This window comes from Pan paniscus, chromosome 3 (genome assembly GCF_029289425.2).
Source record: "Pan paniscus chromosome 3, NHGRI_mPanPan1-v2.0_pri, whole genome shotgun sequence".
NCBI lineage: Eukaryota > Metazoa > Chordata > Mammalia > Primates > Hominidae > Pan > Pan paniscus.
Window position 1 is genome coordinate 59,034,452 of NC_073252.2, and position 60,948 is coordinate 59,095,399.

The window sequence follows — 60,948 nt, forward strand, 5'->3', positions numbered from 1 at the left end:
AACAGCTCATTTTATTTGTCCCCCTGAATCTGTACGCATAAAATCTCACTCAATGAAATATTTATTAAGCAATAATACTGTTAGTCTGGTAGTGCAAGGAACCTCTCATCAGCTACTATTTTTTTCCAACCACTCACCATCAAAATAATGATGCTTAGATTATAGCCAGAGCACAATAAAGAATCAAGTGTATAATGACCTCATGTGGCAAATGGCTATAATTACTGATTTTTTTCCCCACTAAATTAATATTTTATTTATTTTTTATTATTTTATATATTTAGGGGGCTACAAAGTGATGTTATATGTATCAAATGTGAAATGATCAAATTAATTAACATATTAATCTAATTAACATATCCATCACACATTTTTTGTGATGAGAACATTTGAAATTTACTCAGTAATTTTGAAATATACATTATTATGAACTATAGTCACCATGCTATGCAATATATCTCAAAGAACTTATTCCTGTTGTCTCACTGAAACTTTGTACTCTTTGACCAACATCTTCTCATCCCCCACCTCCTCAGCCTCTGGTAATCACCATTCTACCCTCTGCTTCTATGAGTTTGATTGTTTTAGATGCCACATATAAGTGAGATTATGTGGTCTTTGTCCTTCTGTGCCTAAGTTATTCCAGATCCAAACATATTGTCGCAAATGACAGAATTTCCTCCTTTTTATTTTTATTATTTTTTATTTTTATTTATTTTTTGAGATGGAGTCTTACACTGTTGCCCAGACTGGAGTGCAGTGGCGTGATCTCAGCTCACTGCAACCTCTGCCTCCTGGATTCAAGTGATTCTCCTGCCTCAGCCTCCTGAGTAGCTGGGATCACAGGCATGTACCGCCATGCCCGGCTAATTGTTATCTTTTTAGTAGAGATGGGGTTTCTCCATGTTGGTCAGGCTGGTCTCGAACTCCTGACCTCAGGTGATCCACCTGCCTCGGCCTCCCAAAGTGCTGGGATTACAGGCATGAGCCACCCAGCCCAGCCAGAATTTCCTTCTTTTTAAAGGCTACATAGTATTCAATTGTGTGTATATGCCACGTTTTCTTTACTCAATATTACATCTTGGCCTTTTGGCTAAGATCAAGTGTGAATACTGCTGCAATGAACATGGGAGTGCAGATATCTCTTCAATATACTGACTTCAAATCCTTTCGATATATACCCAGAAGTGGGATTGCTGAAACATGTAGTAATTCTTAATTTTTTTATAAAGAAAAAAATTATATTTTATTATATATTTACATATTTTATTTTATTTAAGTTCTTTTTTTCTTCAACTTTTATTTTAAGTTCTGGGGTACATGTGCAGGATGTGCAGGTTTGTTACATGGGTAAATGTGTGCCATAGTGGTTTGCTGCACAGATCATCCCATCACCTAGGTATTAAGCCCAGTATCCATTAGCTATTCTTCCTTATGCTCTCCCTTCCGCCACACTCTCTGACAGGCTCCAGTGTGTGTTGTTGTACCCCATGTGTCCATATATTCTCATCATTCAGCTCCCACCTATAAGTGAGAACATGCAGTGTTTGGTTTTCTGTTCCTGCATTAGTTTGCTAAGGATAATGGCTTCCAATTCCGTCCATCCAATTCCATCCCTGTCCCTGCAAAGGGCATGATCCTTTTTATGGCTGCATAGTATTCCATGGTGTACATGTACCATATTTCTTTAACCAGTCTATCATTGATGGGCATTTAGGTTGATTCCATGTCTTTACTATTGTGAATAGTGCTGCGATGAACATATGTGTGCATGTATCTTTATATCAGAATGATTTATAGTCCCTTGGGTATATACCCAGTAATGGGATTGCTGGGTCAAATGGTATTTCTGCTTCGAGGTCTATGAGGAATCACCACACTGTCTTCCACAATGGTTGAACTAATTTACATTCCCACCAACAGTGTAAAAGTGTTCATTTTTCTCTGCAACCTCGCCAGCATCTGTTATTTTTTTACTTTTTAATAATAGCCATTCTGACTGACGTGAGATGGTATCTCATTGTTGTTTTGATTTGCATTTCTCTAATGATCAATGATGTTGAGCTTTTTTTCATGTTTGGATTGTTGGCTTCATGTATGTCTTCTTTTGATACGTGTCTGTTCATGTCCTTTGCCCACTTTTTAATGAGGTTTTTTCATATAAATTTCTTTATGTTCCTTGTAGACTGGATATTAGACCTTTGTCAGATGGATTGCAAAAATTTTCTCCCATTCTGTAGGTTAACTGTTCACTCTGATAATAGTTTCTTTTGCTGTGCAGAAGCTCTTTAGTTTAACCAGACCCCATTTGTCAATTTTTGCTTTTGTTGCAATTGCTTTTGGTATTTTCTGCATAAAATTTTTGCCCGTGCCTATGTCCTGAATGGTATTGCCTAGATTTTCTACTAGGGTTTTTGTAGTTTGAGGTTTTAATCCATCTTGAAGTTTTCTTTTATTTTTGCATCTCTCCCAGGTTTTGGTATCAGGATGATGCTGGCCTCATAGAAGGAGTTAGGGAGGCCTCCTCTTTTTCAATTTTTTGGAATAGTACCATTAGAAATGGTACCAGCTCTTCTCTGTACCTCTGGTAGAAATCAGCTGTGAATCTGTCTGGTCCTGGTCTTCTTTTGGTGGGTAGGCTATTTATCATTACCTCAATTTCAGAACTTGTTATTGTTATATTGAGGAATTCACTTCCTTTCTGGTTCAGTCTTGGGAGGGTGTATGTGTCCAGGGATTTATCCATTTTTTCTAGATTTTCTAGTTTATGTGCACAGAGATGTTTATAGTATTCTCTAATGGTTGGCTGTATTTCTGTGGAGTAAGTGGTGATATCCCCCTTATCATTTCTAATTGTGTTTATTTGATTCTTCTCTCTTTTCTTCTTTATTAGACTAGCTAGCAGTCTATTTTATTAATTTTTTCAAAAAAAACACCTCCCGGATTTGTTGATATTTTTGAAGGGTTTTTCATGTCTCCATCTCCTTCAGTTCAGCTCTGATCTTGGTTATTTCTTGTCTTCTGCTAGCTTTGGAGTTTGTTTGCTCTTGGTTCTCTAGTTCTTTTAGTTGAGATGTTATGATGGTAACAAGATCTTTCTAGCTTTTGCATGTGGGCATTTCATGCTATAAATTTCCCTCCTAACACTGCTTTAGTCGCACCCCAGAAATTCTGGTACATTGTCTCTTTGATCTCATTAGTTTCAAATAACTTCTTGATTTCTGCCTTAATTTCATTATTTACCCAAGAGTCATTCAGGAGCAGGTTGTTCAACTTCCATGTAGTTGTGTGGTTTTGAGTGAGTTTCTTGAGTTCTAATTTAATTGTGCTGTGGTCTGGGAGACTGTTATGATTTCAGTTCTTTTGCATTTGCTAAGGAGTGTTTTACTTCTGACTGTGTGATCAATTTTAGAGTAAGTGCCATGTGGTGATAAGGATGTATATTCTGTTGAATTTGGGTGGAGAGTTATGTAGATATCTATCAGGTCCACTTGATCCAGGTCTGAGTTCAGGTTCTGAATATCTTTGTTAATTTTCTTTCTCAATGATGTTTCTAATATTGTCAGTGGGGTGTTAAAGTGTTGTGTGAGACAATTGTGTGACAGTCTGTCTCTTTGTAGGTCTCTGAGAACTTGCTTTACGAATTTGGATGCTCCTGTATTGGGTGCATATATATTTAGTATAGTTAGCTCTTCTTGCTGAATTGAACATTTTACCTTTATGTACTGCCCTTGTCTTTTTTGATCTTTGTTGGTTTAAAGTCTGTTTTGTCAGAAACTAGAATTGCAACCTCTGCTTTTTTCTGTTTTCTGTTTGCTTGGTAAATTTTCCTCTATCCCTTTATTTTGGGCATATATGTGTCTTTGCACAAGAGATGGATATCGAAGACAGCACACTGGTAGGTTTTGGTTCTTTACCCCGCTTGCCATTCTGTGTCTTTTAATTGGGGCATTTAGCCCATTTACATTTAAGGTTAGTGTTGTTATGTATGAATTTGATCCTGTTATCATGATGCTAGTTGGTTATTTTGCAGACTTGTGTATGTGGTTGCTTCATAGTGTCACTGGTCTGTGTACTTCAGTGTGTTTTTGTAGTGGCTGGTAATGGTTTTTCCTTTCCATATTTAGTGCTTCCTTCAGGAGCTCTTGCCAGGCAGGCCTGGTGGTGACAAATTCCCTCAGCATTTGCTTGTCTGAAAAGGATCTTATTTCTCCTTCACTTATGAAGCTTAGTTTGGCCAGATATGAAATTATGGATTGGAAATGCTTTTCTTCAATAATGTTGAGTATTGGCACCCAATCTCTTCCAGCTTGTAGGGTTTCTGCTGAGAGGTATGCTGTTAGTCTGATGGATTTCCCTTTGTAGGTGACCTGGCCTTTCTCTATGACTGCCCTTAATATTTTTTCTTTCCTTTTGACACTGGAGAATCTGATGATTATGTGTCTTAGGGTTGATCTGCTCATGGAGTATCTCACTGGAGTTTTCTGCATTTCCTGAATTTGAATGTTGGCTTGTCTTGCTAGGTTGGGGAAGTTCTCCTATATGATATCCTGAAGTATGTTTTACAACTTGGTTCCATTCTCCCCATCTCTTTCAAGTACCCCGGTTAGTTGTAGCTTTGGTATCTTTACATAATGCTATATTTCTTGGGGGTTTTGTTCATTCCTTTTCATTCTTTTTTCTCTATTCTTCTCTGTCTTATTTCAGAAAGAGTCTTCAAGCTCTAAGATTCTTTCCTCCACTTGGTCTATTCTGCTATTGATACTTGTGATTGCATTGTGAAGGTCTTGTGTTGTGTTTTTCGACTCCATTGGGTTGGCTATGTTCCTCTCTAAACTGGCTATTCTGGCTATCAACTCCTGTATTGTTTTATCATGATTCCTAGCTTCTTTGCTTTGGGTTACAGCATGCTCCTTTAGCCCAGTGAAATTCATTATTACACACCTCTGAAGCCTACTTCTGTCAATTCAACCATCTCAGTCTCAGCCTAGTTCTGTGCCCTTGCTGGAGAGGTGTTGTGGTCATTTGGAGAAGAAAAGGCACTCTGGCCTTTTGAGTTTTCAGCATGTTTGCATTGATTCTTTCTCATCTTTGTGGACTTATCTACCTTCAACCTTTGAGGTTTCTGACATGGTGAATGAGGTTTTTGTGGGGTCTTTGTCATTGTTGTTGTTTTGTGTCTGTTTGTTTGTTTTTAACAGTCAGCCCACTCTACCATAGGGCTGCTGTGGTTTGCTGGGGGTCCGCTCCAGACCCCAGTTGCCTCATTCTCCCGTACCTGGAGGTATCACCAGCAAAGGCCACGAAACAGCAAAGATGACAGCCAGATCCTTTCTCTGGAAGCTCTATCCCAGGGGGTACTGACCTGTTGCCAGCCTGCACGCACCTATAGATGTCTGGAAACCCCCATTGGGAGGTCTCACCCAGTCAGAAGTAATGGGATCAGGGACCTGCCCAAAGAAGCAGTCTGGCTGCTTTTTGGTAGAGCAGTTGTGCTGCATTAAGGGGCACACTTCCTCTTCCAAACTGCCTGCAATCTCCAAAGCTGACAGGCTGGAGTGGCTGAGTCCACCAAACCGCAGAGATGACATCCACCCCTCCTCACAGGAGCTCCATCCCAGGGAGAGATCAGAGCTCTGTCCATAGAACCCTAGCTGGAGTGGTTGAAGCTCCTGCAGGGAGATCCTGCTCAGTGAGGAGAAATGGATCCAGGTGCTGCTTAAAGCAGTCTGGCCACAATCTGGCAAGGCAGCTGTGCTGCACTATGGGGGACCCTTCCTCCCAGACTGTCTGTATTCTCCACAGTCAGCAGGCTAGAGAAGCTAAGTTGATGGAACCGCAGAGATGGCAGCCACCCGTTCCCCTGGGAACTTGGACCCATCTCAGGTGGATTTCAACCCGCTGCCATTGGCTGGCTGGGATTCCAAGCCAGTGAGTCTTAATTTGTGAGGTGCTGTGGAAGTGGGGCCCATAGAACGACATTGCTTGGCTCCCTGGATTCAGTCTCCCCTTCCCAGGGATATGTACGGATGAATTTCCTGCCTTGCTGGAGATCCCAGGGCCGGAATATGTAAAACTCCTGGGTCTCTATATGTAAGCAGGTGCTCTGCCAAGACTTCACACAGCTCTGTGTATCAGACCCAAGGCCCTGGTGGCGTGGGCTCATGAGGGGATCTCCTTATCCACAGTGATATTATTTGCTTCTGTGTCCCTGCCCAAATCTCATCTTGAATTATAATCCCCCCATATCGAGGAAGGGACCTGTAATCCCCACATGTTGAAGGAAAGTGGTTGGATCATGAGGGTGGTAGAATCACAAGATCGTGCTGTTCTTGTGACAGTGAGTGAATTCTCATGAACTCTAATGGTTTTGAAAGTGGTAGGTTTTACCTGTGCTCTCACTTCTCCCTCCTGTCACCTGTGGAAAAGGTGCCTGTTTCCCCTTCCACCATGGTGGTAAGCTGTCTGAGGGCTCCCTAGCCAGGAGGAACTGTGAGTCAATTAAATCTCTTTCCTTTATAAATTCCCCAGTCTCGGGGGTATTTCTTTCTTCTTTTTTTTTTTTCTTTTTGAGACAGAGTCTCACTCTGTTGCCAGGCTGGAGTAGTGGCCTCATCTTGGCTTACTGCAACCTCCCCTTCCCGGGTTCAAGCGATTCTCCTGCCTCAGCCTCCCAAGTAGCTGGGACTACAGGCGTGTGGCACCACACCCAGCTAATTTTTGTATTTTTAGTAGAGACGGGGTTTCACCATGTTAGCTAGGATGGTCTCGATCTCTTGACCTCGTGATCTGCCCGCCTTGGCCTCCCAAAGTGCTGGGATTACAGGTGTGAGCCGCCAACGGACTAATGCATGCAGGCTGCAAAGATTCGTGGGAGAAGTGTGGTTTCCTAAGAGTAGTCGCACAATAACTCACTGCTTTCCTTGGCTGGGGGTGGGGATTCCTTTGGCTCTGTGCCACTCCCAGGTGGGCCATCACCTTCCCCACCCCCCACTTTTCTTCCTTCTCTGTATTGGGTTGTCTAGCAGTCCCAATGCAAGAACCTGAATATTTCAGTTGAAGGTGCTGAATTCACTCACCCTTCTTCATTCCTCTCCATGAGTGCTGCAGACCACAGCTGCTTCTAATTGGCCATCTTAGATCAATCCCCATCATGTAGTAATTCTATTTTTAGTATTCTGAGGAAACCCCATAATTTTACATAATGGCTGTATTAATTTACATTCCCATCAACCGTTTACAAAGGTTCTCCCTTCTCCACATCTTCACCAGCACATGTAGTCTTTCATCTTTTTGATAACAGCCATTCTGACAGGTGTGAGATGATATGTCAGTGTGGTTATAATTTCCATTTCCCTAATGATAAGTGATGCTGAACAATTTTTCATATATATCTGTTGGCCATTTGTGTGCCTTCTTTGGAGAAATGTCTGCTCAGGTCCTTTGACCATGTTTTAATCAGATTGTTTTCCTTTTATTGTTTGAGTTTCTCATGTATTTTGGATATTAACCGCTCCCTCATTAGATGTATTAGTATAAACTGCAACTATTTTCTCCCAATATGTAGGTTGTCTCTTCATTCAGTTGTTTCCTTTGCTGTGCTGAAGCTTTTTAGTTTGATGTAATCACATGAGTCTATCTTTGCTCTTGCTGTCTGAGCTTTTGGGGTCAAATCCAAAAAATCATTGCTCAGAACAATGTCATGGAGATTTCCCTATGTTTTCTTCTTGGAGTTTTATAGTTTCAGGCCTTAAGTTTAAGTCTTTAATCCATTTTGGGTTGATTTTTGTATATAGTATAAGATGAGTCCAATTTCATTCTCCTGCATGTGGAAATCCATTTTTCCCAACACCTTTATTTAAAAGACTACTCTTTTCACATTGTGTTTCTTGGCACCTTTTTTTTTTTTGAGACTGAGTCTTGTTCTTTTGGCCAGGCTGGAGTGCAGTGGTGTGATCTTGGCTCACTGCAGCCTCCACCTCCTGGATTCAAGCAATTCTCCTGCCTCAGCCTCCTGAGTATCTGGGACTACAGGCACGTGCCACTACAATCAGCTAACTTTTGTATTTTTAGTAAAGACAGGGTTTCACCATGTTGCCCAGGCTGATCTTGAGCCGCTGATCTCAAGTGATCTGCCCGCCTCAGGCTCCCAATGTGCTGGGATTCCAGGTGCGAGCCACTGCACCTGGCCTTCGCACCATTTTTTAATAACAAATATGGTTATATATTAATCCAAATATACTTAAAAATCACCTTAAACATCAATGGTCTAAACACACCAATTAAAAGACAGGGGTTGTCAGAGTGGATAAAAAACAAGACCCAACTATATGTTGTGTCCAGTATTATCATTGGAGATTTTAATACCCCTCCATCAGTATTAGACAGACAGATCCAGCAAGCAAAAAATTCAGTAAGGACACAGTTGAATTCGACAACACCATCAATCAACTGGATATAATTAACACTTATAGATTACTTCATCCAACAGCAGCACAGTACACATTCTTCTCAAGCTCATATAAAACATTCCCCAGGATAGACTACATTCTGCACCATAAAGCACACCTTAACGCATTGAAAAGAATAGAAATCATACAATGTTTGCTCTCAGACTACAAGGAAATTAAACTAGAAATCAACTACAGAAAGATGGCTGGAAAGTCCCAATTACTTGAAAATTAACACATTTCTAGATAACACAGGGGTTAAAAAACTCTCAAGAGGCTGGGCGCAGTGGCTCATGCCTGTAATCCTAGCACTTTGGGAGGCCAAGGTGGGTGGATTGCTTGAAGTCAGGAGTTCAAAACCAGCCTGACCAACATGATGAAACCCCGTCTCTACTAAAAATACAAAAAATTAGTGGGTATGGTGGTGCACAGCTGTAATCCCAGCTACTCGGGAGGCCAAGTCAGGAGAATCAGTTGAACCCGGGAGTCAGAGTTTGCAGTGAGCCAAGATCATGCCACTGCACTCCAGCCTGGGTGACAGAGTGAGACTGTCTCAAAACAAACAAACAAACAAACCTCTCAAGAGACATTTTAAAATATTTTGAAGTAAATAAAAATAAATTTTAAAATAGGATGTAGTGAAAGCAGTACTCAGACTGCAATTTATAGCATTGAATGTGTATATTAGAAAATAAGATCTAAAATCAATAATCTTTGTTTTTACCACAGGAAATAAGAACAGAACAAATTAAATCCAAAATAAACATAAGAAAAGGAATAATCAAAATTAGAGCACAAATCAGAAATAGAAAATAGGAAATCAATAAAGAAAAATCAGTCACACAAAAAGGTAGGTCTTTGAAAAGATCAATAACAATTGCTAAGCCTTAGCCAGACTAAGAAAAACAGAAGACACAAATTACTAACATCAAAAATGAAAAGGGGCCAGGCGTGGTGGCTCACATCTGTAATCCCAGCACTTCGGGAGGCCAAGGCAGGTGGATCACTTGAGGTCAGGAGTTCAAAACTAGCCTGGCCAACATGGCAAAACCCTACCTCTACTAAAAATACAAAAATTAGCCAGGCATGGTGGCAGGCACCTGTAATCGTAGCTCCTCAGGAGGCTGAGACAGGAGAATCGTTTGAACCCAGGAGGCAGAGGTTGCAGTGAGCCGAGATCACACCACTGTGCTCCAGCCTGGGTGACAGAGCAAGACTCCATCTCAAAAAAAAAAAAAAAAAAGCAAGAAGGGACACAACTACAGCTCCCATAGACATTAAAAAGTTAATAAAGGAATATTATAAACAACTCTAGGCCCACAAATTTAATAAACAAAGTGAAAGAATCAACTCCTTAAAAAGCACAATCTGCCAAAACTCACAGAAGAAATAGGCAATCTGAATGTCTGTATCTTTTAAAGAAATTGGATCAATAATTAATAACTTTCCAAAACAGAAGTCAATAGGCCCATATTGTTCTGTTGCTTAATTCTGCTAAATATTTAAGGAAGAAACTACACCAATTCCTACAAGCAGAATATTTCCTGACCCATTCTATGCAGCCAGCATTATCCCAATACCAAAACCAAAGACATTACAAGAAAACTACAGACCAACAGCTTTTATGAACATAAATGCAAAAATCCTCAGTAATATATTAGCAAATTGAATCCAACAATATATGGAAAGAATTATACAGTATTATCAAGTGGAATTTATCCTAGGTATGTGCATTAGTTCGTTCTCTTGCTGCTATAAAGAACTGCCACAGGCTGGGCATGGTGGCACACACCTGTAATCTCAGCACTTTGGGACGCCAAGGCGGGTGGATCACCTGAGGTCAGGAGTTTGAGACCAGCCTGACTAACATTGTGAAAACCCAGCTCTACTAAATACAAAAAATTAGCCAGCTGTGGTGGCACATGCCTGTAATCCTAGCTACTTGGGAGGCTGAGGCAGGAGAATTGCTTGAACACGGGAGGCAGAGGTTGCGGTGAGCTGAGATCGCATCATTGCACTCCAGTCTGGGCAACAAGAGCAAAACTCCATCTTAAAAAAAAAAAAAAAAAAAAAAAAGAACTGCCAGAAAATGGGTAATTTATAACAGAAAGAGGTTTAATTGACTTATAGTTCAGCATGACTAGTGAGGCCTCAGGAAACTTATAATCACTGCAGAAGGGGAAGCAAACATGTTCTTCTTCACATGGTGGCAGGGAGAAGAAAAATGAGTGCCCAGTGAAGGGGAAGCCCCTTATAAAACCATCAGATCTCACGAGAACTAACTCATTATCACGAGGACAGGATGGGGAAAACTGCCCCCATGATTCAATTGTCTCCACCCGGCCCCTCCCACAACACGTGGGGATGATAGAAACTACAATTCAAGATGAGATTTGGGTGGAAACACAGCCAAATCATATCAGTATGTAAGCCTGGCTTAACATTCAAAAATCAATTAATGTAATCCATCACAATAGCAGGCTAAAGAAAAAAATCAAAATCACATTGATACTGAAAAAGCATTAACAAAATAAAAAAATCATTCATGATAAAAACTCAGCAAACTAGGAATAGAGGGGCAATTTCTCCACCTTGAAAAGAATATCTACTTAAAGCCTACAGCTAACATTATATTAATGGTGAAGAACCCAAAATTCTACCACTAAGATTAGAAAGAAGGCAAAGATGTCTACTCTCACCACTGCTCTTCAGAATCATACTGGAAGTTCTAGCTAATGTAATAAGACAAGAAAAGGAAATAAAAGGTATACAGATTGGACAGGAAGAAATATATACAATTCTCTCCCTTCATAGATGACAGTCTATGTAGAAAATCTGAAATAATCACAAAAAAACTCCTGAAACTAATAAGTGATAATAGCGAAGTGGCAGGATACAAAGTTAATTTCCAACATCAATTGCTTTCCTATAAACCGGCAATAAAGAGGTAGATTTTGAAATATAAAACATTACCATTTGCATTACCACTCCTAAAAATGAAATACTTAGCTTTAACTCTTACAACACATGTACAAGATCTATATGAAGTAAACTATGAAACTTTGATGAAAGATGACAACTAAATGGAGAGATGTTCTGTGTTTATAAATAGGAAGAATCAACATTGTCAAGATGTTCAGTTCTCCATAACTTGATCTACAAATTCAACACAATCTCAACCAATCCCATGAAGTTATTTTGTAGATATTGACAAACTGATTCTGAAGTTTATATGGAAAGGGCCAGGCATGGTGGCTCATGTCTGTAATCCCAACACTTTGGGAGGCCAAGGTGGGAAGATTGCTTGCGCTCAGGAGTTTGAGACCAGCCTGGGTAACATCACGAGATCCCATCTCTACAAAAAAAAATTAAAATTATCTGGGCATAGTGGCATGTGCCTATAGACCCAGCTACTCGAGAGGCTGGGGTGGGAGGATCGCTTGAACCCATGAATTCAAGGCTTCAGTGAGCTGTGATGGCACCACTGCACTCCAGCCTGGGAGACAGGGTGAGAACCCATTTCAAAAAAATAATAAAAAATAAAAATTAGGTTTATATGGAAAGGCAGAGGACTCAGAATGGCCAACTCAATGTTAAAGAAGAACAAAGTTGTAGGACTGACTCTATCTGACTTCAAGATTTATTATAAAGCAACGGTAATGAAGACAGTGTGGTATTGGCAAAAGAACTGGTAAACAGGCCAATGGAACAGAGTAGAAAGCTCAGAAATAGACCTACATAAATATAGTCAACTGATCTTCAACAAAGGAGCAAAAGTAATACAGTGGAGAAAAGACAATCTTTTCAACAAAGATTGTTGAATGGTCAACCATCTTTGTAGACATCCACATGCAAAGACATAAACCAAGACACAGACCTTACACTCTTCATAAAAAATTAACTCAAAATAGATAATAGACCTAAATTTAAAATGCAAAACTATAAAATTCCTAGAAGATAACTAGATGACCTTTGGCAAAACAATGACTTTTTAGCTACAACATCAAAGGCACTATCCATGAAAGAAATAACTGATAAAACTGGACTTCATTAAAATAAAACACTTGTGCTCTATGAAAGACAATGCCAATGGAGTAAGACAAGTCACAGACTGGGAAAAAAATACTTCCAAGAGACATGAAAAAGGACTGTCATCCAAAACATACAAAGAACTCATAACTCAACAATAAGAAAATGAGCCCCAAAACACAAACAGAACCTCACCAAAGAAGATATACAGATGGTAAGTATGTGAAAAGATGTTCAACATCATGTCATTAGGGAATCAAAATTAAAACAAGATACCACTACAGATCTACAAGAGTGACCAAACTCCAAAACAATAACAACACCAAATGCTGAAGTGGGTGTGAAACAATGGGTACTCTTTCATTGCTGGTGGGAATACAAAATGGCACATATCCACTTTCAAATACCATTTGACCATTTCTTATAAAATTGAATATATTCTTACCATGCAATCCTGCAACTGCTCTCCTTGATATTTACCCAAAGAAGCTGAAAACTTAGTCCACATAAAAACCTGCACATGGATGTTTATAGGAGCTTTATTCATAATTGCCAAAACCTCAGAACAATCAAAACATCTTGCAGTAGGTTAGTGGGTAAACTGTTTTACATCAGGTGATGGAATATTATTCAGCACTAAAAATAAATGAGTGATAAAGCCATGAAAAGACATGGAGGAAACTTAAAAATACATATTACTAAGTGAAAAGTGAATGAAGCCAATATGAAAAGGCCACATACTATATGATTCCAAGTATATGACATTCTAGAAAATGCAAAACTATGAATATAGTAAAATGATTACTTGGCAGGGATGATAGGGATGAACAGGCAGAAATGCGGATTTTTAGGGCAGTAAAAACAATGGCAGATAAATATACGTTTGTCGAAACACACTGAATGTATAACACCAAGAATGAACCCTAATGTAACCCATGGGCTTTGGGTAATATGTTGATGTAGGTTCATTAATTGCAACAAATGTACCAAGTATGGAGGGAAATGCTGATAGTAGGGATGGCTCTGGAGGGCAAAGGAGGAACAGTGAGTATATGAGATGCTTTACTTTCTGCTCAATTTTGCTATGAACCTAAAATTGCTCTTAAGAAATAAAGATTTTTTAAAAAATGTTTTATTTTGTGTATGTGTGTGTGAGCAACAAGGCTGTTTATTTCACCTGGGTGCAGGCGGGCTGAGTCCGAAAAGAGAGTCAGCAAAGGGTGGTGGGATTATCATTAGTTCTTATAGGTTTGGGATAGGCATACAAAGTACCTTCTTAAGGGCAGGGTGGGGGGGTAGAATATTACAAAGTACCTTCTTAAGGGCAGGGGGTGGGGGGAGAATATTACAAAGTACCTTCTTGAGGGCAGGGGAGAATATATTATATCAGTTAGGGTGTGGCAGGAACAAATCAAAATTGTGGAATGTCATCAGTTAAGGCTATTTTCACTTCTTTTGTGGATCTTCAGTTGCTTCAGGCCAACTGGATGTATACATGTAGATCACAGGTGATATGATGGCTTAGCTTGGGCTCAGAGGCCTGACATTCCTGTCTTCATATATTAATAAGAAAAACAAAACAAAATAGTGGTGAACTGTTGGGGCAGTGAAAATTTTCAGGGGTGGTATGGAGAGATAATGGGCGATGTTTCTCAGGGCTGCTTCTAGCGGGATCAGGGGCAGTGTGGGAACCTAGAGTGGGAAAGATTAAACTGAAGAAAGATTTTTGGGTAAGGGGTGATGTTGTGGGGTTGTTAGAAGGAGCATTTGTCGTATAGAATGATTAGTGATGGCCTAGATGCGGTTTTGTATGAATTGCGAAAGTAAAAGGAAGACACACGGTCCAAATAAGAGAAGGAGAAAAACAGGTATTAAAGGACTAAGTATTGGGAGGACCCAGGACATCCAATTAGAGAGTGCCCAAGGGGGTTCAGCATAATTATTTGCTTGGTTGGTGAGTTTTTGGGCTCTATCCTTGAGTTTTTTTATGTTGTCATATACCAGGCCAGACTGATTTAGGTAAAAACAACACTCTTCATTTAAAAATATACAGAGTCCTCCTTTTTCAGCAGTGAATAAATTGAGGCCTCGGCGATTTTGAAGGAAAGAGGAATGCAAAGCCTGCTGGCTTTGTTTGTTAAAGAAGGATTAGAAATGGCTAGGAGACAGTGAGTGAGATTGATACTGTGGTGGAGATAGCTGGGGAGAGGTAGAGGGTGGCATAAGAATGGGAACGAGAATAAGAGTATAAAAGTAAAGAACAGGACTTGATCAGGATGAAAGTGTTGGGGTGTGTCCTGTCAGCAAAGATCATCTATCCACTCCAAGAGGGAGTCAAGAGTGGAGGATTGGGGATAGACATTCACAATGGAAAGGAAATGAAAGGTTTTAAGAGGCGGGATAATGGCTTGTAACCTACATAGAAGAGGTTATGAAATGATGACAGAATAGAATGGGCCTGTGAGGCTGGAAGGAGATATTGTCCTTTGTCCAAGAACCATTTGCCTTGTGTGGGAACAGATTGATAGGTGGAAACTTCAGTAGGAGAGTAAATAGGAGTGACCAATGAAAAGGAGAAAAACTGGCCATGAGGGACAGAAGTTGGAATGCTAGCTGCTTCTTTAGCTACCTTACCAGCATAAGCATTGCCCTGAGTGATGGGATCTGATGCCTTTTGATGGCCCTTGCAGTGAATGAACCCAGCTTCCTTTGGAAGTAAAGTGGCTTTAAGAAGAGTTTTTATTAAAGAGGCATTAATGATGGAGGACACTTGCATAGTGAGGAAATTTCTTTCTGCCCATGTAACAGCATGGTGGTGCAGGATATGGAAGGCATATTTACAGTCAGTATAAATATTGACGCATAGTCCCTTTGTAAGAGTGAGGTCCCAAGTTAAGGCAATGAGTTCAGCTTGCTGAGAGGTAGTGGAGGGGGCAGAGCGGTAGCCTCAATGATAGATGTGGAAGATACTATAGCATAGCCTGCCTTTGCTGGTGAGTGGTGATTAGGCCTGATCAAACTGCCATCAATAAACCAGGTGTGATCAGGGTGAGGAACAGGAAAGAAGGAAATATGGGGAAATGGAGTGAATGCCAGGTGTATCAGAGAGATACAGTCATGCGGGTCAGGTGTGGTATCAGGAATAATGTGGGAGGCTGGATTGAAGTCCCGGCCAGGAAAAATGGTAATTGTGGGAGACTCAACAAAGAGTGAGTATAGCTGAAGGAGCTAGGGGGCAGAAAGTATATGCATCAAGTGTGAGGAGGAAAATAGATTTTGAAAGTTATGGGAACTGGAGAGAGTAAGTGGAGCATAGCTTGTGATTTTGAGGGCCTCTAAAAGTATTAAAGCAGTGGCAGCCACTGCACGCAGACATGAGGGCTAGGCTAAAACAGTAAGGTCAAGTTGTCTGGACAGAAAGGCTACAGGGCGCAGTCCCAGCTCTTGTGTAAGAACTCTGACCGCACAGCCCTGCACTTCAGCTGTGTGTAATGAAAAGTGTTAGGGTGAGTTAGGGAGAGCTACTGTGGGAGCAGCTTCGAGGGCTGTTTTTAAGGAACGGAAAGGAGTGGCGAAAGGATTTAGGATCTATGGGGTCAGCTAGGTTTATCTGGAATAGAATAATGGGTTGTGGAGGGAGGTACTGAGGATAGGAGAGTATAGGGGTTTGGCACCACAGGGTGGATAGGCAAGACCATTGGTTGATAAAGCACAGATCCTGAACTAACCTGTAAGACTTGTCCGGTTTTTGGACAGGTAAAATGGGGGAATTGTAAGGAGAGTTTATAAGCTTTAAAGGGCCATGCTGAAACAAGTGAGTGATAACAGGGTTTAATCCTTTTAAAGTGTGCTGTGGGATGGGATATTGGCATTGAGCAGGGTAAGGGTGATTAGGTTTTAATGGGATGGTAAGGGGTGCATCATCTGTCACCAAGGAGGGAGTAGAGATGTCCTATACTTGTGGATTAAGGTGGGGAGATACAAAGGGAGGATGCGAAGGAGGCTTTGAACTGGGGGAAAAGGTGGCAATGAGGTGTGGCTGTAGCCCAGGAATAGTCAGGGAAGCAGATAATTTAGTTAAAATGTCTCGATCTAATAAGGGAGCTGGGCAGGTGGGGATAACTAAAAAGGAGTGCATAAAAGAATGTTGTCCAAGTTGGCATCAGAGTTGGGGAGTTTTAAGAGGCTTAGAAGCCTGGACGTCAATACCCACAACAGTTATGGAAGCAAGGGAACCAGGCCCTTGAAAAGAAGGTAATGTGGAGTGGGTAGCCTCCGTATTGATTAAGATGGGGACAGACTTACCCTCCACTGTAAGAGTTACCCAAAGCATCTGTGATGGTCCAGGAGGCTTCCGAGGCGATCGGGCAGCATCAGTCTTCAGCCACTAAGCCGAGGACAGCTGGGAAGGAGTCAGCCAAGGAACATTGGGTTTGGGCTCCAGGGGCTTTAGGAGCGGCAGCGATGTGAGTCGGATAGTCTGACCTCCAGTGGGGGCCCACACAGGCAGGACATGGCTTAGGAGGAATCTTGGGCACCGGGCATTCTGAGGCCCAGGGGCCAGGCTTTTGGCATTTGAAGCAAGGTCCACAAGGATGTTTTGAAGGAGCCCCTGGGAGCTGTGGCTTGGATGTTCTGAAGTTCTTGTATGCTGGAGACATGGTTGTGGGTTGTCTTACAGCAGAGGCAAGTAGCTGTAACTCAGAAACACGTTGCTGTCTGGCTACCTCCTCTCTATTATTGTACACCTTGAAGGTGAGGTTGATTAATTCCTGTTGTGGCGTTTGAGGGCCGGATTCCAATTTTTGAAGTTTTCTAATGTCAGGAGCTGACTGGGTGATAAAATGCATATTGAGAATAAGACGGCCTTCCTCTGGGGTCTAGGACAGTAAAGCATCTAAGGGTTGTTGCCAAACGGGCCATGAACTGCGCTGGGTTTTTATATTTGATGAAAAAGAGCCTAAATGCTAACTGATTTGGGAGAGGTCGGATAAAGAAAAAAGGAGCATTAACTTTGACTATACCTTTAACTCCAGCCACCTCTTCAAGAGGAAGTTGTTGGGCAGGTGGGGAAGGGCTAGTCACGGAAGGAAACTGTAAGCCAGACCGGGTGTGAGGAGGGGAGGTGATAGAAAGATTATAGGGTGGGGGAGCAGAGGCTGAGGAAGAATTGGGACCTGGCACAGCCTGGCAAGGAGCAGCCTGGGTAGAAGCGGAGAGGTCAGATGAGTCCGTAGAAAAGGATTCAAAGGACTCAGAGCTTGGTGTGGAGACTGAGGGAACAGACAGGAGAGAAAGAAGAAGGATTTGGGATGAGTCGCATTGGGAGCAGAGACTAGGGAGGGACAAATGTGTAAAAGAATGCCTAGACATCAGGCACCTCAGACCATTTGCCCATTTTTCAACAAAAATTATCTAGATCTTGTAGGATAGACAAATTGAAAGTGCCATTCTCCGGCCACCTGGAACTACTGTCGAGTTTGTATTGGAGCCAAGTGGTATTGCAGAAGAAAATAAGGCATTTAAGTTTTAGGTCAGGTGTGAGTTGAAGAGGTTTTAAGTTCTTGAGAACACAGGCTAAGGGAGAAGGGGGAATGGAGGGCGGAAGGTTGCCCATAGTGAAGGAAGTAAGTTTAAAGAGAAAGGTAGAGACACGGGGAAGGGGGTGGGCGAGCATGTAGGTGAGCAACCAAAGCAGACGTCCCCGCAATTGACTTGCCACCAAGGGAATGTGGGTGAATCACCAAGGCAGGCTTCCCTGCAGTGATCAGACACCAATGAAATGTGGGTGAATAATCAGTCAGGCGTCCCCACAGTGATTAAACACCAAGGGAAGACTGTCTTCCTGAGTCCATGACCGGCGCCGGAGTTTTGGGTCCATGGATAAAATGTGTCTCCTTTGTCTCTACTAGAGAGGAAAAAGAACTGGAATTGGAAGGACAGGGAGATTGAAGGGTAGCGAGACAGGCTGGAGAAGAGAGTGAAAAGACCGCTTACCGGATTTGAAATTGGTGAGATGTTCCTTGGGCTGGTTGGTCTGAGGACCCAAGGTGGTAGGTGCATCTCTTCACAGAGTGAGGGTGAGAACAGGGGACTGGTCTCCCGAAGGAGTCCCTCTGACTCGGGTCTTTGGCACCAAATGTCTCTCGCGTCCGTGTGAAGAAACCACCAAACAGGCTTTGTGTGAGCAACAAGGCTATTTCATCTGGGTGCAGGCGGGCTGAGTCCGAAAAGAGAGCCAGCCAAAGATGCTTTAAAGTTTATGAATTAAAGTAACACATAAAACTGGTAAAATCCAAATTAGGTCTGTAGTTTAGTTAATAGTAGTACACCAAAGTTAATTGTTTTGATAAAATATTATTGTTAAATAAAGTTATCATTGGGAAATAACTGAGTGACAGGTAAACAGGAACTCTGTAATATTCTTGCAACTTTTATGAGTCTAAAGCTATTTCAAAAAAAGCTTTTAGCGCAGGGCACAATGGCTCGTGCCTGTAATCCCAGCGCTTTGGGAGGCCAAGGCAGGATGATCACTTGAGCCCAGGAGTTTGAGACCAGACTGGACAACAATACCCCATCTATACAAAAAATAATTTTAAAAAATTAGCCATCATGGTGGTGAAAGCCCTGTAGTCCCAGCTACTTAAGTGGCTGAGGCAGTATTGCTTGAGCCCAGGAGTTTAAGACTACAGTAAACTATAACTGCGCCACTGTACTCCGGCCTAGGCAACAGAACAAGACCCTCTCTCAAAAAAAAAAAAAAATTAAAAGAAGAGGTAAGTTAGTCAAATGAAGAAGGCTATTATTTACAGGACTTAATGTTGCAATGTATCTAGCATTTTTCAAAGGCAATAACATCTATATCTCTATTTTAGAAACATTTTACAACTCTGTTCTTTAACATATGACAGACTTAAGTTCTAGGTGGCTCAGTATAAGTTTCAAGTTTTAGGCATAGCAGAAGAGAAAATTCTGGATGAGAAAAGTAAGTCTTGTATTATTAATTACCTTTCTAGGAGAGCAAACTATAAAGAGCAATATATAAATTCTAATGGAAGACATGATATAGGTAATAGATCCAAGAGATAATCCAGACCACCATTAGGCTCAATTCTATTATGACCACCACACTGAGACAACTTTTGAGTCATGACAAATAAATAATAAATTTTTATTAGCGTCTTTTCAATTCTACAAATTTTAAAAGTCATTATACATTTTTAAAGGTTACTAAAAATCACTGAAATATGTCTCCACTTAAAATGGAATCAAAGTAATTTATACAATTTTCACCTTTAATATTCATAATTTATTTAAAAGTAGAATAAATTTTAATTCTAAAATGATTATTACATCTTTTTAGAACTGAAATTACATTTCAATGAGTGTAGCTCCACTGTAGTTCATGAGGTTTATACTTAAGAAATATTTAATTAACAAATTAATTTGTACCAAACAAAAACAAACTAAAAAAATGCATATGTATAATGAGACAGTTTATGTATGGTAATTACAGATTTGAAATTAAGTCTCCTTTGCAAAGATCAGTGCATCTGGACTGGTTAATCCACTAAATTATCATCTTTGAATAAGAAACCAAAAACAAAAATGACTTGGAAAGAAAAATAGTAGTTTAAAAGTGAAAATGACTCTTCCCCTTATTTTAAAATACATAAAATTTTCTAAAACATAAAATGGAAAGGTTTAATACACAGGAAAAACACTGCACACCTTAACTAAACAAACTAGAAAGAAAATATATTTATATACAGAACTAAGATGAATCCATGCATTATTTTTACAAATATTCACATAGATGGTTTAGAGATAAGTAGTTAAGTGTGTCTCATTAATTAATGGATGCTTTCTAGCCTCTGTCTTCATTAATTTTATTTCCTATTCAACAAAAAATAATGCTTTCAGGATATATTACATATAGGGCAATATCATTTTTATCAGTAATTTGTCTGAAAAAGAGAAAAACTTAAAAGCAGAACCCTACAAAGCAAAGCAAACTACAAAGCAAAGAGTAATCACAGTGTTTGCAAAATAGAAATGTGTGACTTTAACTTTATAGCAGGCTGCCTAATTAATCCAGACAGTAGAGAAAGCAGACTGAGGCAGGAAGTAAGAGGTGGGACTATACTGTTAAGAAGATAATAATTTAAAATAAAACTTCAGAATCCTTATTCTAGGGATTCCTTTAATTCCACTTTGCAACTTTTAATAGGTACACTAATTTACACAGGACACACTACCATTTACTATGTAACATTAAAGCTTTCAGTTTAAGAAACTGGTCACCAGCGAGGTGAGAGGCACCAGGGAAAAAAGCCAACCTGCTGAGGAAGACAAAAGAGGGGAATGACAGAAGGAAGCTGGATCTTTTATAATGTAGTTTAGTCACTATGCTGATACTGGAACCATCTACCTCTACATTTCCTGCTATGAGAAATAATGCCTTTGTCTTTAAATGTCTTTTTTAAAAAAAAACAAAAGAAAAGAAACTGGTCAAAAAGTTTTGCATAAGATTCATTTTAAAAATCTTTTTTCCTTAAAACAAAAATGATTAAAAACTTGGGTTTTCTAAAGAAACTTATATTAATATGAAGTTACGAAGATACACAAAGCTGAAGTATCTGGAACCATTTGGCTGCCTGTAGTCTTCAGCAAGATCACAAAGTACTCAAAAACTCTTTGACCTGAGGAAAGGAAGAAAAAAAAATCAGTATAATTCCTTGACTAATTTGAGGTATCTAATATTCATCTTCATTTAAAAGTATATAATAGTTGAAGACCCCAGCTGTATAAGTAACTACCACAATGCCATTGCATTTACTTTCCAAAGAAATATTGTTAAGGCCGGGCGCAGCGGCTCATGCCTGTAATTCTAGCATTTTGGGAGGCCGAGATGGGTGGATCACTTAAGGTCAGGAGTTTCAGACCAGCCTGGCCAACATGGTGAAACCCCCCATCTCTACTAAAAACACAAAAATAGGCCAGGCGCAGTGGCTCATGCCTATAATCCCAGCACTTTGGGAGGCCGAGGCGGGCAGATCACCTGCGGTCGGGAGTTCGAGACCAGCCTGACCAACATGGAGAAACCCCTTCTCTACTAAAAATACAAAATTAGCCGGGCGTAGTGGCACATGCCTGTAATCCCAGCTACTAGGGAGGCCAAGGCAGAAGAATCGCTTGAACCTGGGAGGCGGAGGTTGCGGTGAGCCGAGATCGCGCCGAGCCGAGATCGCGCTACCGCACTCCAGCCTGGGCAACAAGAGCGAAACTCCGTCTCAAAAAAAAAAAAAAAAAAAAAAAAAAAAAAAAAAAAATTAGCTAGGCATGGAGGCGTGCACTTGTAATCCCACCTACTCGGGAGGCTGAGGCAGAACTGGTTGAACCTGGGAGGCAGAGGTTGTGGTGAGCTGAGATCGCGCCATCGCACTCCAGCCTGGGCAACAAGAGCAAAACTCCGTCTCAAAAAAAAAAAAAAAAAAAAATTAGCTAGGCATGGAGGCGTGCACTTGTAATCCCACCTACTTAAGAGGCTGAGGCAGAACTGGTTGAACCTGGGAGGTGGAGATGGCAGTGAGCCAAGATTGTGCCATTGCACTCCAGCCTGGGCGACGGAGCAAGACTGTCTCGAGAAAAAAAAAAAAAGAAATATTGTTAAATACTTCAGTAGTAAAAGATGAATGACCTAAAAGGTCATTTTAGGAGTTATTTATTGCTCTGTCGCCCAGGCTGAGTACAGTGGTGCAATCAAAGCTCACTGCAGCCTTGAACTCCTGGCTAGGTGCACACCATCATGTCTGGCTAGTTTTTGTTTGTTTTTTATAGAGATGAGGTCTCACTATGTTGCCCAAGCTGGTCAGGAACTCCTGGGCTCAAGCAGTCTTCCCACCTCAGCCTCCCAAAGTGCTGGGATTACAGGTGTGAGCCACTGCATCTATCAATCTAAGATAGATATAGTTCTAAAATAGCTGTAACACCAATTTTATAATCTCTTCATTTAAATATCATAGACCACTGACATATGCAGCTTTAACACTGATAACATTAATAAGCACAATAGTTCAAGCAACTTTGAAAATCAAACATGTAGTAGATTTGTCATGTTTCTGAAGCACATATGTGAATCACATACTTTGCAATGTCAGTGTGTGCAGAAAATCATGTAAGGAGTCAATGAACCTAGCCTACTGACCATAATGTAAGAATATGCTTGTTCTCTACATATTCTAGGCTACTCAATAATTCTCAAGAAACAAAAATTATTGCCTTGTAAAAATACCTTAATAAGAAAGTCAACTGCTAGCATTATTAATAAAATAAATATAATAATGTGAAATGATTCTTAGTCAAAACAAAGAAGTGTTAGATAAAATTAAAAAGTGATTTACAAAGTCAGTTAAATTGATGGTTGGCTGTTAATACTTAATGCTGACTTTTCATTTAATAGTATTATAAGTGAATTTATCCTATATTTTTAACATCATTAGTAGTATGAAGAGGTCATTGGAATTTTCCAGATAAGCTTTAGTTCATACCATGGGAAAAACAACTACATGTATATGCTACAGTAGTTACATAAAATGTCAAGATTTTCAAAATCCTTGATATATCCCTTATGAATGTCAAGTCTCTATTAAACAGCAGACATTATGCCACAAAAGAAAGGAAAAATCAAATTTTTCTCAAAACTAAACCAAATTGTGCTTTCTTCTTTATAGCTTAATCACTCAGTTATCAACATGGGTATAGGGATGTTTGTTATACCAATTCTCTTACTATTCTCTCTCAAATATTCATCAATAAATTCTCACCCATTCCCTTTATCAATATGGGCACCACTCACTTAACAGAATATAGTCAACTCCCAGTGATTTGGGCAATAAATGAACTGTGATTAAGACAATGACTCAATGATTAAGTAATGTCAATTAATCCTTGACATGATCCCAAATGAAACTCAAAACTAAAATCCCTTAATCTCAAGACTTTGGCCAACATAAAAATAGATGAGATCCATATCCTGTAACTTTAAATATCCTCCATATTGAATTTAGTTGAAAAAGATAAATTTAATTTCACAAGCAGTTTATTATTAAAGTATCTAAAGATTGGTGGTGTAGGGAAGAGAGGAAGAAATGGGGACAAAGCAGAGAAAAAGGGGGTGAGAAAGAATTTTTGTTATTATGATTTTACCTATCCTACAGATAGAGGCACTAAAGGATAAAAAAAAAATCCTTATTTTATTTTTATTTATTTAATTTTTTTCTAAGATCTGTCAGATTCTGAGATTCCGAAGGATCTTTATTTTAGCTCAGGCCACAAAGCTAGAATTTAGTCAGGACTGGAATCTTAAACAGTCCAAAATCTTCTAAAGCTCTTAACTGTTTCTTAATGTAACTTTATGGAAGCTTTTCTGTTAGAAAATTGTTTTCTCACCACTCAGTACACTTTTTTAGAAAAAACAAATATTTGTTTGTAGTCTGTCTAAATCTACCTTTTCAACCAGACTTTCATATTTGTCTTTAAAGTCTTCATTAACATCCAGTGTTAAGATAGGCACCTCTTGAAGATAATCGAAGTTGGTTCTGTTTAAAAAGAGAGATTAATAAAATAATCAGAAATGCAACAAAAAAAAGAGAGAAACATTAAAAATTCATTCGTATGTCCTTGGAAAATCAAAATGTTGTCAATCATTTACACTAAAGTTACTTTGCAGTACTTCATCTGGCAGCCCCTTCTTTCTCATCTAGATTTACCATATGGAGCCCAAAAACTTAGGTACAAAATATTTACAGCTGGGTACTGTAACATATGATTCTCTTCAAAAACAAATAGCAGTCAATAAAGTAGGAATTTCTGCATTTTTAAAGATGAGAAAACTAAAGCTCAGAATTGTCATTCTGAAGCTCAGAGGCTATCCAAGGTCACACACCAGTAAGACTGGACTTGAGCCAAGATCTGACTAATAACAAAGTCTATCCTCTCAACAACCATGCTATACAACCTCCCAAGTCAAAATTCTTTCTGAAAGAGTACCTAAATAATGTTCAGATATATTCCTACTTTATCACTTAAAGTGAAATTTCACATATTACGCTATCAATACCACCAAGGGATACTAGTTATAAAAACTTTAAGTAAATAGGATCTCATTGCAATCAAGAGAATGAAAATCTATACCTAGTTCTGGAAGATACCAATAAGCAAAACGACTGGAAATTTTACATATTGCTAGTCATATCTTCCAAATTTTAGATTAAAATTTAACAAAGGTAACAAAGGTATTTAAAATGAATAGTAAATAAAAATAAGTCTTACTTCAGTGTCCTATGCAGGAGCCAGCTTTCATGTTTATAATGAAGCTTCTCTAAATATTCAAGAGGAATGCCTTGCTCTTCATTTCTTCCCCGTAAATACATTCTATGTAAGCATGTCTAAAAGCAAGTAATAAGAGATGGAAGAAAAAGGCAGGGAACAATTATTCTTGTCTGCTGCCATCAAAATTTTCTTTTCTGTGTCTCTCTACTCACGCTAGCCAAAATCTCTACTTATTACTTCTTAAAAGTTGAAATAATTCATTTTTCCCTCCATGAGCTTTTCAGCCACTTGGTGGCTCTAAGCCAAGCAGTACTTTCAAAAATAAGTCTATAAATTTTTGGTATCCATCCACACATGAAATATACTAAGTTTGATAAAAAGGAGAAAAAAATTAAACATCTACTTAAAATGTTCAGAGACAACAGCTAAAAGGTATGCCAATCTATAAACATAATCTTACTTTGCTGTTAACCAACCTTGATTACAAAATATCTATGTTCAGTTCACATAAAACCACTAAAGACAGTGGTTCTTAATATGATGAAAACTCTATATCAGCACAACCAAAACAACTTTGGAATGTTTTATGCCTGTCCTATATCTGCATTATCAAATAAGGTAGCCACTAGCCACCTGTGGTTTTTAAGCACTTGAAATATGGCTAGTGTGGTGACCAAGGAACTAAATATCTAAATTTTATTTAATTTTAATAACCCTAAATTTAAATAGCCACATTGGACAGTGCAGCTCTAGATAACGGTCCCCCAAAAGCACACATACATAAAAAATTTCGTATAATTTGTGGGGGCTCATATACCATGAGAAACTCTTCATGCATTCCAAGAAATAAAAGCCTCCAACCTAAATGACATGCATAAGACCATGGCAGCATACAAACTGTGTTTCAAACTCTACTCTAAATTCTCTTTTCAATAATTAAACAATCCTTTCATCCAAAGATATCAGAAACAATACTGATGAAATTATCAGTATCAAAATGAAATTATTAGTATTATTTATGTTTTTGGTGTTTGTACTATTTTCATAACTTTAAGAAACCTTTTCAAAAATAAAAGTGAATTTCAAAATTATTATATTTGCTAAATTCTAGCTTAATAGTGACTATAAATGTTTCAAGCAAAATGAAATTATTCATATTCCTTATGTTCTTTTTCACATTTTTATTTATTATTTTTGTAATTAAAAACAAAAAAAATTCAAAAATAAAAGTGAATTTCAAAATTCACTTTTGAAATTGCTAAAAAATTGCTAAATCCTTGCTTAATGAAGAACAAAATCTTTACTTAATGAAGAACAAAATCATCCGTTGGAATAGGAAACCTAATTTCTTTGAAAACCCAGCTTCAACAGCAACACAGTATTCTAATTTTAGGCCAGAAGTTATAACATTTACATTCATCAGTGCCTACCCTGTGACTTAAGGAAAAAATGAGAATTAAAAAACAGAAACAATAGAAATGCACGCACCAAAACCAGAAAGCTTCTGATTAAATGTAAGATCTTAATATTTAGGTTAGTTTTATGAAAGGCATCTATTTGGTCATCCTGTATTCATTATATAACATCATATGTAAATAGAATAGCTATGTTACAACCTATCACAAAAAGCACCTTTTCAAGTGAGCTCCCTTAATGGAAAATGGCAAGGGTCCTCTAAGTCTTTTCCCAACGATAGCTGCCATTATCCACTCATTCCAAGGCACAAACAACCATAATAAAAGATTTCTTGATATGGACCTCCATCAACATTGCCATTCATTCAGTAAATATTTACTGAGCTCCTACTATATGCTCCAACAGTGCCCAGCACTGGGTGTTCTAGGCAATGGAAATTCAACAGTAATCAAAATACCCAAGGTCCCACCTCATGAAGCCTGTATTCTAGGAGTTGCTTGACCACATTCATTACTTTAACTGTGATGAATGAGAAGAGTCTGCAAATGTTAGGAAGAAATAATGAGTAAAATAAAAAAGAATTGAGGAAGCACAAAGAGCCTAAAAAAGCAACTTGCCCAGTCTGGGATTCCAGTTTGCTGAGAAAAAAGAATGCTTCTATCTACACAGTTACAAGTTTCTAATTTAGAGGTGGGGAGTGGGAGGTTGGGAGGCTGGAGTTAAACTAAATTGCCCTCATTACATACCACTGAAAAGAGTTCGAAATATTTCTTTAAATTTTCAGTGAAACACATTTTTATTGGGTTTTACCTCTGGAGTGGCTCGAAGATAAATGATTCCATCCAATTCAAGGCTTTGGCCAAATTGGTTATTCATCCAGTCATGCCAGTCTTGATAAATTGTCCACTCTATCTCATTCATGCATTCAGATTCATACAAATTAGATGCAAAAATATACCTAAAAGAGAGTCTTCATCAACACATGTATCATTTCAAAAAAAAACAACAAAGAAATAAAAAAGAGAACAGGAACATGAAACATTCTCCTAAATCCAGTGGCACATAGTGCCGTGGAAAGCAGAAAAAGACGAGTCTTTCCATCATGTTTTTGGCCAATGGTTCTCAAAATACGGAGTGAGGACCCCATTAAGTCCCCAAGATCTTCTAAGGGGTTCTGTGAGAGGCCAGATTACTTCATATACCAATATACTTCAAACAAACAAACATACCATAACAGATTAAATACAGAAGCATAAATAAAAATCCAGCTGTCTTTTAATAAGTGAGGCATTAAAGATATCTGCAAAAATGTAAAGCAATGATACTCTTCTAGCTACTTTTTATTTTAGAAAATATAACTTTTTGTCAAATGTATTTATATTAATATGTAATGAATTTATTATCACTAATTTTAAATCATTTTTGTGCATCTTAATTTCTAGTAATGTTAAGTATCAATAGGACATGCTCTTTGGACACCTCGATAGTTATTAAGAATTGAAAAGGGTCCTGAGATCAAATGTTTGAGAACCTCTGTTCTGAGCTAACTTTGGAGGTCAAAAGAATCCTAGCATAAGTAGGGCAATTCTAAGGCCCCTTAGAGACTTTTATCTTCTTGATCCAGGTAAGAGTCTAGGATATAGATCCAGATTTAACCAGAGCAGATGAGAATTTTAAAAGGGTTAGAGGGAAAAACAACTTCTCTGCAAATTTAAATGAAATGGGCACCATCATATTCCCAACAGTTTCTATGGAAGCTGAGGATTATAAATGCAATAACTTCCCTAATGCCATTAGTACCAGACTGCTGAGGGATTTAAATGTCATTTTCCATCTTTAATCCCCAGCTCAGCCATTCATTATTACTAATTCCCAGGAAACATTAAAATAAAAAAAAAAGTCCAGTTCTAAGATAAAAACTTCAAATGGCCACGTACAAGCCATTTATACATACCTGTCACTATACACAGATCGTTCAAAAAATAATACAGGTTTCTCTGCATCTTTGAGCTTGCCATTCAGAGAGGCAAGCTGAGCTCTTATTCGACTGAGACAGGCATATGTTTGGAAGGTAAAAGACCATCGTTCAGGTTTCTCATACATCATCTGAAGAACATTCCCACCATTTTTCTGAGACATTGTAAGTTCCTATTTTGAATGTGCAAAAAGAAATAAAAAGCAAAATTAATGGTCAATAGGGCTATTTTAATTTTTAAGGCTAAAAAATAAAAGTCAGATAAATAAATGCAATCATGATCAGCAAAACCAAGATGATTAAGTTCCCTTTCTCATACTCTTTCCCAATATATTTTTCAGATTGTCTGAGGTCTGGAAAATCCTTAGATCTTTCTCACAAGAGGTTACAAACTAATAACCTATGGAAGAAATCATTGTTTGGTCCAAAAGTCCTTTTTAAAACTTTGACTTAGTTTGTCAATAGTATTGTCAATATTTAAAAGCTAAATAATTTCACATAAAATATTTGGATTTACATCTTCTTTTTTTTCTTTTTTGAGATGGAGTCTTGCTCTGTTGCCCCAGCTGGAGTGCAGTGGCACGATCTCAGCTCACTGCAACCTCCACCTACCGGGTTCAAGCAATTCTCCCGCCTCAGCCTCCCAAGTAGCTGGGACTACAGGCGCGTGCCACCATGCCCAACTAATTTTTTACATTTTTAGTAGAGACGGGGTTTCACCGTGTTAGCCAGGATGGTCTCGATCTCCTGACCTCATGATCTGCCTGCCTCGGCCTCCCAAAGTGCAGAGATTACATCTTCTTTTTAAAAATGAAAAAGCCAAGCAGTACCATGCCCATATTCCCTCTTGGCAAAAATCAGCTAGAATCAAGTCACAGATGCCTCCTTTAGATGGGATATATGCTCTCTGGCTTATTAATCCCCACCATTCCCGGATGATTTTCATAACAGGCCTGATATATTCATTTGGCTGTCTGGCCCCTTTAGGCATTTGTATTTGTAACCCTCCAATCTTCTAATATAATACAATAGTTCCTGCCCCAGATTTTGCAATTCAATAATCTTATTGTTAGAACCACATTTTACATGTTGAGGAAAAATACAAATGTAAATTTTAAAATGAAGTAAAAACTCTTATCATCTTTTATCTGAGTTAGAAATAGCATCTGGAACACATGAATTATTTTTCTCTTTCTATAAAGTTTTCCTAGTTCTGTCCATCAAAAGGCCTATAAACAATGACAACATTGTAGGAATATACAAAAATATCACCCAGATTATAATCTCTAAATACCATTTCCCACTGAAAGGAATTAGAATTCTGATTCTAAATCTGGGGAAGAAAATATACAAGATGAGCTTCATCTTGTATATTTTAGGAAACTACTACAGACCACTGGGATTGTGCCAAGGACAAAGGAGCCAACATAAATAAGCTGCCACTGGTCAAAGAAAGAATAATTTGAACATCGAAAATGAATGGGAGGCAAAAATCCATGAGTTTATAATTCTAAACAAACAAACAAACAAACAAAACTCTAGTCATGTTTTGAGGCTCCTAAGGCACAAATTAATTATTCTGGGAATATGTAGGTAAAAAGAAAAAAAAAGTCCCATTTTATTTTGGCCTTTCCTGTGTAAATACTTTCAGGGTAACAAAGTGGTATATGAGGAAGAGGTCTTCTTTCCTGAAGAATCCCAGCCAATAAATTCAGAAGGCTGGAGAAGGAATATCACCTTTTACAACACCTACTAATATACTGCAATGAGGCAACAATTAGCAATAGATGCTATCATTAGAGAAAAGTTAATTGGGAATTTTACAACGGATGAATCAATCTGACAACAGCTAAACTGTTTGATTTTAACATCACAAAACACATCTTCTTGATGTAAAGAAATACACATCACCAGCTAGGAATCTTGCCAAAAAAGAATTGAAAGTAAATCTAATCAAGCCTGTCTCTACCTATAAATTTACTGGAAATACAGAGAACTGAAAAACATGTTAAATTTTACCAGAGATACACTCAGCCAAAACCAGAATGAGGAAAATTATGTAGAACAAATGACCCTGTTTCTTCAACAAATAAATTATAAACAAAGAGACAATCAATAGATTAAAATTTAAAAGGCATATCAAGGGCAGGCCCAGTGGTTCACGCCTGTAATCCCAACACTTTGGGAGGCCGAGGCAGGCAGATCACCTGAGATCAGGAGTTCAAGACCAGCTTGGCCAACATGGTGAAACCCTGTCTCTACCAAAAATATAAAAAATTAGCCAGGCGTGGTGGCACGCACCTGTAATCCTAGCTACTCGGGAGGCTGAGGCAGGAGAATCACTTGAACTGGGGAGGCAGAAGTTGCAGTGAGCTGAGATCATGCACTGTACTTCAGCCTGGGTGACAGAGCAAGACTTCATCTCAGAAAAATAAATTTAAAAAAAGTAAAAGGTATGTCGACCACCAAATGTAACGTGTGTGAACCTGGTTTGGCTCCTAATTTCAAAAAATTACGAAAACATTATTAGACAATGGGGAAATATGAACACAGACCGGATAAGATGATAAAAAGAATTATTAATTTTTTAGATGATATTTTTAAAAGACTATATTTCTAGAGTTCTCTGTGAGTCTGTCTTTTCCAGATGAAGTAATATATTCTCTAAGATAGAGGTTCTTCAAAGTATAGTAGGAGAAGCTCCAGGGGTCTCTGGATCTTTTCAGGAGGCTAAAGTTCTGGAGATCTGTTCATAATGACCTAAATATGCTTATAATACTACTGAGCTGTATACTTAAAAATGGTTCAGATGATAAATTTTATATTTTTGCCACAACAAAAAAATTAATCACTAAAAAAGACCACATACCTCCTTTTATTTTAATTTCTCAATAAATATAATCTCTCTTGCCCAAAGCAATTTCAAAGTTTACTATATTAAAATAACTTAGAGAACCAATCTTGATTCATCACCTAACAAAAAAATAATAAACTAGTTCTAAAAATACAAATATGTAAATTCAAACTGAATCAAAAATCTGAAATAGAATTTTCAGCTATGAAGATGTTATTGTCTCTTAGTTTAATAGTGTAACAAATTAGAAAATTAACAGTAAGCCAGGGTATCATTATCTGGTTCCTCAGGATAACTTATGAGTCATATAAAACATTTTCTTTTGATCCTATGCATGAAATTTGAGACAAATTGCTAGGGTTTTTTGTATGCAATTATAAATGTTAAGAATATTAAAAATTTATCCAGCCAGGTGAGGCAGCTCAGGCCTGTAATCCCAGCACTTTGGGAGTCCGAGGCAGGCGGATCACTTAAGCTCAGGAGTTCCAGACCAGCCTGGGCAACATGGCGAAACCCTGTCTCTACCAAAAATACAAAAATTAGCCAGGTATGGTGGCGTGCACCTGTAATCCCCGCTACTCCGGAGGTTGAGGTGGGAGAATTGCTTATGCCTGGGAGGTGGAGGCTGCAGTGAGCCAAGATTGTGCCACTGCACTCCAGCCTGGGTAACAGAGCAAGACTCTTGTCTCAAAAAAAAAAAAAAAAATCTAAAAAATACTGTGCATCATCTTTACCAAACTGAATGTTAACTTTATCAAGTTCTCCCCTCTGCAAACTATCCAGATAAAAAATATGAATGTGTCAGAGTGAAACTACATTAAATACAAATTGGTAGAACATGGTTAGATAGAAAGCAGTTTAGCTACATTTGTGGGAAAAAAAAACCTGTACCTTTTGGCCAATTAATTCCACTGTTGAAAATTTACTTTAAAGAAATAATCTAGGCCGGGCGCGGTGGCTCACGCCTGTGATCCTAGCACTTTGGGAGGCCAAGGCGGGTGGATCACAAGGTCAGGAGATCGAGACCATCCTGGCTAACACGGTGAAACCCTGTCTCTACTAAAAATACCAAAAAAAATAGCGGGGCGTAGTGGCAGGCGCCTGTAGTCTCAGCTACTCGGGAGGCTGAGGCAGAAGAATTATGTGAACCTGGGAGGCGGAGCTTGCAGCAAGTTGAGATGGCGCCACTGCACTCCAGCCTGGGAGACAGAGCGAGACTCCGTCTCAAAAAAAAAAAAAAAAAAAAAGAAATAATCTAGAATATAGATTTAACCACACACAAAGGTATTTATCACAATGCTAAGCGAATAGGTTATCATTCCACTATTATTAGGCATTTATATTAAGTAAATAATAGTACATGCATACAATAAATTAGGCTGCTGTTAAAAATCATTTACAGTAAATTTTTAACAACGATTTTAATTGCCCTGATATATAAATTTTTTTTTATACTTTAAGTTCTTGGGTACATGTGCACAACGTGCAGGTTTGTTACATATGTATACATGTGCCATGTTGGTGTACTGCACCCATTAACTCGCCATTTACATTAGGTATTTCTCCTAATGCTATCCCTCCCCCCTCCCCCCACCCCACGACAGGCCCCAGTGTGTGATGTTCACATTCCTGTGTCCAAGAGTTCTCATTGTTCAATTCCCACCTATGAGTGAGAACATGCAGTGTTTTGTTTTTTGTCCCTGCGACAGTTTGCTGAGAATGATGGTTTCCAGCTTCATCTATGTCCCTACAAAGGACATTAACTCATCCTTTTTTATGGCTGCATAGTATTCCATGGTGTATATGTGCCACATTTTCTTAATCCAGTCTATCACTGATGGACATCTGGGTTGGTTCCAAGTCTTTGCTATTGTGAACAGTGCCGCAATAAACATATGTGTGCATGTGTCTGTATAGCAGCATGATTTATAATTCTTTGGGTATATACCCACTAATGGGATGGCTTGGTCAAATGGTATTTCTAGTTCTAGATCCTTGAGGAATCGCCAGACTGTCTTACACATGGTTGAACTAGTTTACAGTCCCACCAACAGTGGAAAAGTGTTCCCATTTCTCCACATCCTCTGCAGCACCTGTTGTCTCCTGACTTTTTAATGATCACCATTCTAACTGGTGTGAGAGGGTATCTCATTGTGGTTTTGATTTGCATTTCTCTGATGGCCAGTGATGATGAGCATTTTTTCATGTGTCTGTTGGCTGCATAAATGTCTTCTTTTGAAAAGTGTCTGTTCATATCCTTGGCCCACTTTTTGATGGGGTTGTTTTTTTCTTGTAAATTTGTTTGAGTTCATTGTAGATTCTAGATATTAGCCCTTTGTCAGATGAGTAGATTGCAAAAATTTTCTCCCATTCTGTAGGTTGCCTGTTCACTCTGATGGTAGTTTCTTTTGCTGTGCAGAAGCTCTTGAGTTTAATTAGATCCCATTTGTCAATGTTGGCTTTTGTTGCCATTGCTTTTGGTGTTTTAGACAGGAAGTCCTTGCCCATGCCTATGTCCTGAATAGTATTGCCTAGGTTTTCTTCTAGGGTTTTTATGGTTTTAGGTCTAACATTTAAGTCTTTAATCCATCTTGAATTAATTTTTGTATAAGGTGTAAGGAAGGGATCCAGTTTCAGCTTTCTACATATGGCTAGCCATTTTTCCAGCACCATTTATTAAATAGGGAATCCTTTCCCCATTGCCTGTTTTTGTCAGGTTTGTCAAAGATCAGATGGTTGTAGACGTGTGGTATTATTTCTGAGGGCTCTGTTCTGTTCCATTGGTCTATATCTCTGTTTTGGTACCAGTACCATGCTGTTTTGGTTACTGTAGCCTTGTAGTATAGTTTGAAGTCAGGTAGCGTGATGCCTCCAGCTTTGTTCTTTTGGCTTAGGATTGTCTTGGCAATGCGGGCTCTTTTTTGGTTCCGTATGAACTTTAAAGTAGTTTTTTCCAATTCTGTGAAGAAAGTCATTGGTAGCTTGATGGGGATGGCATGAAATCTATGAATTACTTTGGGCAGTATGGCCATTTTCACGATATTGATTCTTCCTATCCACAAGCATGAAATGTTCTTCCATTTGTTTGTGTCCTCTTTTGTTTCACTGAGCAGTGGTTTGTAGTTCTCCTTGAAGAGGTCCTTCACATCCCTTGTAAGTTGGATTCCTAGGTATTTTATTCTCTTTGAAGCAATTGTGAATGGGAGTTCACTCATGATTTGGCTCTCTGTTTGTCTGTTATTGGTGTATAAGAATGCTTGTGATTTTTGCACATTGATTTTGTATCCTGAAATTTTGCTGAAGTGGCTTATCAGCTTAAGGAGATTTTGGGCTGAGACGATGGGGTTTTCTAAATATACAATCATGTCATCTGCAAACAGGGACAATTTGACTTCCTCTTTTCCTAATTGAATGCCCTTTATTTCCTTCTTCTGCCTGATTGCCCTGGCCAGAACTTCCAACACTATGTTGAATAGGAGTGGTGAGAGAGGGCATCCGTGTCTTGTGCCAGTTTTCAAAGGGAATGTTTCCAGTTTTTGCCCATTCAGTGTGATATTGGCTGTGGGTTTGTCATAAATAGCTCCTATTATTTTGAGATACATCCCACCAATACCTAATTTATTGAGAGTTTTTAGCATAAGGGTTGTTGAATTTTGTCAAAGGCCTTTTCTGCATCTATTGAGATAATCATGTGGTTTTTGTCTTTGGTTCTGTTTATATGCTGGATTCTGTTTATTGATTTGCGTATGCTGAACCAGCCTTGCATCCCAGGGATGAAGCACAATTGATCATGGTGGATGAGCTTTTTGATGTGCTGCTGGATTCAGTTTGCCAGTATTCTACTGAGGATTTTTGCATCGATGTTCATCAGGGATATTGGTCTAAAATTCTCTTTTTTTGTTGTGTCTCTGCCAGGCTTTGGTATCAGGATGATGCTGGCCTCATAAAATGAGTTAGGGAGGATTCCCTCTTTTTCTATTGATTGGAATAGTTTCAGAAGGAATGGTACCAGCTCCTCCTTGTACTGCTGGTAGAATTCGGCTGTGAATCCATCTGGTCCTGGACTTTTTTTGGATGGCAGGCTCTTAATTATTGCCTCAATTCCAGAGCCTGTTATGGGTCTATTCAGGGATTCAACTTCTTCCTGGTTTAGTCTTGGGACAGTGTATGTGTCCAGGAATTTATCCATTTCTTCTAGATTTTCTAGTTTATTTGCGTAGAGGTGTTTATAGTATTCTCTGATGGTAGTTTGTATTTCTGTGGGATCAGTGGTGATACTCCCTTTGTCATTTTTTATTGAGTCTATTTGATTCTTCTCTCTTTTCTTCTTTATTAGTCTTGCTAGCGGTCTATCAATTTTGTTGATCTTTTCAAAAAACCAACTCCTGGATTCATTGATTTTTTGAAGGGTTTTTTGTGTCTCTATCTCCTTCCGTTCTGCTTTGATCTTAGTTATTTCTTGCCTTCTGCTAGCTTTGGAATGTGTTTACTCTTGCTTCTCTAGTTCTTTTAATTGTGATGTTAGGGTGTCAATTTTAGATATTTCCTGCTTTATCTTGTGGGCATTTAGTGCTATAAATTTCCCTCTACACACTGCTTTAAATGTGTCCCAGAGATTCTGGTATGTTGTGTCTTTGTTCTCATTGGTTTCAAAGAACATCTTTATTTCTGCCTTCATTTCGTTATGTACCCAGTAGTCTCATTCAGGAGCAGGTTGTTCAGTTTCCATGCAGTTGAGCGGTTTTGAGTAAGTTTCTTAATCCTGAGTTCTAGTTCGATTGCACTGTGGTCTGAGAGACAGTTTTTTATAATTTCTATTCTTTTACATTTTCTGAAGAGTGCTTTACTTCCAACTATGTGGTCAATTTTGGAATAAGTGTGATGTGGTGCTGAAAAGAATGTATATTCTGTTGATTTGGGGTGGAGAGTTCTGTAGATGTCTTTTAGGTCCGCTTGGTACAGAGCTGAGCTCAATTCCTGGATATCCTTGTTAACTTTCTGTCTCGTTCATCTGTCTAATGTCAACAGTGGGGTGTTAAAGTCTCCCATTATTATTGTGTGGGAGTCTAAGTCTCTTTGTAGGTCTCTAAGGACTTGCTTTATGAATCTGGGTGCTCTTGTATTGGGTGCATATATATTTAGGATAGTTAGCTCTTGTTGTTGTATTGATCCCTTTACCATTATGTAATGGCCTTCTTTGTCTCTTTTGATCTCTGTTGGTTTAAATACTGTTTTATCAGAGACTAGGATTACAACACCTGCCTTTTTTTTGTTTTCCATTTGCTTGGTAGATCTTCATACATCCCTTTATTTTGAGCCTATGTATGTCTCTGCACATGAGATGGGTCTCCTGAATACAGCACACTGATGGGTCTTGAGTCTTTATCCAATTATCCAATTTTCCAGTCTGTGTCTTTCAATTGGAGTATCTAGCCCATTTACATTTAAGGTTAATATTGTTATGTGTGAATTTGATGCTGTCATTATGATGTTAGCTGGTTATTTTGCTCATTAGTTGATGCAGTTTCCTCCTAGCCTCGATGGTCTTTACAATTTGGCATGTTTTTGCAGTGGCTGGTACCGCTTGTTCCTTTCTATGTTTAGTGCTTCCTTCCAGAGCTCTTGTAGGGCAGGCCTGGTGGTGATAAAATCTCTCAGCATTTGCTTGTCTGTAAAGGATTTTATTTCTCCTTCACTTATGAAGCTTAGTTTGGCTGGATATGATATTCTGGGTTGAAAATTCTTTTCTTTAAGAATGTTGAATATTGGCCCCCACTCTCTCCTGGCTTGTAGAGTTTCTGCCGCGAGATCCACTGTTAGTCTGATGGGCTTCCCTTTGTGGGTAACCCGACCTTTCTCTCTGGCTGCCATTAACATTTTTTCCTTCATTTCAACTTTGGTGAATCTGACAATTATGTGTCTTGGAGTTGCTCTTCTCGAGGAGTATCTTTGTGGTGTTCTCTGTATTTCCTGAATTTGAATGTTGGTCTGCCTTCCTAGGTTGGGGAAGTTCTCCTGGATAATATCCTGAAGTGTGTTTTCCAACTTGGTTCCATTCTCCCCATCACTTTCAGGTACACCAATCAGACACAGATTTGGTCTTTTCACATAGTCCCATATTTCTTGGAGGTTTTGTTCATTTCTTTTTACTCTTTTTTCTCTAAACTTCTCTTCTCACTTCATTTCATTCATTTGATCTTCAATCACTGATACCCTTTCTTCCAGTTGATCGAATCGGCTACTGAAGCTTGTGCATTCATCATGTAGTTCTCGTGCCATGGTTTTCAGCTCCATCGGGTCACTTAAGGACTTCTCTACACTGGTTATTCTAGTTAGCCATTCGTCTTTTTTCAAGGTTTTTAGCTTCTTTGCAATGGGTTCGAACTTCCTCCTTTAGCTCGGAGAAGTTTGATTATCTGAAGCCTTCTTCTCTCAACTCGTCAAAGTCATTCTCCATCCAGCTTTGTTCCGTTGCTGGCAAGGAGCTGTGTTCCTTTGGAGGTGAGAGGCGCTCTGATTTTTAGAATTTTCAGCTTTTCTGCTCTGTTTTTCCCTATCTTTGTGGTTTTATCTACCTTTGGTCTTTGATGATGGTGACGTACAGATGGGGTTTTGGTGTGGATGTCCTTTCTGTTTGTTAGTTTTCCTTCTAACAGCCAGGACCCTCAGCTGCTGGTCTGTTGGAGTTTGCTGGAGGTCCACTCCAGACTCTGTTTGCCTGGGTATCAGCAGCGGAGGCTGCAGAACAGTGAATACTGCTGAACAGCAATTGTTGCTGCCTGATCGTTCCTCTGGAAGCTTCGTCTCAGAGGGGTACCCAGCCGTATGAGGTGTCAGTCTCCCCCTACTGGGGGATGCCTCTCAGTTAGGCTATTCGGGGGTCAGGGACCCACTTGCAGAGGCAGTCTGTCCGTTCTCAGATCTCAAACTCCGTGCTGAGAGAACCACTACTCTCTTCACAGCCGTCAGACAGGGACATTTAAGTCCGCAGAGGTTTCTACTGCCTTTTGTTCAGCTATGCCCTGCCCCCAGAGGTGGAGTCTACAGAGGCAGGCAGGCCTCCTTGAGCAGCGGTGGGCTCCACCCAGTTCCAGCTTCCAGCCCACTTTGTTTACCTACCCAAGCCTCAGCAATGGTGGGCGCCCCTCCCCCAGCCTCACTGCCACCTTGCAGTTGGATCTCAGACTCTTGACATATAAATATTGTGGGGGGGTGGGGAAGAAACAAAATACAAAACTGTATACTGTTCTTTCAAGTAAGATCTATGGTTATCTCTGGATAATAAGGTTATAGGTAAGTTTTAGTCCCCTCTTTTGATAATTTCTAATATTTCCTTAACTTCAAACAGTAAACAGGTATTACTTTATAATATTTTTAAATTACATATCACCTCCACCAAAATTTAATATATTACATTATTATTTCAACTATGTAAAAGATACATACAGAGTGGTAGGATTATGAATAACATTTATTCTGTTCTCTATATGTCCATTTTCACTTTATGAAAGAATACTTCATTGTTTTATAGGAAGTACAGATTATTGTCAAGGTAAGTGAAAAATAGAAATATCAAGGTCAGCTATAAAATCATTTATCTTTTAATTCTAGGTCTAATCTTTGTAAACATTGCAAAAGAGTTGAATTAAGTTCAACTGTAAAAGATCAGAGTCTACCAAACAAGATAATTATAAAATAGCCAACAGGCCAGGCATGGTGACTCATATGCCTAATTCTAGCACTTTGGGAGGCCGAGGCAGGCGGATTGCTTGATCCCAGGAGTTTGAGACAAATCCAGACAACATTGGCAAAATCCTATCGCTATAAAAAATACAAAAATTAGCCGGGCATGTTGGCGTGGGCCTGTAGTCCCAGCTACTGAGGAGGCTGAGGTGGGAGGATCACTTGAGTCCAGGAGGCGGAGGCTGCAGTGGGCTGAGGTTCACCATTGCACTCCAGCCTGGGCAATAAAGCAAGACTCAAAAAAATACAAGCCAACAAAAGTTATCACATCAATTCAAAAGGTACAAGTGGAAGTGCTTTATCAAGCATTCTTAACTAATTGTCAAGAATGACTTACTAAGGGACAGAGCAAGACTCCGTCTTAAAAAAAAAAAAAAAAGAGAGAGACCTCACACCTGTAATCCCAGCCCTTTGGGAGGCTGAGATGGGTGGATCACTTGAGGTCAGGAGTTCAAGACCAGCCTGGCCAACATGGTGAAACCCCATCTCTACTAAAATTACAAAAATTAGCCAGGCGTGGTGGCACATGCCTGTAATCCCAGCTCCAGCTACTTGGAAGGCTAAGGCAGGAAAATCGCTTGAACCTGGGAGGCAGAGGTTGCAGTGAGCCAACATCACACCACTGCACTTCAGCCTGAGCGACAGAACGAGACTCCGTCTCAAAAAAAAAAAAAAAGAATGACTTATTAAAAGTAAAAAATATGCTGTTCTGTCATAAGTATGGTTTACACCTTCTTTATCACAATTACTAGTTTTTCAGTGGCTTATTAGTGGTAAGAAGTATTGGATAAAAGTAAAATAGTACGGGTAATGCGTATGTTAATTAGCTTGGTTTAACCGTTCCACAATGTAGACATATTTTAAAACATCATGTTGCATACCATAAATATAATTTTTATATTATATATATAATTTATATTATGTATATAATTTTTATATTATATATCTTATGTATATAATTTATATTACATATGATTTATATATAAATATAATATAAAATTAAATATAATTTTTATCTGTAAATTAAAAATAAAAATATCTTAATTTTTTTAATTAAAAGTAAAATAGTACTTCACAATAATAGTGATCCTCCAAAAGAATTCAGCTCAATGAAAAAACAAGACAGAGACAGCTTCCTAACAGACTGCATATCTCAAAAATAAGCTAAAAGGAAACAATTAAATCAAAACTTTGGGCCTAAATAATAACATAAATCACCACATAAAGTACATTATTATTATTTTTAAAAACGTTCCATACCAAGATTGCTAATAATCTGAGTGGTATGTTTTAAAGATCATTCTCACCAAGAGAGATTTGGAGAAGGGAGAGAACATAATCTTCTTTGGTGCTTTGCCTCTTACTATTTTGCCAAAATTAGGGGTACCTTATCAATAGTATAGCAACATTTCGGCCACTAGGGGGCAGGTTAAAAAAAAAAAAAAAAAGCTAAAACAGCAAAAGCTAAGCATATGGGTGCACAGTAAGTTGCTAAACGAAGAGATCAGAGGTACCAAAGGCCCAATTCTTCCAAATCTACAAATGCCAAGAAGTGTGATGAAACAAGAACATCAAAGTAGGACTGACCTTGCCAAGGTTAGGTCTGAAAACAGTCATTTCTCATCACTAACAGCATTCTAAGAAAAATTGACATTTGAATAGTGGGTGATTCATACTATAACCTCAAGGAATAGATCAAGGATGAGTCTGGGGAAGAAGGACTACTGGATGAAGAAATAAAATCTCACTTCTTGAGTTTAGAGGAAGAAAATATCCAAAGATACAGGGAAGCCACCCACCCAACCATCCTCATATTCCACAACTATATCTCAAAAATACTACCCCCTCTGTACAGAAGTACAGAGAATTAACAACGGAGCAGTCCCCAATACACACAAAAAAGCTGAAGCTACCTTCCAAGAATGTGCACCAAACTCTAACAAAGGTAATCAAATTGTAACATCATGAAGACATGACCAGATTACAATAAACTGCCTGATAAAAGAATATGTTAATAATAATAGGATCACCTGCATGCTAGTTATAAAGAATGGCCAGTTTGGCATTCTGAATCAAGTATATGGAAAGAAAATGTCCCATCCCATAAACATGGATATCAGATTCAGAAAGCCATTAAGTCTTAAAATGAAGACAAATGTATTAATGCATCACAGTCTGATGACACAGTCTGATTAACATGATTTAACTAATCCCTCTGGGCTCTGATTCCAAGCTCAACAGACAACCTTATTATAAATTGTCTTGTCTTATATACGAAAGCAATGTTTTTCAACTTCTCTGCAACCTAACTAAAGAGTTCAGTATACTCCCAACAGTTAACAGTGATTCACTAGGGTGATGACTTTTAACTATGAGGCATCCCACATATTTGAACCTCCAAGGGATTGTTATTTTAAAAAGCACCCGAATCCTTGAGATTCTTTCTTGTGTGTACAAATTATGGAATACATGAGAAATTTTGTACATGTATATAATATGCAGTAATCGAATCATTCAGGGTGTCCATCACCTGAGTACAATGTATTTTTCCATTCTACCTTGCTATAAAACACTGAATTATTTCTTCAAGCTTCCTGTATATCTGTACACTTTAACTCACTCCTCTTCATCTTCCCCTCCTCTTACCCTTCCCAGTTATTGTTATCTATTTTTCCACACTCTATCTCCATGTGTTCAAACTGTTTAGCTCTCAGACATTCTTATGACTTCCTTCCACTGGTTGAGAATTACGAACCAAATAAAGAATAAACTGATCTAAATTCAATTACCTTAATGATTACATTTCTTTCTGCAAATTAAAATTTTTGGCATTTTGGTTTTATATGTCAGTTTCTGTGCCCTTGGTTAATGTGTGGCATGCTGAGAGTCAAATGACAAATATGTCAACGGACCTTAAATGGAGGTCACCTAGTCCAATACCCTGTTTAAGAATACCCTCTATTTTCCAACATTGGTTTAATCTGGTTAGTTTCTATCTAATACCTGAGGATAACTGCACTGACAGCTGACCCCAGAAATAAAAGGAAAAAGAGTTGCTTTTAGAACTCAAGTCTCTCCTTTCAAAAGCTAAGCAAACTTGAGTAGGTACTTCAGCGAAAAGCTACATTAAAAATGCAGTGAGAGAAGACAGATGGCTCAGAGGAAAATGGGCAAAAGGACCCAAGTGGCACTTTGCAAAAATCAAAATGACTAATAAACATATGAAAAGGAACACAGCCTCATTAGCCAGCGGGGAAATACAAATTAAACAAAAAAATAGTAAACACTCAGCAGAATGACAAAAATGAGAAAGCCAGACACTACTAAATGCTGGCAAAGACATAGATTAATGAGAGTTTGATTACACTGGGGGGAGAGAAAATTGGAAAGCCAGTTTGGAAAACAGGCATCATAAGCATTCCCAGTAATTTTACTTCTTATTCCTACAGAAACTTTTGCATGTATGCAGGTGAATTTATGTTCACAGCAATGCTGTTTACATAAGCAACTAAATTGGAAATCACTCAAAAATCAATTAAAGGTATAAAATGGACAAACAGTGATAGACGAATAAAATTAAATACTATAGGCCCCACATAGTGGCTCAAGCCTGTAATCCCAACACTCTGGGAGGCTGAGATGGGCAGATCGCTTGAGCCCAGGAGTTTGAAACCAGCCTGGGTAACATGGCAAAACCCCATCTCTATAAAAAATACAAAAATTAGCCAAGCCTGGTGGCACACAGGCGAGGTGGCCTATGGTCCTAGATACTCAGGAGGCTGAGGAGAGAGGATCACCTGAGCCAAGGGAGGTTGAGGCTGCAGTGAACCATGGCTGCGCCACCGCACTTTACCTGGGCAACAGAGTGAAATCCTGTCTCAAAAAAAAGAATATTTTTAAAAAACAAAATTCAATACTATATAGCTGAAAATAAGCTACAGCTGCATATAATATGGACAAATTTCATAAATGTATTAAGTAAAAGAAGCGAGAGGAAAAAAGGCAAACAATGTAATTCCACTTATATAACATTCAAAAATAGACAAAACTAAATTATACTTAGAGGTATGTTCATGTATGCTCAAACAATTTTTAGGAAGCAGGAAAATTATTATCACAAAAGAATGGGAGTAATTACCCCTAGCGGAGTAGTAACGTAGGAAAGAAGATATAGTGATTGGAGAAGGCGAACAGGGATTTCTGGAATGATGATGTCGTATTTCTTGACCTGGATAATGGTTATAAAGATGTCAACTTTAAAACTGTTCTTCAAACTGTACATTAGCTTTTACCTACTTTTCTACAGATATATCATATGTCAAAAATGTTTTTAAAAAGAATCAAATAAACAAATTTACCCACTTTAAAATTCTACTGTAGACTAACCTTGCCTTTCCCCAAAAATCAGATATAAAACATCAATTTCTTAAGATAATGAGGTCTATATGGGAAGAAAGCCCCTTTAAGATTTAGTCCTGGATATCCTGAGGATTGGGGTGTACTGAATTAGGCCCTAGGTCTAAAGTTAGCTATGCCTGGCAAATAGAAGGTGTATGAAAAAGTATTTTTGGTTATTCAAAACCATATATTCTCAAAGTCCATGGAATATCTTGCTAGTGATTCCTCTTTGCATATGTGATTTACATTTTAAATATTCAATTATTATTCCCAGAATTCCTTATACCAACAGCTAAATTTTTTTAGATACTTTTTTTTCAATTTTCTGTCCTCCTCAGATCAAAGTAAGTTGCTAGCATACATTTCCATTTTTAAGGTTTCTGCCTTACTGCTTTCAATTTCTTTTTTTCTTTTAGACAGGGTCTTGCTGTCACTCAGGCTAGAGTACAGTGGCATGAGCATGGCTCAATACAGTCTCAATTTCTTGGGCTCAAGCAGTCCTTCAACCTCAGCCTTCCAAGTAGCTGTAACCCCAAGTGCAGGCTACCACGCCTAGCTAATTTTTAAATTTTTTGTAGAGACGGGGTCACCCTATGTTGCCCAGGCTGGTCTTGAACTCCTGGGCTCAAGCGATCCTCTGGCCTCAGCCTCCCGAAGTGCTGGGATTGGCTGCTCTGCCTATGGAGTAACCATTCTTTACTGCTTTACTTTCCTAATAAACTTGCTGTCACTTAAAAAAAAAAAAAAGTTCCAGGATTACATGCATAAACCACCACATCTGGCCTTGCTTTCAATTTCAATTCTCATTTCTCCAGAAACGAAAATCTTAGCAACGTCTCTCTCACACATACAACCATACATTTTGGTATTTAAAAAAATGACACTGAACTCTGTCATTCTCTTTCTTCCTCATTTGCAGTGCAGAACGGTAAAATGCTGCAAAATTACAACTTCTGCCCAGAGTGAAAGTCTGGCAAGAATGAAAGTAAAAAGAAATGAGAGTAAATGACAAAAGGCTTGAAAGGTAAAACTCAGTTACTGAATAGTAGTTTTTCTTTTTCTTATTTGCTTTTTTTTTTTTTTGGTGTTTTTGTTTTTTCTGGTTTTTTTTTTTTTTTGAGATGGAGTGCAATGGTGCGATCTCGGCTCACTGCAACCTCCACCTCCCGGGTTCAAGCAATTCTCCCGCCTCAGCCTCCTGAGTAGCTGGGATTACAGGCACCCACCACCACGCCCAGCTAATTTTTGTATGTTTAGTAGAGACAGGGTTTCACCATGTTGGCCAGGCTGGTCTCGAACTCCTGACCTCAGGCGATCCACCTGCCTCGGCCTCCCAAAGGGCTGGGATTACAGGTGTGAGCCACCGCACCCGGCCTTATTTGCTTGTTTTTAAACAAAATGTGAAAAGACACTGAAGGGTTGGGCATAGTGGCTCAGGCCTGTAATCCAAACATTTTGGGAGGCTGAGGCGGGCGGATCACCTGAGGTCAGGAGTTTGGGCCCAGCCTGACCAACATGGAGAAACCCCATCTCTAGTAAAAAAAATTAGCCAGGCATGGTGGCCCATGCTTGTAATCCAAGCTACTTGGGAGGCTGAGGCAGGAGAATCGCTTGAACCCGGGAGGCGGAGGTTGTGGTGAGCCAAGATCGAGCCATTGCACTCCAGCCTGGGCAACAAAAGCGAAACTCCATCTCAAAAAAAAAAAAAAAATTAGAAAAGACACTGAAGGAATTTAATTTGCTGTTAGATTTTTAAAAACTTTTATTATTTAACTTTTTAAAAACTTTTAGATTCCCAGGCAAGATGGCCAAATAGGAACAGCTCTGGTCTGCAGCTCCCAGTGAGACCAATGCAGAAGACGGGTGATTTCTGCATTTCCGACTGAAGTACCCAATTCATCTCATTGGGACTGGTTATACAGTGGGTGCAGCCCACAGAGGCCAAGCAGAAGCAGGGTGGGGCATCGCCTCACCTGGAAAGTGAAAGGGGTGGGGGAACTCCCTCCCCTAGCCAAGGGAAGCCTTGAGGGATGGTGCTATCCAGCCCAGATACTAGGCTTTTTCCCACAGTCTTCACAACCCGCAGACCAGGAGATTCCCTCGGGTGCCTACACAAGGGCCCTGGGTTTCAAGCACAAAACTGGACAGCCATTTGGGCAGACACAGAGTTAGCTGCAGGAGTTTTTTTTCATACCCCAGTGGTGCCTGGAATGCCAGCGAGACAGAACCGTTCACTCCCCTAGAAAGGGGGCTGAAGCCAGGGAGCCAAGGGGGCTGAAGCCAGGGAGCCAAGTGGTCTTGCTCAGCAGATCCCACCCCCACGGAGCCCAGCAAGCTAAGATCCACTGGCTTGAAATTCTCACTGCCAGCACAGCAGTCTGAAGTCAACCTGAGACACTGAAGCTTGGTGGGGGGAGGGGTGTCCACCATTACTGAGACTTCAGTAGGTGGTTTTCCCCTCACAGTGTAAACAAAACCACCTGGAAGTTCAAGCTGGGCAGAGCCCACCACAGCTTGGCAAACCCCTGAAGCTAGACTGCCTCTCTAGATTCCTCCTCTCTGGGCAGGGCATCTCTGAAAGAAAGGCAGCAGCCCCAGTCAGGGACTTACAGATCAAACTCCCATCTCCCTGGGACAGAGCATCTGGGGGAAGGCGTGGCTGTGAGTGCAGTCTCAGCAGACTTAAACAATCCTGCCTGCTGGCTCTGAAGAGAGCAGTGGAACTCCCAGCGCAGCGCTCAAGCTCTGCTAAAGGACAGGCAGCATCCTCAAGTGGGTCCATGACCCCCATGCCTCCTGACTAGGACACAGCTCCCAGCAGGGGTCGGCAGACACCTCATATAAGAGAGCTCTGGCTAGCCTCTGGCAGGTGCCCCTCTGGGACAAAGCTTCCTGAGGAAGGAGCAGGCAGCAATCTTTGCTGTTCTGCAGCCTCCGCTGGTGATACCCAGGCAAACAGGATCTGGAGTGGACCTCCAGCAAACTCCAGCAGACTTGCAGCAGAGGGGCCTGACTGTTAGAAGGAAACTAACAAACAAAAAGCAATAGCATCAACATCAACAAAAAGGACAACCACGCAAAAACCCCATCTGAAGTTCACGAACATCAAAGACCAAAGGTAGATAAATCCACAAAGATGAAGAAAAGCCAGTGCAAAAAAGCTAAAAATTCCAAAAACCAGAATGTCTTTTCTCCTCCAAAGGACCACAACTCCTCGCCAGCAAGAGAACAAAGCTGGATGGAGAATAAATGTGACGAATTGACAGAAGTAGGCCTCAGAAGGTGGGTTAATAACAAACTCCACTGAGCTAAAGCAGCACGTTCTAACCCAATGCAAGGAACTAAGAACCTTGATAAATGGTTACAGGAACTGCTAACTAGAATAACCAGTTTACAGAAGAACATAAATGACCTGATGGAGCTGAAAAACACAGCATGAGAACTTGGTGAAGCATACACAAGTATCAATAGCCGAATCGATTAAGTGGAAGAAAGGATACCAGAGATTGAAGAAAAACTTAATAAAAATAAAGCGTGAAGATAAGATTAGAGAAAACAGAATGAAAAGGAACAAACAAAGCCTCCCAAGAAATATGGGACTATGTGAAAAGACCAAACCTACGTTTGACTGGTGTACCTGAAACTGACGAATGGAACCAAGTTGGAAAACACATTTCAGGATTATTATCCAGGAGAACTTCCCCAACCTAGCAAGACAGGCCAACATTCAAATCCAGGAAATACAGAAAACATCACAAAGATGCCCTTGAGAAGAGCAACGCCAAGACACATAATCGTCAGATTCACCAAGGTTAAAATGAGGGAAAAAATGTTAAGGGCAGCCAGAGAGAAAGGTCGGGTTACCCACAAAGGGAAGCCCATCAGACTAACAGCAGATCTCTCGGCAGAAACCCTACAAGCCAGAAGAGAGTGGGGACTAACATTCAACATTCTTAAAGAAAAGAATTTTCAACCCAGAATTTCATAACCAGTCAAACTAAGCTTCATAAGTGAAGGAGAAATAAAATCCTTTACAGACAGGCAAATGTAGAGGGATTTTATCACCACAAGGCCTGCCTTACAAGAGCTCCTGAAGGAAGCATTAAATATGGAAAGGAAAAACTGGTACCAGCCACTGCAAAAACATACCAAAATGTAAAGACCATCGACACTATGAAGAAACTGCATCAACTAACAGGCAAAATAACCAGCTAGCATCATAATAACAGGATCAAATTCACACATAACAATATTAACCTTAAATGTAAATGGGCTAAATGCCCCAGTTGAAAGACACAGAGTGGCAAATTAGACAGAGTTAAGACCCATCAGTGTGCGGTATTCAGGAGTCGCATCTCACATGCAAAGACACACAAAGGCTCAAAATAAAGGGATGGAGGAAGATTTACCAAGCAAATGGAAAGCAAAAAAAAGGCAGGGGTTGCAATCCTAGTCTCAGATAAAACAGACTTTAAATCAATAAGCATGAAAAAAAGACAAAGGGCATTACATAATGGTAAAGGGTTCAATGCAACAAGAAGAGCTAACTATCCTAAATAGATATGCACCCAATACAGGAGCACCCAGATTCAAAATGCAAGTTCTTAGAAACCCACAAAGAGACCTAGACTCCCACATAATAACAGTGGGAGACTTTAACACCCCACTGTCAATATTAGATCAACAAGACAGAAAATTAACAAGGATATTCAGGACTTGAACTCAGCTCTGGACCAAGCGGACCTGAAAGACATCTACAGAACTCTCCACCCCAAATCAACAGAATATACATTATTCTCAGTACCACAATGCACTTACTCTAAAATTGACCACATAATTAGAAGTAAAACATTCCTCAGCAAATGCAAAAGAATGGAAATCATAACAGTCTGTTAGACCACAGTGCAATCAAATTAGACCTCAGGATTAAGAAACTCACTCAAAACTGCACAACTACATGGAAACTGAACAACTCCTGAATGACTACCGGGTAAATAACGAAATTAGGGCAGAAATAAATAAGTTCTTTGCAACCAATGAGAACAAAGACATAACGTACCACAATCTCTGGGACACAGCTAAAGTAGTGTTTAGAGGGAAATTTATAGCACTAAGTGCCCACATGAGAAAGCAGGAAAGATCTAAAATCAACACCCTAACATCACAATTAAAAGAACTAGAGAAGCAAGAGCAAACAAATTCAAAAGCTAGCAGAACACAAGAAATAACTAAGATCAGAGCAGAACTGAAGGAGACAGAGACACGAAAAACTCTTCAAAAAATCAATGAATCCAGAAGCTGGTTCTTCGAAAAGATTAACAAAATAGATAGACCACTAGCCAGAATAATGAAGAAGAAAAGCGGGAAGAATCAAATAGACACAATAAAGGATCACCACTGATCCCACAGAAATACAAACTACCATCAGAGAACACTATAAACACCTCCACGCAAATAAACTAGAAAATCTGGAAGAAATGGATAAACTCCTGGACACATACGCCCTCCCAAGATTAAACCAGGAAGAACTCTGGTTTAATGAACAGACCAATAAAAAGTTCTGAAATTGAGGCAGTAATATCCTACCAACCAAAAAAAAGCCCAGGACCAGATGGATTCACAGCTGAATTCTACCACAGGTAGAAAGAGGAACTGGTACTATTCCTTCTGAAACTTCCAAACAATAGAAAAAGAGGGACTCCTCCCTAACTCATTTTTTGAGGCCAGCATCATCCTAATACAAAAACCTGGCAGAGACACAACAAAAAAAAGAAAATGTCAGGCCAATATCCCTGATGAACATCGATGCAAAAATCCTCAATAAAATACTGGCAAACCGAATCCAGTAGCACATTAAAAAGCTCATCCACCACGATCAAGTCGGCTTCATCCCTGGGATGCAGGGCTGGTTCAACATACTCAAATCAATAAAACATAATCTATCACATAAACAGAACCAATGACAAAAACCGCATGATTATCTCAATAGATGCAGAAAAGGCCTTCGATAAAATTCAACATCCCTTCATGCTAAAAACTCTCAATAAACTAGGTATTGATGAAATGTATCTCAAAATAAGAGCTATTTATGACAAACCCACAGCCGATACCATTCCCTTCAAAAATCGGCACAGGATAAGGATGCCCTCTCTCACCTCTCCTATTCAACATAGTATTGGAAGGTCTGGCCAGGGCAATCAGGCAAGAGAAAGAAATAAAGGGGATTCAGATAGGAAGAGGGGAAGTCAAATTATCTCTGTTTGCAGATGATGACTGTATATTTAGAAAACCCCATCATCTCAGCCCATAATCCCTTATGGTGACAAGCAACTTCAGTAAAGTCTCAGGATACAAAATCAATGGGCAAAAATCACAAGCATTCCTATACACCACTAACAGACAGAGAACCAAATCATGAGTGAACTCCCATTCACAATTGCTACAAAGAGAATAAAATACCTAGGAATACAACTTAGAACAGATGTGAAGGACCTCTTCAAGGAGAACTACAAACCACTGCTCAAGGAAAGAAGAGAGGACACAAACAAATGGTAAAACATTCCATGCTCATAGATAGGAAAAATCAAGATTGTGAAAATGGCCATACTGCCCAAAGTAATTTACAGATTCAATGCTATTCCCATCAAGCTACCATTGACTTTCTTCACAGAATTAGAAAAAACTACCTTAAATTTCATATGGAACCAAAAAAGAGCCCATATAGCCAAGACAATCCTAAGCAAAAAGAACAAGGCTTGAGGCCTCACGCTACCTGACTTCAAACTATACTACAAGGCTACAGTAACCAAAACGGCATGGTACTGTACCAAAACAGAGCTATAGACCAATGGAACAGAACAGAGCCCTCAGAAATACCACACGTCTACAACCATCTGATCTTTGACAAACCTGACAAAAACAAGAAATGGGGAAAGGATTCCCTATTTAATAAATGGTGCTGGGAAAACTGGCTAGCCATATGCAGAAAACAGAAACTGGACCCCTTCCTTACACCTTATACAAAAATTAATTCAAGATGGATTAAAGATTTAAACATAAGACCTAAAATCATAAAAACTCTGAAGAAAACATAGGCAATACCATTCAGGACATAGGCATGGGCAAAGACTTCATGACTAAAACACCAAAAGCAGTGTTAACAAAAGCCAAAACTGACAAATGGGATCTAATTAAACTAAGGAGCTTCTGCACAGTAAAAGAAACTATCATCCAAGTAAACAGGCAACCTACAAAATGGGAGAAAATTTTTGCAATCTACCCATCAGACAAAGGGCTAATATCCAGAATCTACAAGGAACTTAAACAAATTTACAAGAAAAAAAAACAAACAACCCGATCAGAAAGTGGGCAAATGATATGAACAGACACTTTTCAAAAGAAGACATTTATGCAGCCAACAAACATGAAAAAAAGCTCATCATCACCAGTCATTAGAGAAATGCAAACCAAACCCACAATGAGATACCATCTCACGCCAGTTAGAATGGTGATCATTAAAAAGTCAGGAAACAACAGATGCTGGAGAGGATGTGGAGAAATAGGAATGCTTTTACACTGTTAGTGGGAGTGTAAATTAGTTCAACCACTGTGGAAGACAGTGTGGCGATTCCTCAAGGATCTAGAACCAGAAATACCATTTGACCCAGCCATCCCATTACTGGGTATATACCCAAAGGATTATAAATTATTCTACCATAAAGACACATGCATATGTATGTTTACTCCAGCGCTATTCACAATAGCAAAGACTTGGAACCAACCCAAATGCCCATCAATGATAGACTGGATAAACAAAATGTGGCACATATACACCAAGGAATACTATGCAGCCATAATAAAAGAATGAGTTCATAACCTTTGCAGGGACATGGATGAAGCTGGAAACCATCAATCTCAGCAAGCTAACACAGGAACAGGAAACCAAACACCGCATGTTCTAACTTGTAAGTGGGAGTTGAACAATGAGAACACATGGGCACAGGGAGGGGAACATCACACACCAGGGCCTGTCGGTGGGGTGGGAGGCAAGGCGAAGGATAGCATTAGGAGAAATACCTAATGTAGATGACGGGTTGACGGGTGCAGCAAACCACCATGGCATGTGTATATCTACATAACAAACCTGCACGTTCTGCACATGTATCCCAGAACTTAAAGGATAACAAAAAAAAAAAGAAATTTTTATGAAAAAGAAAACTTTTATACTTTACTTAAAGTGCATAAATCTTGAATGCATAGCTTGATAAATTTTACTTTCCTTTTATTTTTGTTGAGACAGTGTCTCATTCTGTCACCCAGGCTGGAGCACAGTGGCGCCATCTCAGCTCACTGCAACCTCCGCTGCCTGGGTTCAAGAAATTCTCCTACCTCGGCTTTACAAGTAGGTGGAATTCAGGTGCCCACCACCACGTTCAGCTAAGTTTTGTATTTTTAGTAGAGACGGCATTTCACCATGTTAACCAGGCTGGTCTTGAACTCCTCACCTCAAGTGATCCGCCCGCCTCAGCCTCCCGAAGTGCTGGGATTACAAGCGTGAGCCACCAACCCTGGCCTCAATGCATGTTTAAACATATAGTCACCCCTCAGTAACCTCAAGAATTGATTCCAGGTTCCACACAGATACCAACATCCACATATACTCAAGTCCTTTATGTAAAATGGTGTAGTATCTGCATATATCCTCCCGAATAGTATAAATCATCTCTAGATTACTTATAATACTTAATACAATGTAAATGCTATATGAACAGTAATCCTGTATTATTTGTATTTTTTTGTATTATTTCTTTCTGAATATTTTCTATTCATGATTGGTTGAATCCATATCAATCCGAAACCCATTGATATGGAGAGCCAACTGTATATATATCCATGTAACCACCACCTAGATGAAGATATATACCTAAAGCGAGATTTGAAAGTTTTATTGAAAAAGAAAAAGAAAAAGAGATTAAGTACTACTGCTCCTCTAAACCAAGAGGTTTTTATCTACTTAAATTTTATTTTCATACCTCAAATTCATCTTGAGTACTTTGAACATTGCACCATCTGGCAACAGGTTCAGGAACCACTTCCCAATCTTCACACAATTGTTTAAGGATATTCACAAATGTTGACTTCCCGGCAGCTGTTGTGAGGAAAGATAAAATTGAGGAAGAAAAGTTGTCAGGAAAAAAAGATGTCAAGTAGTCATTAGCTTTTGCAAGATTTACAATAGCAAGCAACATAAAAAGCCCAAAACATTCAACTTTCTAAACTTTCTCTTCATATTTCTTTAAAAGAAAATGAAAAGGCTCCCTGCCCAATTTCATTAAGCACATTTGTTTTTTATTATGTTTAGTTTAACAATATATTATATTTAATAGTAGGGACAGTCTTGACCTAGAAGTAATACTCCTAATGGCCACCACACCCTTTATATCTGAAGTCACCAAATGTGGTTGTATTAGACATCTCTGGTTAGCATAATGTTCTCTCTCTTTCCCTGTGTGTGCGTGCACACACACACAGATGAACATATAAATAACTTCAATATGCTTACAAGCAAAGCTTCCTCTTCCTTATAAATTAGATCCATGGGGAGTAGAAAGAACTTACCTTTGACTTGCAGAACTATATTTAAATCTAGGACATTAGACAGGGCAATAGAAAAGAAGAAAAACCTGGAAGAACTTTAAAGAATTACACACAGAGAAAAAACAGGAGCGAGGCAGTAAAGAAGGTGACACAGGTAGACAGTTTAGAAGAAAAACACAAAGTAAACTGTATCCAGAGGAGAGGAGAAAAACTTTTAACGATAAACTGGATAACAGTGAGATTTAACCATGGTAAAAACACTGGCCACCAAAATTTAGTATGGAGAGTGTAAGCTTAGGGACTGTACAGCATTTAGAAGAATGTTAAGTGGAAGTGGAAGCATATAGAAAGAACACCCCACATTCACTGAGCTAGATGGAAGAGGGAAAGGAGAACATGATGTTCAGAAATAGCACCCAAGGAACAAATCAAAAAATTAGGCATCCACCAGAGTCTGAAAGCACTTAAGGCTACAGCATTCAACTTTCTTCTGACACTGCTTACAAGCAGAAAAATTCATATGGTCATACTTAAAAAGTCTAAGAGTAATAACAGTTACATTTAGTTCAAGCAGAGTAATAACAGCTAGAGTTCCCAATCACACTAACACATCTAGTTCCTTAACTTATTGGGGCAAAGTGGGAGCTAGAAAATAAGCTAATTAATAAATTAATTTTCTATGAAGGCAAAGGAGAACAAGAACCAAAGACACTGATGTTAATACTTTAAAAGGTCATGGAAACTAACAGAATTCCTAATGCCAAGCAGGCATTATAATGCTGAAAGTTATTCTGAACAGACTATTAAGATGAGAAGCAGGTAAGTCCTCCATCAATCTAACATAAGGGAACATTTGAGTAACACAGAACATAAGAAGATGGGTTATATAAATATAAAACTAAAACGACCAAGTAAAGTCCAAATTCTAGGAAAAATAGAGGAATTGCAAAATAGTTTACGCACAGCTTAACAATTTGTGCATTTACAGCTTATTTGGATCTGGCAAATAAGGTGAAGGAGACATGAACAAAAGTGCAAGACCAATAATGAACAGTAACTAACAAAGTCTCAGTGTCAGGGAGACGAAAAATGGCAAGGAACATGCTCCATCTAAACACCAATTGTTGTCATACAGAAATGCAGGCCCGGTGTTAACAGATCTTCAGATTTTTCAAAAGAAGCCAAGAATCTAATTGTTTATGGGAAATCTCAAAACGTTTTCGAGTTAGCAACAAATTTAATTTTTTTTTCTTTAGACACAGGGTCTCACTCCGTAGCCCAGGCTGTAGGGCAGTGGCACAACCACAGCTCACAGCAGCCTCAAACTATAGGTCTCAAAGATCTCCACCTCAGCCTCCTGAGTAGCTAGGACTAAACGTGCATGCTAACACAACTGGCTTTTTTTTTTTTTTTGAGACTCTGTCACCCAGGCTGGGGTGCAGTGGTGCCATCTCAGCTCACTGCAACTTCTGCCTCCCACATTCAAGTGATCCTCCCACATCAGCATCAGCCGCCTGAGTAGTTGGAGCTACAGGCGTGATCCACTGTGCCTGGCCTAATTTTATTTTTATTTTTCTTAGAGACTAGTTCTCACTATGTTGCCATGCTAGTCTCAAACTCCTGGCCTCAAGCAATCCTCCTGCCTCAGCCTCCCAAAGCACTGGGATTACAAGCTTGAGCCATTGGCCAGTAAAATTTTTTTTCAACCTGTGCAGGCCAATATTGTGCAATTGCAGGCTATCAGTTCGCAACTCCTTTCAGTGTAGGTAAAGGCGAAATCAGTGAAGAATTTTAAGCAGGGGATAACACATGACATTTGCATACAAAAAGACCGCTGCAGAAGTAGTTAAGAGAAACTGGAGATGGGATGATATATTAGGAAATTATTTCAGCTGCTGAAAAGATTAAAGATGCTTTGAGGAAATATTTCTAAATATGATGCTACCTAACTGGATTGGAGAGAGGGAAAGGGGATGAATGTATTGTGGTATTGATCCGAGGGGTTATTCATTCAACTTTACTGTTTTGTTTCTGTGTTTTTAACAGAGTCTTGCTCTGTCACCCAGGCTAGAGTGCAGTAGGGTGATCATGGCTCACTGTGGCCTTGATCTTTGGGCTCAAGCAATCCTCCTGCCTCAGCCTCCTGAGTAGCTGGAGGCACACCAACACATGCAACTAATTTTTTAATTTTTTTGTGGAGATGACTTCTCACTATGTTGCCCAGGCTGATCTGGAACTCCTGGATTCAAGTGATCCTCTTGCCTAAGCCTCCCCAAATCCTGGGATTACAAGTATGAGCCTCCATGCCCTGCCTCAAATTTACTTTTCAGATGGCTTTGTTCAGCCACTTTCTCCTGTCTTTATATATGGTCTTCTTTATTCAGTAAGCAGCTGTCAGAGATTCCATACTAGTAAACATGCACCCTCAAATAACTTACATTGCTAATTATATTATATGGTCTTTCTACTGGTGCTTTAATTCTGGAGCAATGAAATAAGAAGTCCTCTTTGAGAATGCATTTTTTTCTATTCATTTGAATGCTTAAAGCATCTGCTTGCCTGGCCTTTTTCAAGAAGGTACAGTGCTTTGAATGTGGCAAGAATTTTAAAAAATTTGCTGTATGCATGAATGACCAGCACCCAACCTGGAGCTAAAAAAATTTTTTAAAAAATCTATCAAAACAGGAAGTTTCAGGGGTAGGTTTCCTGCGGTTGGAGATACAGAAGAATCGGACGTTGGTGTGTATCTTGCAAAGTGATAGGCATGGCCTAGTCTGCCCCCCTTCTGAGTTAACAGAAACGTTAGTGATCTTTGAATCATAATCCAATGTTTACTTGGATGTGGAGTAAGGGGTGAGGAACTCCATGCTATTAAGATCATTAAAGACCTCTTTGCTTGTACTCGAATGTTTCGAGTTTCGTTAATAATATAGCTAAAACAATGCTTCGCTAATAATATAGCTAAAAAACTGTAAACAACCCTGAGGTCCACAACTAGAAAATGGATAAATGATGGTACATCCATGCAATGGAATACTACTCAGCAATAAAAAGAAACAAACTACAGACACAAGTAACATGAATGAATTTCAAAAGCATTATGCTAAATGAAAGACGCCAGACACAAAAGGCGATATAGCCTATGATTCCATTTATATGGCATTCTGGAAAAGGCAACACTTGCAGGGATAGAAATCAAATCAGTGGGTGCCCAGGGAATAGGAAGGGTGGAGGGGGCTGAATACAAAGGAGCAGGTAGGAACTTTCTGAGGTGATGAAAATGTTCTGTATCTCGATCATGGTGATAGCAAAAGGCATAATGTTTGTCAAACCTCACAGAAGAGTACACCTAAAAAGGGTGAATTTAATGTAAGTTACACCTCAAGAAATCTAATACCCTTCCCCTGCTTCCCTTTGCGAGTTCCCAACAAAGAGGGAGCAGAGGCTCAAAGCGCGCCTCACAGAGACCGCAGGCCTGGCGCCCAGTCTGACCCCGGGGACCGCAGTCACCCCGTGGAGCGGGAGGTAAGGGAAGGATGCTCTGGGTGGGAAAGGAAGCCGAGGCCGCGTCCACACCGCCAGGCTGGAGGGAAAGCCCTCACCGAGGAGCTGCGAGAGATGCGGCGAAGGGAAGCTTCAGCCACTGCCGCGACACCCCAGCCTTGCGTCCCACATTTCCGGAGGCTCCTTACCGATGTTCCCTTCGATGGAGATTTTCTTGATGCGGGTCCCCTCAGAGCTGGCTGAGAGAGACGGGCAGCTTCTCTTGGGCGGGGTGGCCATTCCTTAGTCTTGTAGGCGGCCCAGAGCTCGTCCGGCAGAGAGGGCTGGGAGGCGGCCACAGGTGCGCGCACTGGAGCTCGCGGCGCCGCTAAGCCAGATCCTGACCTGCCGGGTCAGCTAGTGAGCTCACCGGCCCGCCGGCGGGTGTCGGGGTTTGACTTTGGCGCGCGGAGGCAGCTGAGGACACTGGCGGGCCTGCGGGACGGCCCCGCCCTCCTCAAGCCGCGCTCCCTAGCTGCCCCTCGGCCCTCGCCCGCCTCCAGCGCGGGTTCCCGCGTGCGCGCTCCGCACGCCAGGTCACGTGGAGGCCGGGGCGGGGCCGCGCGTGTGGCGGAAGGCCTCTGCCCCCAGCAGCCAGGCGCCCGGGCGGGGCGCGGGAAGAGGTTCCGGAGTCGGGTGGGGAGGAAGGGTGGACCCCAGAGGCCTGAGGGCGCTGGAGGGCAGAGGGCGTCACCTGCAGTGGGCCGTGCCAGGCTTTGGAAAACCTGCCTCTCTAGTGGGCCTGTTGGAGATGAACAGACGCGTCTGGACAGAACTGGATAGACTTAAAGCTTTGAACTCATCTGGGGAGAAGGCACTGTGTGGTAGGAAAATCAAATGGATTTACTCTGGCTTCTCAGCCTAGAGGAAGACTATCAGGCGAAGTGCCGTCCTTGGGAATCGCACTGCCCACTTAGAGAGCCAGGCTGTTTTCTTCTATGTGCTTTTCATTAATTAACGAAGTCTAGTGCCAGAAATACCGTCATTAGCCCATTTACCTGCCAGTGGGAAAACAGGCACTTGAGAGGCTGCTTGTTCCAAGTGTCAAAGTCAGTAAGTGAAACTGGGATGGGAATTTAGGTAGTCAGATGCCACCCACAGGAGGCCTTTCCAGATCTCCGATACCGCTTTCCATTTGATTTGGATGCACGACCATGCTGTATAGAAGTTAGCACGTTGGGTAGGTAGGTTTCTGTTCAGCTGTTAACTCAGCCTGCCCGACACCTGGCACATAGGTAACAAAATGTACTGTATGTTGAATTTTTGAATGCCTACTCATGTGCCATGTACTCTGCTAGAATACTCATCTAGATGGGACAAATGCAGTGTAGGATTTGTCCCAGCTAGATGAGTGCATTTTTAGTCAGGGTAAAGACCTAATGAGGCAAGAGAATAGGGAATTAGGGTAACCAAGGGTTAAGGCATAAGCAAAAGAACAGCAGGTGCAGCAATTTCTAGGCAAGACTAGGCAGCATACAGGCCACACCTTCACTCCTGTGATTACAAGGCAGAAGTTTCCACATCGCCTCTGATTGTCCTCGGCCATCACCATTTCAGCCTCTGATTGGTCGCAGGCCAATCCTTCATAGGGTGCAACCAATTGGACGACTGTAAAGGGCACCTAGGGATTTACCAAATTCTTTTAGCCTAGTAACCCTTAAGAACACTGCAATTGGGACTCTTGAAGCACTTGCTTCGCTTCAATAAATTTGTGCTTTTGTTACTTCGTTCTTTTGTTGTTTTGTCTTTCGTTGCTTCTTTTGTTGCTTTGTTTCTACGTTTTGTTCAATTCTTTGTTCAACACGCCAAAAACCCAGACAACTCAGTCAAGACTTCCCATCCAGTAACACTAATAAACCGGATATTACCCAGTCTGGAAGTTATCTGGTCCAAATTGTCTACAGAAACCAAAGGCCTTGCTATTCTTTTTTACATTGCAACTATCATCAGACCTGAAATGCATCTAAATGTGTAGCCAGAAGGGGAAAATGGTGACTCCATCCTCAGAAATAAAGAGCAGAAATTAAAATGTGAATCCTCGGGGATCACATTTTCCAGGATTAAACAGCAAGAATCATTCTATGTAACTGCCCTATATTATTCTGTTATGCAATTATTTTGTATATATTACTTTTACTTATCCCCATAGTGATTAATAGCAAGATCCTAGGAATATAAGAGGCCTGAATAGTTGTCATCAGGTATAGCAAGGAAGTTGGGAGAAAGGTGCTGGGGAAGCTAATAGGTATCACATTTCACAGCCAAGCTTGGGGGAAAACTCATGAAATGGTAAGAGTACTGGCAGCTACTGAGAGGAGGAAGGCAAGTCTCTTGAGACCTTCAACAGGAAAGCAGAGCTGGTCCTGGATGGATGTCATAAAGAGGCTTGGGGTTAAGGAGTAGAAATCTCCAAGTGTGGTTTCCACAAAAAAGACCCACACAAGAAGTATCTTACAATGATGAAGAGTTTAAGCACTGGAAAATGAAAGATTTCAAACACCAGTTCTACCAGTTTCTGGCTGCAAAAACTTGAATTCATCTGAGCTTAAGAGTATACTTTGAAAAATACAAATGTGGGAGGCCGAGGCAGGTGAATCGCTTGAGCCCAGGAGTTTGAGACTAGCCTGGGCAACATGGCAAAACTCTTGTCTCTACAAAAAATAGAAAAATTAGCCAGGCGCCTGTAGTCCCAACTATTTGGGAGGCTGAGGTGGGAGAATTATCGAAGCCAGGGAGTCAAGGCTGCAGTGAGCCAAGATCATGCCACTGTAGTCCAGTGAGACCCTGTCTCAACTAACAACAACAAAGTAAATGGGGGAAGCAAAGAATCTAGCTTTTTTGGCATTAAGTCCAGCATAATTTCCCATTTTCCTACATGACCTGGGGGTAACACAAGGAGAGAACAGAGAAAAGCACTTTTCAAAACATCTTGATTTTTGGTCCACAATCTCTTATCTAAAACCCTGGCAGCCAGATGTTTCAGAATTTAAAACTTTTAGAAAAGATTTTTAGAAAAGAAATTCTAAACTTTGGAACTGGCTGGACGCAGTGGCTCTTGCCTATAATCCCAGCACTTTGGGAGGTACTCTGGAATGCTTGAGCTCAGGAATTCGAGACCAACCAGGGAAACATGGCGAAACTAATAGAAAAAATACAAAAATTAGCTGGTTGTGGTGGCACACACCTGTGGTCCCAGCTACTCAGGAGGCTGAGGTGGGAGGATGGTTTGGGCCTGCAAAGTTTTAGCTTTAGTAAGCTATGATCGCGCCACTGCATGCCAGCCTGAGTGACACAGCAGCAAGACCCCGTCTCAAAAATAAAATTTGGAATCGAAACTTTAGAAACGATACAGTGCATATACTGTATATTAATTATTAAGTAAGCACCCCCACTCCCCCTGCAGAGGTGTTAAATCAAATGCACTAATATTTTGCAGTGAAACAAAGAGTGTTAACATGAAGTGGGACAAAGACTATTAACATCTGGTCAGAATCAGTTTGCACTGAATTCAAAAAAAATACCTTTGGGGCCAAGCACGGTGGCTCACGCCTGTAATCCCAACACTGTGGGAGGCCGAGATGGACAGATTACCTGAGTTCAGGAGTTCGAGACCAGCCTGGCCAACATGGCGAAACCCTGTCTCTACTAAAGATACAAAAACTAGCCGGGCGTGGTGGTGTGTGCCTGTGGTCCCAGCTACTCGGGAGGCTGAGGCTGGAGAATCGCTTGCACCCGGGAGGCGGAAGTTGCATTAAGCCAAGATCATGCCACTGCACTCCAGCCTGGATGAGAGTGAGACCCCGTCTCAAGAAAACACACAAAAAAATTTTGGTTTTCTGAGCTTTTCAGGTTTTGAAACTGCAGATAAGAGACAGGATACAGCGCACCCAGCCAGTCATGATCGTGCTGCCACCTAATCCTTTCTTACCATAAATTTTACTACTCCTTCAATTTGGGAATTTTCTCCTGTGGGAATTCTAGTGTAACTAAAGAATGAGACAGCGTTCTGACTGACAACATACAGGTTTATTAGGAAAACTAAATCAACCCAGAAAATAATAAAAAGCAGAAAAAATAAGAGACCCTGAACATTAAGTAGTGGTTACACAGCCCATGAGTTTGTCTACACAAACTCAACTACTTCTGTAAAATGATGTTTATCAACTTAATAAGCTTGGTTATAAATTTCCCCTTGTAATCTTCATTAGTGCCTAGAAAATAGGGGGTACAGAAGCCATCATAAATGCAAGAGTGGGAGTCAGTGTGCTTCCTGCAAATCTGAAATCTGAAAGCAAAATAACATACTACAAGAGCATAGGAGCCATCAGATGTATATAGCTTAGCAAAGAAAGCTGTTTTACTACATGCTTGTAAAGTGGACTGAGGTCATCAAGAAAATGTGACACTGTATTCATCATGCTGTAACAGGAGCATGTACAATTTCTTAGTAAAACTTCTACTAAACATGGTTGTTTAAACCTTAGAGGAATAATTAATTAGAATCTTTGTGTTGCAAAATGCTCATTGCAGATGTTATATAAGGGATTAACAACTTATAATACATTTAGTACAACAGAGGTAAATGAACCTAATTATCAAAATGTAGGTAA

The 60,948-nt window shown here is 39.8% G+C and overlaps 1 protein-coding gene across 3 annotated transcripts; it reads right to left on the minus strand.

Moving 5' to 3' along the window:
* Window positions 1-19,619: 19,619 nt before the first annotated feature.
* DCK (deoxycytidine kinase) lies at window positions 19,620-60,383 on the minus strand. 3 transcript variants are annotated; one of them, XM_055111448.2, is made up of 8 exons: window positions 56,488-56,878; window positions 52,231-52,346; window positions 28,183-28,376; window positions 27,039-27,186; window positions 24,813-24,928; window positions 23,989-24,079; window positions 21,852-21,955; window positions 19,620-21,181 (listed from the first exon to the last, which is right to left on the minus strand). In XM_055111448.2, exons 1-8 carry the CDS (start codon window positions 56,576-56,578, stop codon window positions 21,166-21,168), a joined length of 876 nt encoding a protein of 291 aa, XP_054967423.1. In that variant the 5' UTR covers window positions 56,579-56,878; the 3' UTR covers window positions 19,620-21,165. The 3 variants fall into 3 exon arrangements, with proteins under 3 accessions (XP_054967423.1, XP_063459862.1, XP_003809031.1); XM_063603792.1 differs by having other exon boundaries at window positions 21,848-21,955; XM_003808983.5 differs by lacking the exon at window positions 21,852-21,955 and having other exon boundaries at window positions 56,488-60,383.
* Window positions 60,384-60,948: the final 565 nt, after the last annotated feature.

Coding starts and splice junctions, on each gene's coding strand:
- DCK (XM_055111448.2), bottom strand. CDS start 56,578: ATGGCCACCCCGCCCAAGAGAAGCTGCCCGTCTCTCTCAGCCAGCTCT. Junction 52,347..56,487: donor CTCCATCGAAGGGAACATCG/GTAAGGAGCCTC, acceptor TCCTCACAACAG/CTGCCGGGAAGTCAACATTT. Junction 21,956..23,988: donor ATGAAAGTCTGGTTGAAAAG/GTAGATTTAGAC, acceptor TTTTTTTTTGAG/ACGGAGTTTTGCTCTTGTTG.